At 40.4% G+C, this 72,089-nt stretch overlaps 1 protein-coding gene and 1 pseudogene across 1 annotated transcript; both read left to right on the forward strand.

Moving 5' to 3' along the window:
* Positions 1-11,871: 11,871 nt before the first annotated feature.
* Positions 11,872-12,387, forward strand: LOC146004885 (protein GVQW3 pseudogene; annotated as a pseudogene).
* An 18,924-nt stretch (positions 12,388-31,311) lies between these two features.
* LOC146004886 (uncharacterized) lies at positions 31,312-31,704 on the forward strand. Its single transcript, XM_083143912.1, has one exon. The coding sequence runs from the start codon at positions 31,312-31,314 to the stop codon at positions 31,702-31,704; it is 393 nt and encodes a 130-aa protein (XP_083000038.1).
* Positions 31,705-72,089: the final 40,385 nt, after the last annotated feature.

Consider the following 72,089-nt stretch of genomic DNA (forward strand, 5'->3'; position numbering starts at 1 on the left):
GCACACAGGAAAATCTAATGTTGGGGATGGAGTGTAGATGATGGGCTCCATAAATTCAGAATTAGGTTTGAATGTTGCAATGATGCCAGTTTGTTTGTGAGTGCCTATGCCACTTGATTTGGTGATCATACCCTCGGCCACATTACAGTGAATATTCAGAGTCTCTATGGCTAAGAATTTGGGTATATTAATAGCAGTGTGTTTGATGGCCGGTTCGAGTTTTGTGTTGTTCTCAAAGCCTAACAGCTCTCCTATAGTACCCAGATCCACTGTTTCTGTAGCAGATACAATCTCTACTCTGTGAGTGACAGAATTTTGAGTTAATACTATACCTCTGGGTAATTGAGCATTTAGAGTGGACAGACTATACTGCCCTGGAGTGATGACAATTTTTTGATCCCCTACTGCAATTTTGTTGTTGTGGTGTGTAATATTAGGGATTAAGTACATGCCATAAAATGCTCTGAGAGCTATTGTTTTGGGATACACTATATCATCATGTAATTTGAGTTTCAATATTGAATTTTGGCTTTTGAGATGGAATACCCCCATGATGTTTTAAATACCACAAGGCTTTTTGAAAATTTTCAATTGATGGTTTATTTATTTGAGACATATATCTAAGAAAAAGATAAACACAAATGTCCGCAATTAATATCTTTGAAATTTTGAACACGGGCATTATTGTAATAAAGATTAGCTGATTTTAGATATTTTATTAAATTTTCAGGAGGAACACCTCCAAATGAATCAAACACAAATGCCTCATTGTTTAAATATTTAAGATAACAAATCCAGTGAGTGCCCTGATTTTTGTACTTATCCAAATTAACAATGCCACACTCTTTGTTGAGTGGTTGCTCTGGCAAAGAATCAGACATGTACACACCTCTAAAATTTTTGATGCCCAGTGGCTTGATTAAAGCTTCAATATCTTGGTTTGTAAGCGGCTCTTGTTTTTTTAAACTTATTCATGGCTCTCTTAACACCTTTGCCTTGTTTCTCCATGGCCAGGTTATGGCGCTTCAATTCATCTAATTCTGCCTTATTCTTCTTGGCATCTATTACTGTTTTTGCTATGGCAGCTGATCCCCCAGCCAAGTTCCCAACAGCGCCAAGTGCTGCTAAGATGGCCGGGATAGTAAATATGAAACCCCCCACATGTGTTTTTTTTCTGGATTGTTGTATTTTTTTTACTAAGCAACAATTTCATACCATGGCCCTTGGCAAGACAAGAGCTTTTTTTCTTGCGCTGCTTTTTGGTTAAAAGACTATCAATAGTTTTAAGAGATTTAAGACCTGCATAAAATATTTGATACATAACACCCTTGGCCTTCATTCTAGGTTTATTATATACATATTCACAACCCCACCCCAGTTTTTGTTTGGTGTTCATAGCTATGGTGGTCCCCAATGCTGCTATTCTCTCACTCAAAGAAGCATCTTTGCTTACAAATCTACCAAATGCAGCCTCTTCTAATTTTTTGTCTGCAACATGTCTCTTGTCAAGATCAGAATGTGTGTTGTATGCTATGTCATGGTCTCTACAAGCAGCATCTAGGGGATTAAAACCAGGATCACCTCTGTTTAATCTATGATCCAATTTTGTGCCTGGACCTCAATACTGATAGCCTGGAATGTGTAGTTCAAATGGCAGCTTGTTTATAATGTCATTAACCAACCCCCGGCCCTCAGAAATATTCCAAAATTTAGGTGGTAGAGTATTAATAATTTTTATAAGATATCCAATCCCCTTAGTGTCATTCACTATAAAATTAGACAATTTGGTGCTTATCATGTCCATAATTCCAACCTTTTCATTGTAAAAATTGTGGTTGCCAGCATTTTCCTCCCCAGCTATCACCAATAACCTATCTACAAGTTTCCTGACATCATCAACCCACACAAATTCTATAGGCAGGGTGTTGTATTGTTTGATTCCACTGCCTGTCTTATTTTGTGACCATATGGGCTTCATTAAATTATTGTATTTTGCTCCACTGCTAGACTTGACTCTTTTTTGTGTGGGATCATTGTTCTGGTATAGAGCATCTGATTTTATTAATATCTCTTTGTAGTGCTCATAATCTTGATCTGTATAGCTGCCAGGCCTTTTTCTAGTCATCAGTTCCCACAACCCAGGTGTGCCGGGATATTTAACAAAACCACCTCTTTGTCCAAGATGAGATTCTGAATATACAATTATATCATCTCCCATAAATGTTACTCTGAAATTGCCAATTCTATGTATGATGCTACCATCACGCTCTGTGTCAGCATATAAGCCAAAGACCTCATCTTTGTTGTCTTTAGGTGAGCTTAAATATTTTTGAGCAAGAAGACCCAATTCAATAGGATCCTGAGTAGCTTCAATTCTTCGAGGAGCAACAGGACTAGGTGTATGAATACTAGAAAGTGGGGTGATTGGATAATCTAATATGTTCCTAGCAGCTACAGGTACAAGCTCTGTGATCAAATTTTGATTTTGCTCTGTAACAGTTTTGATATTTTTACCTAATTCACTAATAGCATCAATAATAGGCTGTTCTGTTTGTTTGTGTTGTTCATAAATTCCTCGGTTCTGTAATTTCCATCCCTTAAACATTTTTACAAGATAATCTCTTAATTTAAGATCATCAATGATTGGCCTTTTCATGGTTATTTATATGTGTTTCAATGTCTAGAAAATTGTTGATTTTATTTCTGTATTTGCCACTATTGGGTTTTCTTGTCATATCAATTGTGACAAACCCATAACTATCCTGGTTCCAGCACCTACTGCAAAACTTGGAAAAATCATTGTAGATCAAGTCCCCACCTACATATTCATCATGTATGTGTTTGAGGTTGGTATGATCTTGATGAAACACACATATATAATTGCTGTTGTCTCGGATCAGCTGCTTCGGTATTTTTGAAAAAGTCTGTGCCAGGTAGAAACAATCAATGTTTTTGTGTCGGCCCTGTGTAAAGAAATTTCTAACCTTGTTTTGATTATCCAGTATAATGTTATCAAACACAACAACAGAATTATCGAGACATTCATGAAGTGGCTTAGCATCTGGTTCAAAAGTGGCAATATCCAATCCATCATATAGCTTCATCAGCTGCTGATATTTTAATTGTTCCAAGCTCTTAGAGAAGACATACAAGTGCCTGTTTTTCCAGTCAAACCAGTTGGGTGCCAATAAAAAATTATCAATCATTAGTGTAGTTTTACCACAAGCTGATGGCCCAACAATAAGACATCTAATATTTTCAGGCAGCAACTTGCCATTTCTCTTAATCTGCTGTTCAGGTTCTGGCAGCCTTTTTATAATATCCCAGGTGCTCATATTATCCCTTTGTCTGCATCGATCCAGCTGTGTTCTGGAAGTCCTAGCCATTTGACAAATAACTTGTTGCCTTCTCTGCGGATGATTTTTTCTATGAGATATGTGTCAGGCTGTTTAGTTTTGTTGAGTTCTTCTTCATAGAATCTGCTTTTGAGAATTTCTCCTCGGTGATCTTTTTTTGTATATGTGTTAAGGGTCCCAGGTTTAACTTGAACCACTGTAAATAATTCAGTGCTCCAGTTTCTTGTAAAGCCTCTTTTGAATAAGTGCTTATATTTGCTGATTCTAACTTGATCACCCACCCTGTATTTGGCTTTTCTTGTTGTTGGCTGGTATCTAGGTTAATAAACAGTGCTGATCAATTTTTGCTCATCAGATGGAGTTACTTCAGAGGGTTTCATGTTGATTGTGGAATGGACCGAGTTGTTATATTTATGTAGAAGTTCTGGAAGAATATTAATCCATTTATAATTATCTTGAAATGTAAATTGTTTATACATAAGATTTTTTAGGGTTTTGTTGAATCTCTCTACAATTGAGGCCTTGAGATCACTGTAACTCGAATAATGTTTTATTGACTGGCTTTTAATAAATTGTTGGAACACAGAATTATAAAATTCTTTGCCATTATCTGTTTGCAAATAGCGCGGTGATCTTCCACTCTGATTGATGATTGTCCTGATGGCTTCTGTAACACATTTTCCAGTCTTGGATTTGAGTGGTACAGCCCAGGCAAATTTTGAAAATGTGTCTATTACAGTGAGTAGATACTTGTAGCCCTTGTTGATATTGTCTAAGTTTTTCAACTGTCCACTTGCCATCTCAATCAAGTCGCTCTGCCATAAATCATCTATGCCTTTTGTGACTACTGGCAGTCTCTTATAATTATGTCTGGCTTGTCTGTGTAATTCATCAACAATAATTTGTCTAGCCATAATATGAAAAAGAGAATATTGCAACTATAGTGTGTTTAGCAGCTGATACTACAGGATTTTCTAAATATAATTTGTCCCCTATTTTTATTTTAAATTCCAGAGAGCCATCATCTTCAGCATAGGCTGTTTCTAATGTATTGGGATCTGTAAAATCCTCTAACTCAAAACTGGTGATTTTTGGTTTGTTGTCAGCATTTGTTATTGATAAGGTGGGGTAGTGGTGTGCCTGTGGTTGTAGCCAATGTTTGATCTTGATTGGTCTAAGTGTGCCCCCAACAACAAATTCGTAATAAAATTGTGCAGGGGACAGCATATATATTTTGCCACCTGGTGTAAATGGTGAATCATATTCTTTGTTGGGGATGCTGTACAATTCAAGAATTACTGTATGTTTTGGATTCTCAATTATGCCTGATATTTCTTTTTCTGCTGTAAGCAATCTGCTTGTTACAGATTCAAGGTGCTCATTGATGGTCCTAACAACATCATCATGGCCTGGCTTGATTTTTATGTCCACAACAAGTTTCTTGTATTGTTGCACAATCTCTTGTAGCTGGGTGGCAAAAACAGACAGGGCATTTGCTTGATTGGATTCCATGGTCCCTAGCTGTTGCTTGATATTAGCTACAATTTGTTGCAAATTTTCAATAACTGCCAATTTTGAATTTTGAGCAGTAAGATCATGGACTTGTCTTCTGATATCCTCAAACAGGGCATGCAGTTCATTAATATGTTGATTAGTTGGTAGAGTGGCCACTGTCTGAGTGAGTTGTTTGATCTCTGTCTGGATATTCTTGATATCTTCTGATTTCAATATGCGATTCACTGCCCTCTTTATATTTTTAAGTTCCTGTGATGTGGGGAGATTTGATACAGTATTTTGCAAAGATTCAAGTGCCAATTTCACATTATTTAATTCAGAAGCATCAGCCACATTTTGCATAGCATCTTGGAGCAGTGCTATATCTGCCTGAGTGGGTGTTGATTGTTGTAACATTTCAAGTTTTGTTTGGATATCATCGATCAAGTGATGAAAATGAGATAGTTCAGATTCAGTGTTGAGGTTTTCAAGCTTTGTGATCTGTTCCTGGACACTTACAATAGTGTCTACAAAACCGGGCGACAGGATTCTTGTACATTTGTCAAACCACTTTGCACTGCTGCTATTGTACCCTCAAGATGGGTTATGGTACTTTGAATTTTTCCAAAATCTTCATAAGTTTCAAGTTGCAGCTTGATGTTGGCAACACTCCGAGTTATTGCACTCAAAGCATCAGAAGATGGCAAGTGGTTCATAAAATTTTCAAGTGTCTCAATTTTTTCTTTAACCTCGGCTATGGCATTGTTCAAAATCTTCTTGTGATTTTATGCTTTTGACAATTGTTTGGAGCTGTGTCTGGACATTATTTATCTGCTCTTCCAATTGCTGTTTCAATTGCTCAGAGTTGGTGGCCTTGGTCTTAAATTTGGCTTGAAGAGGTGCTTCAGCTTCTTCTAAACTTTGAAAATTATCCAATGTAGCCAAATCACTATATTTTTGAAGCAGCACTTTGAGTTCTGAGTCAATTTTAAGAAGAGGGTCCATGCATTGTGATTGCAAATTTGTAATTTCTAGTTGAAGACTGGCATTCAGTGTGGTTTGTAAAGCTCGTAAATCACTTTTTAATTTCTTGACTCTGACATCAAGCATCAGAATCTCATCACTGTGATCTTCATGCCTTGTATGGCCAAATATATCATTAGGCATTTTTGTTTCAGTGGTTATTTATTATTGAATATCTGATTCTTAATTCTATAAAAAAAGGTATAAGCTTGTCATAGGATCCAGGGACCTCAATATATAAGCAGTCACCAGCAGAAACAGTATATACAGTGCCAGAAATCATGTTTGAGTGCTTAATTCTATAAATATTTCTCCCTACTGAAATTTTGACATCACCCTCAGGAGTTGTAATAAATTGCAATTGACCACCTACAGGTAATTGGTAATAATTTAAATTAATGTTAAATATGTACAATGTTTTACATGTTTCATCATCAACATCTGTAAATATGCTGTTCAGATGAATAATTAACAAAGCACTTAGTTTAGATATCATATCAGAAGAGGGTTGTGGTGTTGGCAGCTCCATAATAGCCTGTTTTTTGAACCCAAATAAGTTCATAGGCATGTTTATTTATTTCAAATCATGCTCTGTAATTGGGCATTGATTGCAACTTTTCAAATCACAATGACCCCATGGTAGAGTATGTATGCCACATGATAAAATGCATCTCTTATCATCATGTGGGTCCAGAGCCACTTTTCTTACAATATTGCTAGTCAATAAGTGATCCACACTCTGAATTCTATTTTCTGATGTTCTGATTGTGCTACATGATTTGAGACAATTTTTGTAATCCTCAAATTCAAGCTCTTTGTCAACAATTACTCTGCCAATGCCCTTGGCCTTTTTGGCAACAGCACCACTACATGTTTCAAAACTATACATCTTGGCCCTTAACCCAGCAAATGCCACAATAACATCACCAAGTGTCTCACCTTTTAACTTGCCAGGCACTTTTTTGTTGTGGTGTTGAATTTTTGAATATTCACTGGTATCAAAATATTTAAACAATTCAGGCTGGGACATATCTTGATAAACATCTTCTGTTTGAATATCAAGAACAAAACTATCTGTGTCCATGTACATCAATTTTACACAATCACCATAAAAAGGTTTCAACACATTATAATACAATTTTAACATGTGTAATTTGGCCAATTCCAATATCACAGCCCCTACATAAATAGGCTTATCAAACTTAATATTTGTTTTTTTAATGTTGAAAAGTGCCATATTCTCATCATACATTCTTCTGTAATTGAAGTTTGGCTTTGCAATCAATTTTTTGCTCCGGCTGGGGTTAGTAATTATTTTAACAACAATATGTTTTTTGACATTTTCAATTGTTTTGCCATACACTGAATTGACCATCAATTTAAACAAGGTCTTATCAAATTGGCTCAATGCAGATGTTCGAAGCACTGTGTTTGTATCAATATATGGTTTCAACCATCTTGAGTGCCTGAACCTCAAAACTTTTCCAACTTTGGTAACTTGAACTTGAGGATGTTTGCATCTACATACAGTATATAATTTGATGGCAGTGCTGGATCATAATCAGGAATATATTTGTTATTTGCTCTGGCATATCTCTGAGAACATTGCACCATGCCCCCTCTTATACATTGTTCCATAAACAGATACATATCTTGATCCTGGATCAGATCCAATTGCATTTTCGTGTTTAAAAACATTGCAGACCATGCTAGGCCCGGGGCACTGTAAAAATACATTGGATCCAGCTTATAATTTTGCATGGAAGATTTTCTGAATGCCTGCAGTATATCAGCTAAGAGGGTCACATCAAATTTTAAATATGCCTTGTGATAATCACCAAATGTCTGGCATTTTAAATTGTTCCACATCAATTGGGCATGGTAATAATCATCATCAGTGATTCCAGATCCTCTGATTTTGCTGTAAAACTGTTGTTTTGGTGGCAGAGAACATTCATCAAATTTAGAAAAATCTGTAACATAGTCATATGGATATACACCCTTCCGCCTAATTAATTTCAGGTCCTGATTTGGAAACAAAGCACATGTGATTTTGAATTGATCATCAGATAATTGAGTGGCCAGTGTAGCCAGGCTAGCCGATAAAATTCTGTATGAATCAAGAAATCTTAAGTGAATAGAAACACCATTGACTTTAATTATTTTGCTAATGGCAATATATTTCTCATTATTTTCAGCTAAAATATTTAAATTCTGCTTGTCAAACCCCTCGTACCTGATTAAATGATGAAAATCATAATTGGATGCTCCATGGCAAAATATAGGGACAAATTTTGGTCTCTGGATCTGAATATTGCAGCTATTACACAGGGCCATTAAGAATTTACCATCTGTATGAGAATGGTGTTTCACCTTGATATTTGCATCTGAAAATTCAGAATCACTTACCGGGCATTTTTCTGCATTGTTGAAATCTTCAATCTGTTCCTCTGTTAAAGGCAACATGGGCTTTGATTTTAATAAAATATTAGATGCTATGTCATGGCACTCATTTTCTATTCTAAGTGCAAATTCTTTGATGGCATCTGCTCCCATGTATAAATATTCTTTACTAACAACCCCATCCTGTACAACCACATAATAAAAGCTGGAAGGTTCATGTAATTGATATGATGTAATTGAAGATTCCTCAGGGTCTGGGATGCAGAATGCAAGGGGTTTGAGGTTTGATTCAAAATCACAGACTATATATGCTGGGTGTTCCAACAAGGCTTCAAACTTTTTGAATTTTGCATTTTCGCTTGGCATTGGCATCACCATATGAACAGGTTTATGGTTGCCACAGTATTTCAGATGCTCAATTAACTTGTTTTTAGCAATTTCTGCATTCTTTTCACAAACACCATTCACCATTTTTCTACCATCAAATACACTTAAACATCTTCTGCACAACTTGAATATTCTATGAGTTTTGTCTAGTTGTGTTCTGACTAAAGCTTCAAGATTATGTATCAGAGTGTAATGATTTGTGCCATCCCCTTTAATTAAGAGCAGATCAATCAGAATAGCAGATTAATCATCAAGTGTACTGATTCTGAGAGGATCTATCAAGCAAATGTCACGGCCAGTAGAACAAGTAAATACATTAATAGATAATTGTTTGCCATTGATGTGCCTGGCCTTTTTTTCAAATTTATCAATATTCTGAACAAGCATTGGATATTCTAAACCCTCCATTGCCTCATCAAAATTATTTTCATGTTGTTTATAAAAAGTTATTGGCTGAGGATCCTTTGAAATTGGATACAAAGCAGCTAAAATACACCACAAAAAGCATTTCTGGCCATTATTTTTTATATTAACCACGGCTTGTTTTTTTTAATATTGGCAGGTAATGGCAGATATGTAGGTCCTTGTAATGGGCTGAAATCAGAAATATTAACATATAACTTGTGTGAAGATCCGCATAGGCTCCATCCTGACTCTTTTGCTGCAAATTCAGAGTGTTTAATATTCAATTGATCTATCAAACAGCTTATTATTTTGTCTGAATTTGCATTTGAATATAGCGGTACAGTTTCTGTTATGTGGGGCTGTGTAAATTTTGTGCCATTTGGCTTCTTATATTGTGTAAACAATTTGAGGGACAGCTTATAAGAGCCATTTTGTGCATTTAGAATTGCCTGCACATCATGATTTATACTGTTCAAAAAATTCTTAATACCACACCTTGGCTCTGATACAAAACGGTGATCCCTTAATTGGCCATTAAAACTGCTATGGATGGGTTCATAGCGTGGCTGCTTTGCCGGTCTAGCATTAAGAGGTGTTTCATGCTTTCTTTTCAGACCAGATGTAGATGGTTGAGGGGGCAATGTTGATAACTGTGCAGAACAAGAGCCCACATGTCTATTGAAATATGCCTTGCTAAATATTTTATTGCATTTGGGACATATTTTAGTGGGAGTTCTATATTTGCCTGGGTCACAATTCTTTTGGTGTCTGGCCCAATTGGGGCTAGATATATTTTTATTACACTGATTGCAATATTTTTGATTTGGCATTTTTTGTTGTTGGTTTATTATTTAAGATTTCCTGGAGTTCAATTCAAAATTTTGTACTTAATATATATATATATATATTTTGTTCAGCTGTGTGCTTTGTTTATTTCTTGTGTATATTTAATATGTTAATATTATTAATTTTTATTCTCAGTTTATTATATAAATTTTTTTTGGTTTTAAACCAAAACTCAATGCTTATTATGACAGGTTGTAAAGCCAATAGCCTACAAGTGGAAAAAGAGAATAAATATTGATCTACACTGACCTTCCGCAAATGCCTGCGCAGACATGCATGTCCTAGAAAGGCAATGACCTAGCGCCGTGTTATGTATTGATTTTTGTACAACAGGCTGGGGCAAATATAAGCCTGACTCTAAATATGCGTGGATTACAACAAACAAGCTGGATGTAACAAATATCAGATTTTTTATACAAAATATAAACCCTTTTGTTCAATATACCAGAAATATATTTAATATAAATAATAAGAATTAAACCAAACAGGCCTGTAAGTATGAGAAGCACTGTAACAACACATCTGTTCTCCTCAGCCACTCCACAATACTGGCTGAGGAGTAGCGCAAAATCTCTTTATATACCCTAAGCACGGATTAAAACATCTGAAACAATAAAGCAATCAGAATATAACACATCATCCCATTATGTCATAATTAACCAATCAGAAAACAACACATGCATAATAATTTATTGAATAACAATTTGTTGCACAGCATGATGCAATAGAAATAAACCAGAAGTAAGCATGTATGTGTGTGGGTAGGTGTGTGCGTGTATGTGTGTGTGTATGTGTGTGTGTGGGGGGGCTTAGTTTTAAGTGTATCCAAAAAAAATATCAAGAGGCATTTTTTTAACAAATTTATGGACAACAATCTCACACAAGTGCCTTGTATAAGTGTAGGCAAATCAATCTGAGGGGGCTCATCATTTGTACACTGTAGTTTCGGGCATTTTTACAAAAATCTTGGATTAGACAGGGTTCCACACTTGAGCAAAAAGCTCATATGGGCATGTTGAGCAAGTTTTAAGTGTAGGCAAATCTGCTTGAGGGGGGCTCATCATTTGTACACTGTAGTTTCGGGCATTTTTACAAAAATCTTGGATTAGACGGGGTGCTACACTTGAGCAAAAAACTCATATGGGCATGTTGAGCTAGGTTTAAGTGTAGCCAAATCTGCTTGAAGGGGGCTCATCATTTGTACGCTATAAGTGCGCTGGTTGTAGCACAAATCATACTACTTTAAAGAAATATATTAGTGACAAAATGACGGAAGTAAGTAGTGGTACCAAACCGGTTGAGCGCCAGAAAATGGAGATCGCTGTGTTGCTAACCCTTCCCCCGAAAAAAATACCATAATTTTCTCATGGCCTTTCTTGGCCTAACCTAACCTTAATCAAGGAGTTGGCAACCCTGTCGTAGCCTTTCACGCTCTATATTTTGTGGGCTCACATCCTTTCAAGTTGTATGTTAATCTCAACGGCAGTGTTGACAACTCGACGTAGCCTTTCACGTTCTATATTTTGAGGAACTCAGCGCCTTTCACGCTGCATGTTAACCTCACCGGCAGTGTTGGCAACTCTTCGTAGCCTCGCACGCTGTATATTTTGAGGGGCTCACAGCATTTCACGCTGTATGTTAACCTTACCGGCAGTGTTTTAAACTTGGCGTAGCCTTTCATGCTGTATATTTTGAGGGGCTCACAGCTTTTACGCTCTATGTTAACCTCACTGGCCCCCTTGGCATACGGTGTAGTCAACGTACAGGGTCTGTATTTTAAGTAAAGAGATTTTTTTTTCTGCCGCGACTAGACGTCAGAGCGCGCTATAACCGGTTGGAGTCCGTAGTGAGGGGTGTGACCTTGAAAGCGCTCCAAGCGGCAGTTGCCTGCTGGCGTCCGTTGAGGCATGATCACGCGTGGCGTGGACGTCTGCAAAGTAGTGTGTGCAAGAGCAAAATGCTGCAAAGCATGGAACAGAGTTACTCGATCAAATTTTGTGTACGCCTTGGAAAATCTGGTGCAGCAACGCTGGATATGATTCGGCAAGCGTACGGCAGAGACTGTATATCACAAGCGCAAGTGTTTCGGTGGCACAAAATGTTCAAAGAAGACCGGGAGAGCGTGGAGGACGAACCCCGTGCAGGGCGCCCATCAACCTCAAGAACCAGAGACAACGAACAACGTGTGCGAGATTTGCTGAACTCGGACAGGCGTGTCAGTGTGCGGTTTATCGCGGATACGCTAGGACTCGATAACATGGTTGTTCACAAAATCATCACCGAGGATCTTGGGATGAGAAAAATTTGCGCCAAGCTCGTGCTGAAAGTTTTGACGAACGAGCAATTGCACAACCGCGCGGTCGTGTCGCAAGATATTTTGGAACGCATTGAAGACAACCCGCAGTTTTTTGACAATGTCATTACCGGAGATGAAAGTTGGATCTTCGAGTACGATCCCGAAACAAAACGGTAGAGCACCGCATGGCACACTCCGCAGTCGCCTCGACCAATAAAGGCGCGCATGTCCAAGTCCAGAATCAAAGCATTGCTGATTGTGTTTTTCGACAAGAAAGGTGTGGTCCACGCGGAATTTGTGCCTGCAGGACAGACAGTCAATGGCTCCTTCTACGTGGGGGTGTTAAAAATGTTGAAGAGACGGGTCAACCGAGTGCGACCAGAAATTGCCGCCTGATTGGAAGCTCCATCATGACAATGCGCCATGTCACACGTGCTTCGTGATTAGAGAGTTCCTGACGAAATCTGGCATCACAACGATTCCTCAGCCTTCCTACAGCCCCGAGCTTGTCCCTACATATTTTTTCCTCTTTCCCAGAGTGAAAACAGCCCTCAAAGGACACCACCACGGAACTATTGATGCGGTCAAAGCGGCTTGCACGCGTGCTCTGAAGGCTGTTCCAGTTGCTGACTTTTAGAGAGCGTACGACGCGTGGAAAACTCGCCTGCAGAAGTGTGTTGACGCTCAATGGGCATACTTTGAAGACTACTAAAGGTTTGTTGCGATATCTGTAATAAATTTTGTTTTCTGGATTTATTCTTATTACTTAAAATACAGACCCTGTATGTTACCGAGTTATGTTATTCTTTCAGTAGTGGAAGTGTATCGGTTCTAAGTACTCCTTGTAGGTATGCTTAGTATTTAGCCTCAGTTGTGACATATTTTGACGATTTTGATCATTTTTTTTGTTGATTTTATAGCATTTGACGGTGTTCTAGCCCTATTTTTTTTGCTCAATCTCATTTTTGGGGCCTCCTCTTTGTAGGTATGCCATGATCTTACGTGATATAACTTAACCTATTCACTTTTTTACTGCCTTTTACGCGTTAAAATAACCTACAAAGTGTAAAATAATTGTTTCTACGCAACCCTTGTAGGTGGACCTAGTATTTAACCTCAGTTGTGACATATTTTGATGATTTTGATGATTTTTCTATGGATTTTATAGCATTTGACGATGTTCTAGCCCTATTTTTTGCTCAATCTCATTTTGGGACCTTTTTTGTAAGGTGGTGGAGGCCCTCAACGTAAACGCCTACGGGCCCTCAGCGTAAACGGCTACGCCCCCCCCCCTTTCACGATGTATGTCGTGGCAATAGGTTCAATGCCCCCACTACTACTTTTGAAGGGTGGGAGGGGCTCGCAGTGTTGCCAAATTACTCCACAAAAAAATCACGACATGATATTTCACAGGCGAAGCTAACCTACAAATAGAAGTTGGCAACACAGACAAGTACCAAGAAATTTGCTTCACAAGCCCCCCTTTTTTTTAAAAAAATTGCCATATGATATTTCACAGGCGAGGCTAATCTACAAATAGGAGTTGACAGCGATCTATGCTGTAATATTTTGTAGTCTTCTAAGATGTTAGGTATGCAGTAAGGTGGAGAGTTGGTGAGTACGCTAACTGGCAACAGTGGTGGTGCAGTGTTGATGCTCTTGTTACCCCCCTGTTTTTTTTCTAGCATACTGATCTATTGCATGCTAACCAAAAACTCTTAAGCAATATTGGGAGACAGGCTCGTTTTTTTTTGTAATGCCACGGACGGAAATATGCATACCTCTGTCTTCCACATGTATGTAATGCGATTTGAGGGGAAGGGGGTCAATTAACCTTATGGCTGACAATGTTTCTATAAAATAACAATTCCTATGAACTCTGTAAATTTCCGAGCATATGTTGTATTCATATTTTTACTATCTTCGAGTGTACATTACAAATTCGCAAACAGATTTTGGCTATCTCGTACCGTTTAAGAGATAAACCTACTTCCGGTCGCCATTTTGAATTTCTGAGGATAGGTTGTGTTCACACTTTACTTATCTTCGAGTGTACATTACAAATCTGCAAAAATATTTTGGCTATCTCGTACCGTTTAAAAGATAAACCTACTTCCGGTCGCCATTTTGGATTTCCCAGCATATGTTGTATTCACACTTTTACTTATCTTCGAGTGTACATTACAAATCTGCAAACGCATTTTGGCTATCATGTACCGTTTAAGAGATAAACCTACTTCCGGTCGCCATTTTTAATTTCTGAGCATAGGTTGTCTTCACACTTTACTTATCTTCGAGTTTACATTACAAATCTGCAAACATATTTTGGTTATCTCGTACCGTTTCAGAGATAAACCTACTTCCGTTCGCCATTTTGAATTTCTGAGCATAGGTTGTATTCATACTTTTACTTATCTTCGAGCGTACATTACAAATTTACAAACAGATTTTGGCTATCTCGTACCGTTTAAGAGATAAACCTACTTCCGGTCACCATTTTCGATTTCCGAGCATAGGTTGTATTCATACTTTTACTTATTTTCGAGTGTACATTACAATCTGCAAACAGATTTTGGCTAACTCGTACCGTTTAAGAGATAAACCTACTTCCGGTCGCCATTTTGGATTTCCGAGCATAGGTTGTATTCACACTTTTACTTATCTTCGAGTGTACATTACAAATCTGCAAACAGATTTTGGCTAACTCCTACTGTTTAAGAGATAAACCTACTTCTGGTCGCCATTTTGAATTTCTGAGCATAGGTTATATTCATACTTTTACTTATCTTCGAGTTTACATTACAAATTCGCAAACAGGTTTTGGCTATCTCGTACCGTTTAAGAGATAAACCTACTTCCGGTCGCCATTTTTAATTTCCAAGCATAGGTTGTATTCATACTTTTACTTATCTTTGAGTGTACATTACAAATCTGCAAACAGATTTTGCCTGTTTCTCTCTTTTTAGAGAAATTTCAAAGTATATATATATTTGATAAGCGACAACAACAAATGTTGGAACTCGATGAATGCTTGAGGGGGACAAGTCATTTGTTTTTCAGTACGTCAACATTTTTAACTTTTTTTGCCAGTGAATGGGTTAGGTGACTTGCAACGACGAAGGCCTTCTAGCAATACGAACTTAGCTTATGCCGGCGTAATTCGCTAAAATATCTTTAATTTACATATTTCACATACCGCCGTATCTTGTTCAATTAGACCTCTTTAAGAAAATCGCCAATTAGTGAAAACAAATTGAGCACAAAAGCGAAGGAGGTGCTAATAGGGCAAGCATACAATGATATGGGGATATGTGAATTGTCGGTTTCTTCGATTCGGATAAATGGATCGAATTGAAACTGGGATATTTTGCATTTTTTTATATGATAGCTAAAATAACGGAGATTTTGGTTGGCTAATAATTTATACGTGGTGTTTTCTGATTGGTTTAATTAAGCAAGATTTCTATTGGCTCTATAAATCTATATAAGTCAGAGCACAGTGCTTATTTCTCACCTTTGCTGGATCGGCAGAGGAACCCACATCGCGGGGATAGAACCTAAACGGGCTCCATTAAAGTATAGGAGACTAGAAGCATATAATTTGGTGGAAAAACCCAATTATGGGCATAGAGTTTTTCATAGGGAATAGGTTTATCAGGTTGGTGATATCCCATTAAATTTTATATATATTTTTTTAATTTTATATAAATAACATATCTGAAATTTCTATCGTTTGTTTGCTCATATTTTAAAGCATATAAAAAATTGAATCACCTACCTGTTTTACTCTTAAGAATGATAAGATCGAATGTGTCACTTGTGGGAAACTAATTTCAAAGAATAATTTATCTATACATAAGACAAGGTGTAACGGAGCAAATCGTTTGTTACCTTCTAAAGCCTGTGCTCAATGTGGAAAAGAAATTAGCATTCGAAATCTAAGTAGACATTTGAAAATTTGCAAACCATCGACCGGAGAAGGAACATTGAAAAGAAAAAAAATTGATTATTCTGAAGCTGAAGCTTCTGCTCCAAAACAAATTAAGTTAAATAATAAATATAAACCAGTTAGGTCTGCATTCAATGGTCGACTTCAGGATTTATCATTTACGTCGGAAGCAGGCCGTGACATTCCTAGTTTCTTGCGTGAAGCGAAAACTTTTGTACTGAATACTTTGAAAAGCAATCTTGAAAATAATTCCATAAAAGTATACGTTGATTTATGTTCCGAATATGAGAAAGTCAATGGTACAACAAAAGTTTTTTATCATCGTAGCAAAAACCAGGCTCTTTATTTGGCAGATGTTGAAAATTTTTACGAGTTTTACTCTAATCTGTCAAATGAGTTGATTATGAAACATGACAGTTTCGAGGCTATGGGGTCGGGATGGTCTTTATGTGGTAGTCCTCATACGTTAACCGTTTACGTGAACAAATTCATGCCTTTCTCTGCATCGAGTTACGTTCCTCTACCACCGACCATTCAAAGCAAGAAAGCAGTGTTAAATATTCAAAATAATGACTCAAAATGCTTTCTTTGGTGCATCTTGGCAGCTCTGTATCCTGTTCATTGGAAAAATAAACCAGAGCGAGTTAATCATTACAAGCAGTACGAGACAGAGTTTAAAAATATAATGTCTAGCATTGAATACCCCGTGGCATTGTCAGACATATCAAAGTTCGAGTCGTGCGTACGAGATTCTGATGGAAAACGCATTGCTATTAATGTATATTCTTATACGTCAGAAAAACATCTTGTGCATCCCATCAGGATAAATTATATCAACGATAATAATGCTCATATAATTAATCTTCTTGTAATTTCAAACAACAATATTCACCATTACTGCCTTATTCGTTCACTATCACGACTAATCAGAAGTCAAGCAACGAAGTATGCAAATCACATCTTGGTTTGTCCAAGGTGTTTGACCACGTTTAATGATCGAAGAAAATTCAATCACCAAATATATACCGCACGGCAAATTGCTATTGAAAAACGTGTCGAACATGAAATATATTGCGATGACAACAAACCAGCTCGAATTTTGATGCCCAAAAAGAACGAAGTCGAAGAATTCAAAATGTACAAGGCTTTGTTTGAACATCCAGCCATTATCGTCGCAGATTTGGAATCATTTCTGAAGCCACTGTCCTTCTGCAAACCAAATCCAGATATTTCCTCCACAACGCCATACCAGCTTCATGAACCAAATAGTTTTGGTTACACTGTCATACGACAAGATGAAATAAATAAACCATGTGTATACCGTGGACCGAATGTTATCGAACACTTTTTTGAAAAGATGGAAGAGGAGGTTGAGAAAATTGGCAGCTTCTTGCAAATATCCAAACCGATGAATTCGTTGACACCAGAGGAACAAAAAATATTTGATGAAACTGTCGAGTGTCCATTGTGCAATCAATACTTCACAAACGAGAATCGTAAAGTGTTTCACCATTCGCACACAGACGGTTGTTTCATCAGCGGAATCTGTAATGCTTGCAACCTCAAAATTCAAAGGACCAAATTTGTCCCCATATTTTTTCATAATGGATCGAATTACGATTTTCATCACTTAATTCGGAAACTTGGATATGACACACAAAAAATAGATATTCTTGCTCAAAATGAAGAACGATACATTTCTATAAGTAAGAAAGTTAAGATTTCGGGGACAAATTAAGCCATAGAGATGAGGTTTCTTGACTCGTTCAGATTTCTCTCTTCAAGTGTGGACGCTCTAGCAAGTAAACTTTGTGACGAACAATTCAGAATTACGAAAGCTAGTTTTCCCAACATGCATATAAAACTGATTAGAAGTAAAGGGATTTATCCGTATGAATACGTAAACAATGAATCTAAATTTAATGACGACACTCTCCCTCCTCAAAAAGAATTCTTCAGTCAACTGAGAAAAGCAGGAATTACAGACAAAGAATACGAACATGCACTACTGATGTGGGATAAACTAGAATGTAAAACATTCGGAGATTATCACAACGCATACTTGAAATTAGACGTAACAATACTTGCTGTGTTTTTCAAGCATTCAAGAAAACGTCAATATCTATTTACAAGTTGGACCCTGCGCATTTCTTCAGCCTCCCGGGATTAGCGTTGTCTGCAATTTGTTGCAAACAAAAATTAAGTTAGAATTATTAACAGATGTAGACATGTTACTTTTCATCGAGAGAGGGATTCGTGGTGGGATGGTGCAATGTGTACAGAGACATGCAGAAGCCAACAACATACACATGGAAGAAAAATATGATGCAAATAAACCATTGAATTACATTTTTAACATCGACGTTAATAATCTCTATGGATATGCTATGGTACAGAAACTTCCTTATGGAGGTTTCGAATGGATAGAAACAACTTCCATAAATATTATTGATTTTGACGACTGTGAATTTGGTTTCCTTGCAGAAGTGGATATTGAATTTCCAGACAATTTGCATGATATTTTTTGCGATTTACCACCGGCACCCGAACTTAAATGTCCGCCTAATTCTAATCAACGCAAGCTTTGGAGAAAAAATAAAGATATGTTCTCCATTACAAAAGTCTTCAGTTTTTGATTGAGATGGGTGTTAAAGTATTGGATATTAGAAGAGTCCTCAGGTTTAAACATTCCGAGTGGCTCAAACCATACATTGAAACAAACACACAACATAGAACAGTTGCCACTTCCGTTTTAGACAAAGATTTTTTTCAAATTGATGAATAATGCTGTATATGGCAAGACAATGGAGAACGTGAGAAATCACGTGGACGTGAGATTGGTTTCATCTGAAAATATATGCAGTAAGTTGGTGGCTGATCCTAGATTTAAATCACGAAAAATTTACAACGAGAATCTGTCACTTTTCAATCTAGATATAAAAGTGATAAAATTCCGAAAAACAATTTATGTGGGAGCAACAGTTTTAGATTTATCGAAACTTCACATGTTTCATTTTCACTAAAATGTTATGCATCCTTTCTACAACGATAGCATTTCATTACTTTACATGGACACCGACAGTTTTATTTATAACATTAAAACAGCCAATCTATATGAAGATATAAAAGATCCGTCCTTGCTTGATTATTATAATACTTCTTCCTACCCTGAACCAAACAGATTTGGAATTCCATCCAGTAACAAAAAAGTTCTAGGTAAATTGAAAGACGAGTGTAACGGTGACATCATTCTCGAGTTTGCCGGTTTGCATTCCAAAATGTATACATTTAGAACTGAGAGCAGCATCACGAAGAAAGCTAAAGGTGTTGGTAAAAATACTGTATAAAACAAACTTTCATTTCAAGACTATATTGATTGTGTGAAGGAATTGAAGAAGCAGCTACGATTGGAAAAAGAATCCAAAGTGTAGACCATGTAATTACAACAAACAAAGTTAGGAAAATAGCATTAGATCCACATGATGATAAAAGATGTATTTTGTCTTGTGGGATCCACACGTTGCCTTGGGGGCACTATCGTTTAGATAGTACTAAGAAATGCATACAATGCACTTAAAAAAAAAACAACTTATGGCTGGCAATATTTCTATCAACACAAGCATATAAAATAACCATGCCTAGGAACCTGTTTGGCATCAGGAAGCAAGCTACGGAAGTGCCCGTCCAGCCTACGTCGTCGTCGAGTTTCAACGAACTCCTGCCTTCCATGCTATCTAAACTTAACGGTCTGTTAATTATACACTTGAATAGCATCCTGACGCAGTACGACGTGGATGTGGGCAAAACTTTTTATGTATTCAACGACAACTTGAATTATTACCGGTTCCCTATCTCCGGCAAACTTAAGTTCAACATGAACCCCGAGAACAAAGGGGAGGCCAAGGTTTCCTCAGGCAAGAACATCTATCGCATCAAGCATGATAGGATGGATGCGACTACAACGTACGATGTATCTGCTGTCGATCGCCTGTACGTGGAGCTCTTGGACGACTACGATAAACTCATCCTTCTTTTTGTGTAGATGCGAATCACCTACCCTATAATAAATAACCACAGTGGTAACAATGCCTAACGATATTTTTGGTCACACCAAACGCAATGACCACGCGACGAGCTTCTCATGCTCGACGTCAGGGTCAAGAAGTTGCGAAGCGACCTGCAGGCCCTGCAGTCCACGCTCAAGTCCAGCCTCCAGTCAGAGATAGCTAGCCTACAGTCTCAGTGCCTGAAACCCGTACTCAAAATTGACGCCGAGCTTAAATCGTTGCTGCAAAAGTACACCGACCTCGCGTCAATAGACAACTTCGATAACTTGGCACTGAGCGTAGGCAAACTCCCAAACGAACTTGTGAAGCTGCAGCAAGCGCAAACTTCTGACGGGGAACAGCTAAAGCGACACTTGCAGGACCAAACGAGCACCATCCAGACTGAACTGCAAAACATTATCCAGAATGCCAGTATTGCCAAATTGCACGAACAGTTTCAATTGTTCGAATTTCCTACGTTGGAGAGCATTAAGGCTGAGCTTCAAACGGACGCTTTGCATGCAGCCATCAACGAAGTCAAAACAAAACTCAAAACGCTACAGGACGTCATCGACAATCTACCTTCGTCCAGCGAGCTGAATGCAATTGCCCGTAGCGTGGCCAACATAAAACACCAACTTGAGACCTATGAAGATTTCGGGAAGCTGCAAGGCACCATAGCCCATATTGAGGATGCTCTTGCTGTTACTAGAAATGATCTGGCAAATGTACACGAAGCACTGGAATCCAAACTGCCTGGCATCAGGGATACTCTGGCCAGCGTCCAACAGCACATCACCAAGTTGGAAAATCTAAACACGGAATCAGAGTTGTAGCATTTTCATCACTTGATCGACGACATACAGACTAAACTGGAAACACTTCAAAAATCCACTCCCACCCAGGACGACATAACACAATTACAAGAAGGCATAAACGCTGCTTCTGCTGCCTCAGAGTTGGACGCGATGAAAAAAACTTTGGAGTCGATCCAAAACACGGTGGCCACCCTGGCTATCTCGCAGGAACTGAAAAGCGTGAAGAGGGGTCTCAACCGAATACTCAAATCCGACGACATCAAAAACATCAAAACCGAAATTGATTTGCTTCGGGAGTCTGTTGCAACCTTACCCACCAACCAGAACATAAGCGAGCTACACGGCTTGTTTGCGGAAATTTGAACCCTGGTCCACGACCTCGCAACCCAGAGCTCCAAGTTGACACTCGTGGAAAGTCTGCAGCAGATTATCGCCAATGTGAAAGAGCAAATTAGCAGCATCGAGGCGAGCCAGGAATCGGCCATAGCCAATTTCAGTACCCAACTACATGAGTTAAACGAAAAATACAAGAGGTTAATTGTAAATGTGAAGATCAAGCCCGATTACGACACTGTTTTCCGTGCTATCGAGGAACACCTGGAATCGGTGAACGGTAGATTGGAGGACGTGGAGAGCGAGGTCCGAACCAATGTAAACACCCTGAACGCCAGCATCGATAATCTCAAGTCCACTGTTGTCATCGAACTGTACAGCATTCCAAACAGGGAATTTTCCTCACTCTTCCATCCGGGTGCCAAACTCTACATGATGACTCCTGCCATCATTGCTGGCACACTTCAGTTCGTCAAGGTTTCATACTGTTCTTTGACGAACAACAGTGGGAGCCTAAAATAAGAGGAGTGGAGTTGGTTGATTTCACCCACCCCGAAACTCCCGAGACTGCCTATGCCGAAGATGCTACTCAAATTATCGACATAGAAATAGGTGATAAGCAGTACATAGAAAACAGGCATTGTCTGTAGCCAGAAATCCCATCCAAGCTATATTCTTATTTTCGCGCAATGTCTATGCAGGCTATTGTGAACGAGCTGCACAAACCTGCACGGCGAAACTACAAACGACTGACGGTAGTGACCATAGGCTTAGACGACCTGTGGCAAGCTGGCCTTGAGGAAATGGGCAGTGGCAACTTAAAAAATTTACATAAAATCAACAAGGGATACAAGTATCTTCTCACCGTTATAGACATATTTTCAAAATTTGCCTGGGCTTTACCCCTCAAGGCAAAAACAGGAACCTGTGTAGTGGAAGCATTCAAAACTATTTTCGATGAAAGTGGCAGGCGACCTCGATTTCCTTAAACAGACAACGGAAAAGAATTCAACAACTCTGTCTTTCGGCAATTTATTCAAAAATAAAATATTCAACATTACTCCATTTTTAGTCATATCAAAGCCAGCATAGTGGAACGTTTCAACCGAACGTCAACAAATCTGACGAGCAGCGTTTAATTTCTACGGTTTATTGCCCAAAGTACAAATTTACAAGCAAGAAACCGAAATACAAATTTGGAGATCAGGTGAGAATCAGTAAATTTAAGCGTGCGTTTGAAAAGAGCTTCACTTAAAAATTGGAGTACGGAACATTTCACCGTAGTTCGAGTCTTACCCGTAAACCGTCACACGTATATAATAAAAGATAATCGCGAAGAAATTCTGAAAGGAAAATTTTACGAAGAGGAACTTTCTAAAACAAAATACCCCGACACGTATCTTATTATTGAAAAAGTATTAAGTAGAAAAGGTGACAAAGGTGATTGTATAACGGGTGCTTGGGACGTTGTACGGCGACTGCCAAATTTTCCATCGGAACGTCAGGATAGGAAAAATGGCGAGCTTCTACCCGACAACATTCGCTGCCTTATTGTTGGACCTTCTGGATGTGGAAAAACAACGTTACTTATTGATAATTTTCTTCTTGCACTCAACTGGTTAAATTGGAAGAACAGGCACCTGTATGTTTTCTTCAAAAGTTTGGAGCAACCAAAGTATCGCCAGCTGTCGAAACTGTACGAGGGACTAGGCATAGCGATATTTGCATCTGAAGTGATGCCACTAGACTGCTGTCTCGAAAATTCGGTGGTGGTTTTTGACGATGTGATCCTGGAGAACCAAAACGAAATCCGCAATTTTTTTAATCAGGGTCGGCACAGAGGCATGGACTGCTTCTACCTTGCTCAGACTTTTTCCAAAATCCCCAAGCAGCTACTCCGAGACAATGCTAATTTCATTTGTTTGTTTCGTCAAGACTACATCAATTTAAAACACGCTTACGATGATTACGTACGTGGGGACATAAACTACAATCAGTTTTCCAAATTTTGCTCTTCATGCTGGAACCAAGATGATTTCGGATTTGTCACAATAGACATGACGAGGAAACCCAATAACGGAAAATACAGAAACAAAATTCATAATTTTCTAAACGTTGCAACGTTACAAGAAACGTCTTGATCTATTATTAATAACTACATACAAAAAAAATAAAACGCAAACTTGCAAACGACAACCTGAAGCTGCGTAGCTACCTGGCAAAACGGTTTAAGGGTTGGAAATCCGATAATTGCGGAATTTACGAAGAGGAAAAACGTCAGGATCAACCTATAATCGATGCCATCTGTGGACTTGGTAAAGAAATCAAAGATGTCACCGAGCAAAACAAAGAGTTAATCAACGAGCTTGTGGCACTTACTGCTCGAAATTATACCATACCCACACCGATATCCAGCATTCACACTACTCCGTTCGAACTTGCTCCGGCTCCGAGACGTCAGGCCCTAGGCAGTACCTATTCGGACAAGCTAGTCGAGCTGGGTCCGTTGGCGAGTTATTACCTAAGCACTGGGAAATTCGAAAAAGACGAGGTATTCAGATTTTACCCGACCATGGAACATAACGAGGGTGTGGTTTGGAAAATTGGAAAATCGAAAGTCACCTTCGAGGGTGACAACGTGAAAATCAATTTGGGCGAGAAGAACAGCTGGACTAGGTATCCCGGCACGGTGCGACTGTGGGAACTTATTTCTAAGAAGCAACCTAAAGATTATACAGACGAGGATTAACAAAGTTACACGGAAATTTTGATCATGACGGACGCCCTGTACCAAAACAATGATGCAACACAGAATCGGGTGAAATCTAGCAGTGGAGAAAAGTACAGGAACCTCATCATGCCGATATTGACCCAGCTCAAGACTGGCAGCGGTGTCAAACTCTACAATACCCTTCCTAAAGAATTTGTTTGGGTAGACGACGTAAGGAAACTTGTAGATCGATTGCTGGTTATCGCAGGCGAAGAAAATGCAGGCAATCGCAACTTCCACAACGAGAAGGTGGGCATCATGGACGTGATTAGCACCAAGCTTAGCAACTTCATTGTCAACGACAACAAAGGTACAGGTTACCTCATCAAAATCATCAACACCCTGCCTCCAAAATTCTGGAATGTAGGCGAGGGTCGAGGTCTTGTGAACGATATTATCAACAAGCTACCCTTCGAAATGCACCTGCCAGGTTACCAGTACTGCGGTCCGGGTACCAAACTCGAACAGCGACTGGAGAGAGGAGACAGGGGTGTGAACCCACTGGACGCAGCAGGCAAGGATCACGACATTGCCTACAATACTCACACAGATCTCGACGCACGTCATGATGCCTACAGGACGTTGGAGCTTGCAGCTTTCGGGAGACTCGTCAGCAGAGATGCCTCGCTGGGTGAACGGGTTGCCGCATTGGGTACGACCATCGCCATGAACACAAAACGAAAATTGGGGTGGGGGCTGTAAATAAATAACACCCTGTGAAAAAAAGCAACTTATAAAACCAACCTATCATCACTTCATTGCATTAGGGGTCAAAGCCTTACCCTTTCACGATATATATAAATAACATACTATCACCATGAAGCTCAAAGGAATCGTTTACCAAATACCCTACGCAAACCTCAAGTCTCTCGGAGCTCTTGATGGAATGCTCACCAAAAACCAGCGCGAGAAGAAACATTCCTGCTTGGCAAAAGGTAATGGAATGAAATTGCTCCTTAGCATTCCTCAGTTGAGGAGGTTACAAGGTTCGCGAAAGCAGCAGAAGACTGGAGGTTTCATATTCAGCATCCCGGCTATCTTGGCAGAATTGTGTGCTGTAGGCAGCTCGGCAGGAGGCAGTGCCGCCATTGGCAAGACCGTCATCGATGCAAAAAAAAACAAGGCCGAGTTAGAAGAGCAGAAACGCCACAACCTGGCTATGGAGAAGAAGGGGAAAGGTGTGATCAAAAATCGAAAGAACAACCTCGAAGCTTTGAAAAAGTTTTAAAAAAAGAAGAGCCCCTGTCCAACTTCGATATTGAATCTTTGATCGAATCGTTGGGGGTCAAGCACTTCAGGGGCGTTTTCATGTCTGATTCTCTACCTTCTGTTGTGAAGAAAAAAGAGTGTGGCGCGGTTAACCTAGACAGTTACGAAAATCCAGGTACACATTGGATATGCTACCTCAAAGCCAACAACGACAAAGCATTTCTTTTCGATTCATTCGGAGGCACGCCATCTGCTGGGTTGGTAAATTATCTTAGTGTTGCCAACCTCTACTACAATGACGAACGTATTCAGGGTTTCAGCGATGTGAACTGTGGCCATCTCTGCGTTTCCATGCTTGCCTTCCTATCGCAATTAAATAACCCAACAATCGAGGATTTCCAGAAAGCATTGTGGCACCTAAAGCACTATGGGAGTATTCCATCTCACAAGCGAGATGAAACTCACATTGCATGACGATATCATCTATCCTAAATCTATTGCCCTTCGTGCATTCTACAGCATGTACCTGATACCTAATGTGACGGTACACAACAATACCATCAAAATTGGCAGCGAAAAAATCAGCATCACCCCTGGCCAGTACAATCTTTCTACCTTGCAGGCTCAATTACCAAGAAGTGTGCTGCTGTCGCAAAATTCTGTAACTCACAGGGTGGAACTGGTGTCTGCCACGGAAACCATAGACCTGGGTACCATAAGAGAGTTTTTGGGATTCGAGAACAACACAAAGCTCGAACCTGGCATCAAGCATATTGGTGCTAACATTCCTAAATTTCTAGCCATCGAGACTCTGAACATACATTGCAATGTGACAGAAGGTATGATCACCAAATCCTTGGACGGCATCGCAGGGAGTTACAAGCAGACAGGTATTATCGCTACGTTCAAACCAAACTCTGAGTTCATGGAGCTAATTATCTACACACCCTCCCCACCGATATACTTTCCTGTATCTCGTAATCGCATAGACAACATAGAATTGGCAATTACCAACGAGATGGGGGAGGTGGTTGATTTTGCAGGATCCACGACCACTGCCGTCGTGGAGATTAACATATAATAAATAACCATTATGGAGCAAATCGAAAGTTACGAGTTGCAGTCTTTCCCTCCCAATCGTCGCACGTTTGCCAACCTTAACGAAGCAAATCGAGAGATAGAATACGACGTGGACGTCGGGGATGGATTCATTCAACCTCACAGAGCTGATTTGTATATCAAGTTTGATGTTGTGAAGAGAGACAATGGCAAAGCATTTCTTGCCAATGCAAATTTAAGACTTGTAGATAATTTTGTGCCGACCTTGTTCTTGCAGGTGGAAGTTAGAAAGTCACACGGTACTGTTTCCCATGCGCCTGCCTCCTGGTTTCTTCTCCGACAACACAGAGATTATGTGGAAGGGTGGGTTGAGCGTCACTTTTCACAGAAGCGCCAACGACAACAATGCGCTGATGCGTTACAGCACCTTGAGTGCAGACGGTTCGGCGCTTCCCAACACACTACCCGATCCTGCCAAATGCATCATCCAGTCCATGGAGCTGCGCATGCCCGTAGTGGAATACGAAACTAACTACGCTCTCAAGTACAAAGCAGACATTTTGAAGAATCCCCAAGTACCCATCCAATTTTACGGTTACCAGTGCGTCCAGAAACCTGCTTCCGGCAACCATTTTGAATTTGACGAGACCACACAGTTTAAGAGCATCCGGTACGATATTCCATAGTTTGTACTCGTGCTCTTCCAGACGGGGGAGGACAACAACCAAGAAAAAGATTCGAGTCAGTTCGACAATTGCAATATCAAGAACATCTACCTCAAGAATGGCAGGAACGAGATATTCCCGCTTGAGAACTACAACCTGAACATTGCAAACAACGACTACCTGAAACTGTACGAATCATACACAGCTTACAAGAGAGTGACCTCCGGCAATGTGGACGTGTACTACAACCCCAATGAATTCATAGCTCGCAGACCCATGTTCGTTATTAACACATCGAAGAGAAAGCAGGTGGTTGTTAACGATCGCACCAACATCAAGATTGTCTGTGAGTTCCACGATGCCTTACCCTCCAATAGTCTATGCAGCGTCATCCTTATTGCAAAGAAAACTTTTGTGTATGATGTCAAGAATGAAAGAGTGACTGAACAGTTTTAAATACAAGAAACAAAATCGCATAATTCTATAAAAATTATACTGATCGTAGGTTCAAACATTCTTCAGACATAAAAAAATCACTATACTATAGAAATTTATGGCAATACTGAGTAGTGCCAACTTCTATTTGTAGGTCAGCTTCGCCTGTGAAATATTATATGGTGAAATTTTTTGCGAAGTAACTTGCCAACACTGCGAGCCCCCACTGTGGACCCCTCCAAAAGTAGTAGTAGAGGTGCATTGAACCCATTGCAACGACATACATCGTGAAAAAAAGGGGGGCTCACACACATTATTTAAAAAATACATCGTAGCCGTTTACGTTGAGGGCCCACCCCACCTACAAAAAAAATCAAATACATCGTAGGCGTTTACGTTAAGGGCCCCCACCACCTTAAAAAAAAGATCCCAAAATAAGATTGAGCAAAAAATAGGGATTGAATATCGTCAAATGCTATAAAATCCATAAAAAAGTCATCAAAATCATCAAAATATGTCACAACTGAGGTTAAATACTAGGTCCACCTACAAGGAGTGCGTAGAAACACCCATTTTTACACTTTGTAGGTTATTTTAACCCGTAAAAGGCTGTAAAGAAGTGAATAGGTTAAGTTATATCACGTAAGATCATGTCATACCTACAAAGATGAGGCTCCAAAAAATGAGATTCAGAAAAAAATGGGGCTAGAACATCGTCGAACGGAATAAAAGCCATAAAAAATGATCAAAATCATCAAAATATGTCACAACTGAGGTTAAATACTAGCCATACCTACAAGGATTACTTAGAACCGATACACTTCCACTCTTTCTTTTACACTCTAATCTAAACTAACATCGTACTCTATGACGACCCTATATAACCTAAGTAGATGACATCTTACGACCTGAATTATGTTACCCTGGCAACTCATGTTACACCAGCAATCGGTGTGTTGCCAACCCAACCTAACGTAAATGGAAGGCATATAGTTTGGTATACCGATTTTGCGCCTTGAAATAAGGTTCCTGGGCGTGCCTCACGGTGCTCAGTGATGACGTAGTGTTCCAACTCACGCAAAAAAATAAAAATCCCTATGAAGTTGTTCGGGTTCATAAGCAGACTGTCATGGAAACACCGAGTCAGGCTGCATCACAAAAGCTTTGACCTGTTGCTGTCTATGTTGTCCAAACTGAGTGGCCTGTTAATCATTCACTTGAACAGCATTTGGACTAAATGGGATGACTATGTTGGCAACACTTTTACGTCTTCAACAGTAACCTAAATCTTTACAAAATTCCGATTAGTGGCAAACTTCAGATAATCGTGAATCCCGAGAATGGGGGTGAAGTCAAGATCTCCTTTGGCAAGAACATTTATCGCATTAAGCACGATAGGATAGACAGCCCACCATGTACGATGTGTCTGCCGACGATTGCTTGTACGTCGAGATTCTGGGTGATTACGACAAACTCATCCCTTTCTTCATGGAATTGCGAATCACCTACGCTGTAATAAATAAGTATAGTGGCAATGCCTAATGACATCTTCGGACACACCAAGCGCGACGATCACAGTGACGAGCTTATCATGCTCGACGTCATGGTTATTAAGCTGCGGAGCGATCTGCAGGCTCTGCAGTCCATGCTTAACTCCAGCCTCCAGAAAGAGATAGCCAGCCTACAGTGTCAGTGCCTGGACGCAATCCTCAAGATTGATGCCGAGCTTAAATCCCTGCTGCAAAAATACACCGACCTCCCGTCCATCGGCAACGTTGGAAACTTGTAGGTGAGCGTTGGCAAGTTGGAACACGAACTCAAGGCGCAGACCAACGATGTGGAACAACTGAAACAGTTGTTAGAGGATCAAACAAGCAGCATCCAAAGCAAACTTTAACCCATCCTCCAGAGTATAAAAAACTCAGGATGATTACGAAGATTTACGCTAGCAGTTTCAGTCCTTATAAATTTCGATACTGAAAAACATCAAGATAGAACTTCAAACGGACGCCCTGCACGCCGCCATCGCTGAGGTCGAAGACAAACTCCAAACGCTAGAAAGTTTCATATACAACCTGCGTTCTTGTGGCGAACTGAACGCTATCGCTCGCAGTGTAGCCAACATCAAACTCCAGCTCGAAACCTACGAGTATTTCTGGAAATTTCAAGGTACCGCAGCCCACATCGAGGATACCTTGGCAACCATAAAAATCGATCTCTCGAACGTTCAGGAAGCTCTGGAGTCGAAATTGCCTGGCATCGCTGAAACTCTGGCCACCGTTCAACAGCAGATTTCCAAGCAAGATAGTCTGAACACCGAATCCGAACTCTCGCATTTCCATCAACTGATAGACGACATACAAAACAAGTTGGAAACACTGCATCGATCGACGCCCACCCAGGATGACATTGCGCAACTTGGAGATGCTATGCCACCGATGTGGATTCAGTGAAAAAAACTATGGAGTCGTTTTAATGCACGGTGGCCACCATACCCTCGTCGCAGAAACTGAAAGCCGTGAAAAGGGCAGTAAACCGAATACTCAAATCCGACGACGTCAAATATATCTCAACCAAAATCGCGCAACTTCGGGACACGGTCGCTGCTTTAGCCACCAACCACAATGTTGCCGACTTCCATGTGCTGTTTGCTGAGATCAGGATCCAAGTCCACGACCTCGCGACCCAAAGTTCGAAATTAAGGCTCTTGAAAAGTTTGCAGTAGATCGTCGCCAACGTCAAGCTCCAGATTGGCACCATCGAAGCGAACCAGGAATCAGCCTTGGCCGACTTCAGCACAACGTTTCATGATTTGTAAGAACAATTCAAGCAACTGTACGTTGACGTAAAGATCGCACCATCGGGGAACATCTGGAACCGGTGATGAGAAGATTGGAAGATTGAGACTGGCATCAATTGTTCTTCGTCGAGATTATCAGGGTTCAAACTGTTCCGAATATTCGAGAGCATTGGACGTACGAACGCGCCGGTAACATTTTCAAATTGTATCGTTACATCCAGTCTCACGAATGTTTCCTCGATGGTACTGTTCGGTTTCTCAAATTTAGATACTGGAAAAATGGAAAGATTCCCGAGGTGCCACAATTCACCATGCAAAGAAAACATGGGGTATTCAGAGCTCTCCAAATAACTTTGCATATTGGGACAACGCGACCAACAAATATAAAATACACAAGGATGAACAATTATTTGTTTCTGACGTCGAAATTGGAGACAGACTATTGTTCAAAGTCAAGCAATTGTACCCCGAGGATAACCCGTTTTCCGTAATCTTCTTATTCAGACGAAATCTCTCACTTAATGTCTAGGCATGCTATCGTGGACGAGCTGCACAAACTAGTTCGTCGCAACTACGAACGCTTGCCGGTGGTCACCAAGGGTATGGACGGCCTGTGGCAGACGGAATTTGTCGAAATGAGCAGCGGTAATTTGAAGAACTTGCACAAAATCAACAAGGATCACAAGAACCCCCTCACCGTCATAGACACATTTCCAAATACGCATGCGCTCTGCCGCTGAATGCCAAAACCGGTGCGTGCGTTACGGAAGCATTCAAATCTATTTTCGAGCAAGGTGCTAGATTAACACGCCACCTGCAAACATACAACAGAAAGGAATTTTACAACTCGATATTCCGTCAGTTTGTTTAAAAGCATGGTATCCAGCATTATCAATCTAACTTTGAAACAGCAAATGTGGAAACAAATCACGCTCAGGGTAACTACAGGGTAAGTGGGTCGACGTGCTGCAGAAACTAGTTAACGACAACAATAGCTCGGTCCACCATACGATACGTATGAAACCTGCCGACGTGACCAAGTCCGATGAGGTGCGATTGATATCCACTCTTTACTGTCCCAAGTGCCTAGCTACTAAGAAGAAAACAAAATACGAAGTAGGAAACCAAGTGAGGATCAGCAAGTTCAAGCGCACGTTCGAAAAGGGGTTCACCAGAAACTGTAGCACGGAACTTTTTATAGTGGTTTGGGTCATGCCAGGGACGAGGCACACATATTTAATAAAGGATGCTCTCAACGAAATCTTGAAATGGCGATTCTACGAGGAGGAGATCTCGAAGACGAAAAATCTGGACGCGTACCTCATCGAGAAGGTTCTGCGCAAGAAGGGTAAAAACCTGGTGGTCAAATGGTTGGGACTCGAGGAAAGAAGATGGATCGACGCAGAATAGAGGTTCGTGTGATTTGTGTGTGGGATGTGGTGAGGCGACTCCCAGATTCCTCCTCGGAACGCTCTAGGAAAGATGGCGAGCTGTTCCTCAAAAATATTCTCTAGCTCGAAGTCGGTCCTGGGTCTCGGGATGCGGGAAGACAACGTTGGTTGTGGACAATTTTTTGCTCACACCCAACTGGCTTGATTGGTAGAAGAGGCACCTGTATATTTTCTCAAAAAGTTTAGAGCAACAAAAATATCGCTAGCAGTCGAAACTGTACGAGGGACTGAGTATAGCCACGTTCGCTCCTGAAGTAATACCGCTGGATTGCTGCCTCGAAAATTCGGTTGTTGTCTTCGACGACGTGTCCTGGAAAACCAGACCGAGATTCGTAACTTCTTCACCCAAGGTCGCCACAGAGGCATAGACTGCTTCAACCTTGATCAGACCTTCTCCAAGATTCCCAAGCAGCTCCTCCGAGACAACACCAACCTTGTATGCCTATTTCGTCAGGATGCCACCAACCTCAAGCACGTGCACGACGACTATGTGCGTGGAGATTTGATCTACAATAATTTTTTAAATTAAGTGCTTCGTGCTGGAATCGGAACCGCCACCGACACGTCAGTCCCTAGGCAGCACCTCTTCGGACAAGCTAGTTGAGTTGGGTCATATGGCGAGGTATTACCTAAGCACAGGTAAATTCGAAAATTACGAGGTGTTCGGATTGTACCCGACTATGGAACTCAACGAGGGTGTGGTTTGAAAGATCGGAAAATAGAAAGTGACGTTCGAAGGTGACGGCGTGAAAGTCAACGACGCTAAGCAAAATTGCGTCAAATTCAGCAGCGGAGAAAAGAACAAGAAATTCATAAAGCCGATATGGACCAACCTCAAGACTGGCAGAGGAGTCAAACTCTACAAAACTTTGCCCAAAGAGGTTTTTTGGGTGGACGACGTGAGGAAAGTCGTGGACTATTTGCTGGTCATTGCAGGTGAAGAGAATGCTGGCAATTTTAATTTCCACAACGAGTAGGTGGGCATTGTGGATATAATCAGCTTCAAGCTCGACAACTACTTTGCGCACGACAGCAAAGGCATAGGGTACTTCATCAAGTTCATCAACACCCTGCCTCCGAAATTTTGGAACGTGGGCAAGAGCCTAGGTCTCGTGAACGATAATATCAACAAGCTGCCCTCCGAGATGCACCTGCCAGGTTACCAGTACTGTGGGCCCGGTGCCAAACTCGAACTGCGAATGGAGAGAGGAGGCAAGGATGTGAATCCCCTGGATGCTGCATGCAAGGATGATGACATTCCCTACAATGCTCACACCGATCTCGACGCACGTCACGATGCCGACAGGAAGTTAGAGCACGCGGCTTTCGGGAGACTCTTCAGCAGAGACACCTCGCTGGGTGAGCGGGTCGCTGCGTTGGTCACGACCATTGCAATGAACACAAAATGAAAATTGGGGTGGGGCTGTAATTAAATAAAATCTCTTGAAAATTACAACTAGTATAACAGACTTACCACTCGAACTGCTGCGCAAGATTCTTGCGTACACGTTCGACGGACGTAAGGATGTCGCGAGGTTCGTCGACTTAAGCAATATAGCGCCAGAATTTCGTCCACCATGCGAGATGATACTTATGGACCATCTTTGCAAAATAAGTGGTATAAACAAATTAAAGAATCCCGATGCCCTTTTTCAGGCTACAGGCGAGAAGTTGGCCGATGTGATGGACAAGCTTCATGAGGCGAGGGAAGGGTGCAGACGATATACGGACGATTGGTATGAGTCAAACGCGGAAACCGACAGCATTATCACACCACATCGCATTTTCTGAGTCTCGAATTTCCTTCCTAGCCTCCCATGAAATATAAATAACATAGCATTACCATGAAACCCAAGGGTGTCGTCTATCAAGTACCATACGCGGACGTCAAATCTCTCGGAGATCTTGATGCATTGCTCACCAAGAAACAGAGGAAGAATAAATGTTCCTGCCTGGTCAAGGACCACGGAATGAAATTGCTGCTCTGCACCTTCAGCTAAGGAGGTTGCAGCTTTTGCGGAAGCAGCAGAAGACTGGAGGTTTCATATCTAAAATCCCGACCATCCAGGCCGCTCTGGGCGCCGTGGGTACCTTGACAGGAGGAAGTGCCGCCATCGCCAAGACTGTTATTGACGCGAAGAAGAACAAGGCCGAGCTGGAAGACTAGAAACGACACAACCTGGACATGGAGAAGGAAGGTGTGGACAGAAAGTGAATAACCAACCTCGAAGCCCTGAAAAAAAAATATAAAAAGAAGAGTCGCTGTCCAACTTCGATATTAATCTTTGATCGAGCCTCTGGCAATCAAGCACTTCAGGGGCGTTTTCATGTCCGATTCTCTACCCTCCGTTGTGAAGAAAATGGAGTGTGGTGTGGTCAACCTAGACAGTTCAAAAATCCGGGGACCCACTGGATATGATACCACAAGCAAGAAAACAGTAATGCTTTTGTTTTCGATTATTTCTGCGGTTTGCCACCTGCTGAGTTGGTGAAGTACATCGGTACTTCCAACCTTTACAATAACATCGAACGCATGCAAGGTTTTCAACGAAGTGAACTGAGGCCATCTCTGTGTTTCCATGCTTGTGATTTTGTTCCGAATAAATAACCAAACGTTCGACGATTTCCAGAAAGCATTGTGGCACCTGAAGCACGATGGGAGTGTTCCATCTCACCAGTGAGACTTCGGTCCTGAAACTCGAGTTGCACGATGACATAATCAATTTTAAATCCGTCACCCTTCGTGCAATCTGCAGAATGTACCTGATGTCCAATGTGACGGTGCACAACAACACTATCAAGGTCGGCAGCGAAATAAGCAGCCTCATCCCCGGTCAGTACAACCTGTCTACATTGCAGGCCCACTTGCGGAGAGGTGTGCTGCTCTGGCAAAACTCCATAACCCACAAGTGGAACTAGTGTCTGACACAGAAACTGTGGACATAAGTACTGTCTGAGAGCTCCTGGTATTCGAGAACGGCACCAAGCTTCAACCTGGCATCAAGCACATTGGCGCCAATTTTCTTAAATTTCTAGCAATCGAGACTCAGAACGTGCACTGCAACCTTGCGTAAGGCATGATCACCAAGTCCTCGGACTGCATCCCATCATCCACGGGCATCATTGCAACGTTCAAACCAAACTCGGAGTTCATGGAGCCGATCATTTACCGATATACTTTCCCGTGTGTCGCAACCGCATAGACAACATCCAATTGGCGTTGAACAACGAGAAAGGCGTGGTGGTGGATTTCGCCGGACCCCGTGACCACCGCCGTCGTGGATATTAATCTATAATAAATAAAAATCGAAAGTTATGAGTTGTAGTCCTTTCCTCCCAACCGTCGCACTTTCGCCAACCTGAAAGAACCGAACCAAGAGGTCGAGTTTGATGTGAACGTCGGGATGGATTAATCCACCCTCAGAGAGCCGCCCTGCACATCAAGATCAACGTGCTAAAGAGAGACAGCGGCGAAGCTTTCCCCACCAACGCGAACCTGAGGCTCGTGGAAAACTTTGTGCCATACCTGTTCTCGCAGGTGCAAGTTATGAAACATGTCACCGTCATCAGTCGAGTTGACTATCCCGGTATCACCTCAACAGCCGTGCGAACGCTGAAACTGTCCAAGGCCGATGCCTCGTACTACCAAGCAAGGGGATTCAAAGCAGGCGCGAAGATCAAAACCCAAAGCCACACGGTTCTGTTTCCCATGCACCACCTGCCCAGTTTTCTTCTCCAACTACATGGAAATTGTGTGGAAAAGTGGTTTGCGCGTCACATTTTTCAGAGGCGCCAACAATAATGACACGCAGGGTCCGGACGGAACCACCCCGATTCCCAACACACTACCCGACGCTTCCAAGTGCCTTGTGAGGTATATGGAGCTGCGCATGCTTGTGGTGGAATACGAATCCAACTACGCTCTGAAGTACGAAGCCAACATACTGAAGAATCCCCAAGTGCCCATCCAGTTATACGGCTACCAGTGCGTGAAGAAATCTGCTTCCGGCAATCATTTCGAATTCGACGTGACCACAAAGTTTAGCAACATCCTGTACGACATGCCAGAGTTCGCGGTCGTGCTCTTCCAGACGGGGAGGGACAGCAAACAGGACAAAGATTCCAGCCAGTTCGAAAGATCAAGAAGGTCTATCTCAAAAACGCCAGGAACGAGATCTTCTTGCGCGAGAACTACAATCTCGACATTACCTAAGACGACTACCTGAAACTTTACGAGGCCTATACAGCCTACAAGAGAGTGACAGCCGGCAACGTAGATGTGTACTACACCCCAACGAGTTCATAGCTCGCAGACCCATGTTCGTCACCAACACGGCGAAGAGGAAGCAGCTTGTGGTCAACGATTACACCAACATCAAGATTGTATGCAAGTTCGACGACGCCCTGCCTGCCGTCACCCCCCTGTGCAGCGTCATCCTAATTACAAAGAAAACTTTCCAATATGACGTCAGGAACGAGCTTGTAACCGAGCAGTTTTAAATACAATATTAAAAAAGTGATCACACTTGAGCGCACAAAGGAACTGCCCCTTTGGCTCTGCGTGTGCCCGTTTCTAGTCCCGTATTACACGGCGGGATTTATTTCCGTTTTAGAGGAAGAAGAAGAGTTTTAGCATGGATGAAACAAATTAGGGGACTACAAACAGATGGTGCAAACTTTGTGTGTTTTCAGCTTAAAATGGCCCCACGGGAGTGTGTGAATCCCACACTCAAGGACGAACCTCTTGTCGTCGTGCGCATCCTAAGCGACCTTCCACACCTCCTTAGCGGTCAACAAATGGTCGACGCTCCGGTTGCGCTGCTCCACTCGTAGAATCGACGACCTGGTCTTGAGGCAATCGAGGTAGTCCTCAAATGTGAGGTGTTCCCCGACCACCTGCCTGCCCACGGCCTTGGCCTTTTTGGTGACAGAACCATCGGCTTTGATGGTATAGGCTTTTGCTCGAAGACACGCAATCTCGACAATCACGTCTACGTCCTTCTCGCCTTTTAGTTTGCCGGGTACTTTCTTGTATCGGTTTGGCTGGGGATAGCCAGAGGTATCGAATAGGTCCACGAGGGCTGGGACTATGGCTATATACCTATACGTATCGGCCGAACGAAAGTGGTACATAAGACTGTCCGTGTCTGTGTATAGGAGAGATATGTTGCGACTATAGTGCGATTGTTGTGTGTCGTAGTACGTCTCGAACATGTGCAGCTTGATCAGATCCAAGACCGTGGCGCCAATGTAGATGGGCTATGTGAGCTTCACCTCACCCTGCTTCATATGGATCAGAGCAAGCTGCTCGTTATAGATAGTACGAGACTTGAAGAGCGGACTCGCGACGAGCTGACGAAACTGCGCTTTCTTCGCCACCAGCCTCACGTCTATAAGATTTCCTACGTTCTCCATGGTTTTCCCACACACTGGGTTGTTCATCAATTTCAAGAAGTCGCGATCGAAGTCGGAAGTGGCGGCTGTGCAATGTTTGGTGTTGAGGTTGATGTGTTGCCTCAACCATGGAGAATGGTTGAACTTGAGGATGCAGTGAACCGTGCGAACGGTGACCCCTCGCTGCATTAACCGACGGAGGTTCCGGTACTGCACAACGTAACGTTCTTTGGGCTCGAAGTCTATGACGAGCTTTGGTTGATCCGAGCCAGGCAGGCACTTGAATTCCATAGCTGGTGGGAGGTCGCGGAAAGAATCCTGCAGCTTCTCGGAGAACACAAGGTTTACCTCGGTGAAAAAAACGTCTTCTGAATTGTCGAAGCCTTCAACGTCGAAACCGGAGGGATCAAATAACTCAAACCCTCATGAGGGGAGTCGCTGCATCATGGAGTATCCGTACAGGTTTTTGACGTTCGTATGCATGATGTGGAAGGTTGGGAGGGGTTATAACCGATGGCCATATGACTGTTGTTGGCGGGCGAGTGTCGCTGCGACACTTGGACCATTCAACCGCGAACGGCACTTTCTACGAACAGCATCATGTCAACGTCTGAAAGAAGCTCAAGCTTCTTTTGTAACGAGGCACAGGTTGTAGTGGTCTTGGCGGTCGCGCGGAATGCCTGGAATACATCAGCGAAGAGCGCCACATCAAGCTTCAGGTAGGCTTTGTGGTATTCCCCGAGGTTTCGACAATCCAGCTCGCACCACATGGATTTATATTGTTTTTTCTTCTTTTTTCAAAGTACTAGTACAATTTTTATTCTGCCGTCGGTCAACTTCAATAACACAAAAGAAGACTAGCAGTGAATTTTTATATTTAAGTATCTAAGTATTCATACACCACAAAATACAGTATTAATATTTATTAAAGGCTCAGGCACCTGACGTCTGTGGTTTACAAACGAATCCGGAATACACAGATTAGTCAGCTTCCCGTGTGAATTTGTTGAGATCTTATACCAAACTTAGTTCTTAAAGGTTATTTCACAGATTACTTACGTCTTCGATGTAACTACTTAGGTATTTACTTCACTTGGCGATAAACAAGCTGAAAAACACTTTCTTTTATTAATGCTATTTATCATTCCATTAACACTATATCATCTTTGATTCTGAAGAACTTCCCAAGTATATCTCCTTTGAGCGTGAATGTTCGATCTTCTTTCTCATTCCTTCTTCACTCTATCTGTGCATAATCATTGATAACTTAGAGGTTTACTTCCATTTTTAAATCTTACTTTTCGCATTTTTTTAAATGAAATATTAAATCTCAAAACTACTTTTACAATTTCATAATATACCCACTCGTTCAAATGTATATTGAGATTAATAGCAACCAGTGCTTTTACCAAATGTACGAGTAGCAGAACAGTTCCTCATTGAACCATAACTAGTTCAAACAACTATCAAAGAATATATATATTTACAGTTTACATTATACTTGACTCTTGATAACATTTATACATTTTAGTAGCATATTTCCATTAACAGCTTTTCATACACATAATATAACAATCACAAATTTATGTTCGATATTTAAAGCTTGTTGTTCTTTCAACCTACTCAAATAAGAATTCCTCTGTCCTTTCTTTTTCTAAGCCAACCTTTTTCTTATTCCTCTTCTTCCAACTTTCTTCAAGTAGAGAAACTAATTTCTTCTTTCTCTTCTTCCAGTCTAGCTTCTGTCGGGGCTTCGCATCATGCTCAACATCTTCATAAAATACATACACTCCTTGCTTTTTCTGTTTCACCTTCTTACTTTTCTCCGGCAACGTAGTGTCTGAATCTGATTCATCTGTGTTGGCATTCTTAGACCTTTCGCGAACTTTCTCCATTACTTTCTCCGACGTTTCTTCAGTTTTATCTAAATTCTTCGCCCTCTTCAATTTCTTTCGATTCAGTTGTTTCAGTTTTTCTACAAAACCATATCTAAGTCTTGCTCTATTTTTCTTCCTCTTATTGATCATAATCATTTCCTGAAATGTTCTGTCTGAAGTTACACATCCTTTCAAGGTAGAGAACAGATCATCATTTTTCGCATTCGGTTCTCTAGGAATACCTTCATTTCCATTTTTTATGAGCTCATTATTTCGCTGCATCTCAATGGGTAATATATCCTCAACTTTATTCAGTTTTGTTACTAATACACTCACTTGTTTGTGTTGAATCTTCACTGGACTTTCAAGAACCTCCACCTTGAATTCTAAACTCGTCTTTGGTTCTTCATGCATAATCTGACAAGAATGCTTATGATCATGTAAACTACATAACTCTTCAAATTTAGATACTTTAATTTCTAACATATCCAATCTGTCTTCTAGCCGTACGCTCATGTCTTGCATGGTTCGTTTACTTTCCTCCACATTCTGATACAACATGTCAAATTTATTATTCTGCTCTCGCCTATTCTTCTCCATAGTATGACACAAGATATCCAATTTCCTATCCTGTTCTTACTTACTCTGCGTCATAAATAACAAAAGTGTAGTGAGGTTAACATTCTCTTCATTTTCGCCAGTTAATTTTAGAACACCCTGTGCACTTTCTTCTACTTTTACTTCCTTCATATTTTCTTTGCCAGCAGAACTCTTACATTGTTCACAGCAAAAATCAGCCTGATCATCTTTGAATGCACATTTGTTCATTTCCACATAATCTCTGTGGAACCTTTGTTTACAGACTGAACAAACAATTCCGCCGTTTGGAATCCTCAACTTTCCGCAACAAGGACCTTTCCATATCATTCGAACCATGTTAGCACCACTAACTTACTTATTGCTAGCTTGCTAATCCCTTAATACCTTACAGCTGCAGCGAGAGGGAGATATGGAAAAAGAACTTGCTCTTTCGATCAAACAGTACAGCTTTTTCTTCCATTTTCTTATGTAGAACACCAATATTTTACACACAAATAATCCAATATCAACATGATTTCTTAAATTTAACATAGTATCTCAACAAATATCCCGAAAGGATTTCCCGGGTTTCGGCACCATATATCGTTTTTTCTTCTTTTTTCAAAGTACTAGTACAATTTTTATTCTGCCGTCGGTCAACTTCAATAACACAAAAGAAGACTAGCAGTGAACTTTTATATTAAGGTATCTAAGTATTCATACACCATAAAATACAGTATTAATATTTATTAAATTCCCAGGCTCATGACGTCTGTGGTTTACAAGCGATTAGGGAATACACAGATTAGTCAGCTTCCCGTGCGAATTTGTTGAGATCTTACACCAAACTTAGTTCTTAAAGGTTATTTCACAGAGTACTTACGTCTTCGATGTAACTACTTAGGTATTTACTTCACTTGACGATAAACACGCTGATAAACACTAACTTTGAACACTTAGGGAAGTTGGTGAGAAAGCACAAAACTTGCTGGTAACGAGTTGGACGTCTCCAATCTTCTAATACTCCTGTCGTTGATTCATAATAAACATGTAGCATCTCTTCTTTAATAACCTATTCCCAAGTTCTGGTAGATATACTGCACAGGCCGATAGTTCACTCACAGTTTATTCTATAGACAATATTTCTCTTTCCGGCTGAGATCATGGCAATTAGTTCACTTAGAGTTTGTTATTTGGCCCGCGAAACCAATAACCAACGTAACACGGATCCTAACCGTATCAATGCTTGAGCCGGACTGTCTTCTCTGCAACGCACATCATTCGTCCCCCAGAAAAGACGTTAACGTCTCTTGCCGCCTTTTTTCCCCAGCGAGGGCGGGTCAACTTTTATAAGGGGTGTGTTAAGATCGGTTACAGACTGAGCGTGCCGGTACTCCTCCTCAGTGATACCCGAGTCTCGCAGCCGACTGTGAAACTCATCCTGGGAAGGCAGCGATTACTTCGCGAACTTGGCAGCGTAGGTGACATATTCGTAGGGGTAGACCCCCTTACGCTTGAAGACACCGACGTGAAAGTTCCGAAAGATGACGGAGGTGATGAGTAGTTGCTCGGATCTGAGTTTTACCGCGAGGGCATCGAGGCAGGCCGGGAGGAAACTTAGGGAGTCGAGGAAGCGAAGCTCGACGCTGGAGCGCGAACCCGGGATTGGCATCCGCTTGCCCACGCTGATATAGCGCTCCTCATTGATTCGCGCGTTGAAATACATTGATTCGCGCGTTGTCGTACCCGGGATGTGTGACCAGGTGGTGAAAGTCGTACCCCGAGCTGTTGTGTAAAAATACAGGGATGAAGCGCGGGTCCGGGGCCATCAAATTGCAGCTGTTGCACCAAGAGCCAACGTAGTGGCCATCTAAGTTGTCATGATGGCGAACTTTACTGTTGTTGGCGGTGAACTCCTTGGCACACAGGCGGTAGCCTCGTCATGTTTACGCCGGTCGTCGGGAGACAACGGTAGCATTGGCTTGGGAGCAAGCAGCATCTTTACTATCTGGATGGCCTTCGCAACCATCCTCTCGAGGAAGTGTTTAGCTGCGTCGGAACCGCGATACACACACGTCTCTAGGATGAATCACCGGTCTGGCCACACAAGAACATAGTCGTAACTCGAGACCTTGTGGAGTTGGTAAGAGGAGGTCGAGGAAACTTCTGGGTCAGGATAGCAGGTGGACAGGGGCTTGAGGCAGGCTTCGAAGTCTGCAAAAATCACAGCAGGATGTTCTCACATACCGCTATGCATGTGGAAACGCTGGACAGTGCTAGGGTTGAGCAAGACTGCCACCCCCGGCTCGTTGGCACCACAGTAGATATTGTGGCGTTCCAGCCACAATAATATCTTCGGAGATATTAGGAATCACGTTGATCCAGTCCGTTGAAGGTGGACAAGCACCTGCAGCAGACTCCTTTGTGGTGCTCGTGTCTGCTTCTTTGGCTTGAAACAAGTCGGGAGCGGATGAGACTGTGGCGCTGGCGGGTTTCATCTTTGATAAGGAGAAGATGGATTTCCCGCGCAACATCAGCGTCTATGTCGCTTACCCGGATGGGATACACCACATTTTTACCCTCGCTGAGGCCATAAACATTGATTGCCAGCCGCAGGTCCACCTAGTCGCGCGCACGGGTGTCGAACTTGTGAATGCCTGAGATCTCCACGGGCAGCAGCTGTACGTTTCATCGGATGGCTTCTTGTACAGGCAACGTAGCGAGGCGGAGAATTTGGTGGAGTGTGTGGCCAGCGCATCGCGGAGGATGGGAATAATCCTGGCCCGTTCGCATTCCAAGAATTTTCGCACGTCGCATGAGCCGTCCGAAGTGAGGACGAAGTCCTCCAACGTACCCTCGAATGTGGTTTGGTTTGCTTCGCCACAGGCTTGACGCCTTTGGCAGCTGGCGCGTATTGGAGAGTTGCTTCCGCCGTCCTCTTGATAGAGGAGGAAAGTTGTGGCACAGATGCATCGGTACCCTTACAAGTAAGCTGGTGCTGCTTGATATGTGCGATTGTCAAGCGTTTACTGCACCTGGGACACGGTTCAGTCGCGGACAAACGCTTGCCTGGCAAGCAGGTACGACAGTGCCTTTGAAAATATATACGTGAAACACCTGTCATGCACGTAGGACAAATTTTCGCCGAACGCATTATGCTGACATTTTTTGGGGTATGTTATTTTATATACAGTATGTACGGTATACACTACAGCTGACAGTTCAGTAAAACCTCATGCGACAAATAGCTAATACTCTAAAGCCCTTTTTATTTATATACGTATATATGTTCACAGAGTGTCAGAAATAAGTAGTATAAAAACCCATATTACTGGGTCGAGAAAGTATGAACCCCCCTCAGGCAGATTTGTGTACACTTAAAACTTGTTTAACATGCCCATATGAGTTTTTTGCTCAAGTGTGGAACCCCGTCTAATCCAAGATTTTTGTAAAAATGCCCTCGGGAATTTCCTGAGAAAGTATGACCCCCCTCAGATTGATTTGCCTACACTTATAAAAGGCACTTCTGTGAGATGGTTGTCCATAAATTTGTTAAAAATATGCCCCTCTTGATATTTTTTTGCCCACACCTAAAACTAAGCCAAACGTATTAACACACACACACACACACACACACACATTTACTTCCGGTCCACTTCCGGTCCACTTCCGGTCCACTTCCGGTTATTTCTGTAGTAGTAGAAAAATAGCGGAGCTGGATCGCCCGGGCGAGTCGTAGCCTTTTAAGCTGTATATTTTAAGGTACCTTCACGATAAAGAGATTTTGCATTACATATCAGCTAGTATTGTGAGAGTGGCTGAAGAGTGTGGGTATGTTGTTGCAGTGCTCCTCATATTTTTTTTAAAAAAACACAAAAATATAGCAGATTTGTATAAATTGAATTATAGGTTTGTTTGATTTAATATACAGATTTTTTTATTATTCATATCAAATATATTTCTAATATATTGAACAAAGGGTTTATATCCGCCCCAGTTTGTTATACATGACACATGGTATTAGGTTTTTGCTCTTCTAGGACATGCCTGTGTTGATATGTATTTGTGGTGGCTTAGTGCTTCTGTAGATTAATACTTATTTTATTCTATCAAAGCACACTGCTGAACCCAACTGATATTTTTTATTAAGTATAGAGTTTTGATTTGAACCCCAAGAAATTTTATATAATAAACATAACAAAGCCAAACATACTTACACACTAAGTATATACACTAAATATACAAAGCACACTGCTGAACCCAATTGATATTTTTTATTAATCATAGAATTTTTGATTTGAATCCCAAGAAATTTTATATAATAAACCAATAATAAAAATGCCAAATCAAAAACATTGTAATCAATGCAATAAAAATATATCCAGCCCCAATTGGGCTAAGCATCAAAAGAATTGTAATCCAGACAAATGCAGAACTCCCACAAAAATATGCCCAAAATGCCATAGAAAATATAGCATGGAATACTTCACATATAAACATATAGGTACTTGTTCTGCACAGTCATCAACATTGCCCCCTCAACCATCTACATCTGGTCTGAAAAGGAAGCATGAAACACCTGTTAATGCTAGAGCAGCAAAGCAGCCACGCTATGAACCCATTCATAGCAGTTTTAACGGCCAATTAAGGGATTACCGGTTTGTATCAGAGCAAAAATGTGGTATTAAGAATTTTTTGAACAGTATAAATTCTGATGTGCAGGCAATTCTAAATGCTCAAAATGGCTCTTATAAGCTGTCCCTCAAATTGTTTACACAATATAAGAAGCCAAATGGCACAAAATTTACACAGCCCCACATAACAGAAACTGTACCTGTATATTCAAATGCAAATTCAGACAAAATATTAAGCAGTTTGATAGATCAATTGAATATTAAACACTCTGAATTTGCAGCAAAAGAATCAGGATGGAGCCTATGCGGATCTCCACACAAGTTATAGATTAATATTTCTGAATTCAGCCCATTACAAGGTTCCACATATGTGCCTTTACCTGCTAATATTAAAAACAAAAAAGCTCTGCTTAACATTGAAAATAATGATCAGAAATGCTTTTTGTGGTGTATTTTAGCTGCTTTGTATCCAGTTTCAGATAATCCAAAGAGAATAAGTTATTATAAACAGCATGAAAATGATTTTGATGAAGCAATGGAGGGTTTAGAATATCCAATGTCTGTTCAGAATATTTATAAATTTGAAAAAAAGGCCCGGGCTATTAATGGTAAACAATTATCTATTAATGTATTTATTTGTTCTACTGGCCGTGGCAATTGCTTGATAGCACCTCGCAGAATCAATACATTTGATGATGATTCTGCTGTTCCGATTGATCTGCTCTTAATTGAAGAGGATGGCACATATCACTACACTTTGATACATAATCTTGAAGCTTTAGTCAGAACACAACTAGACAAATCCAATACAATATTCAAGTTGTGTAGAAGATGTATAACTGTATTTGATGGTGAAAAAATAATAAATGGGGTTCGTAAAAGGAATGCAGAAATTGCTAAAAACAAGTTAATTGAGCATCTGAAATACTGTGGCAACCATAAACCTGTTCATATGGTTATGCCCAATCCAAGTGAAAATGCCAAATTCAAAAAGTTTGAAGCCTTGTTGGAACAACCAGCATATATGGTCTGTGATTTTGAATCAAATCTCAAACCTCTTGCATTCTGTAGCCCAGATCCTGAAGAATCTTCAAGTACACCATACCAGCTACATGAACCTTCCAGTTTTTGTTATATAGTTGTACAGGATGGTGTTGTTAGTAAAGAAGATTCATACATGGGACCAAATGCCATCAAAATATTTGCACATAGAATAGAAAATGAGTGCCGTGACATAGCATCTAACATCTTATTAAAATCAAAACCCATGTTGCCTTTAACAGAGAAACAGATTGAAGATTTCAACAATGCAGAAAAATGCCCGGTATGTGATTCTGAATTTTCAGATACAAATATCAAGGTGAAACACCACTCTCATACAGATGGTAAATTCAAAATGGCCCTGTGTAATAGCTGTAATATTCAGATCAAGAGACCAAAATTTGTCCCCATATTTTGCCATGGAGCATCCAATTATGATTTCCATCATTTGATCAGGTACGAGGGGTTTGACAAGCAGAATTTAAATATTTTAGCTGAAAATGATGAAAAATATATATCTATTAGCAAGATAATTAAAGTTAATGGTGTTCCTATTCACATAAGATTTCTTGATTCTTACAGAATTTTATCGGCTAGCCTGGCTACACTGGCCACTCATTTATCTGATGATCAATTCAAAATCACACGTGCAATGTTTCCAAATCAGGACCTGAAATTAATTAGGCGGAAGGGTGTATATCCATATGATTATGTTACAGATTTTTCTAAATTTGATGAGTGTTCTCTGCCACCACAACAAGAGTTTTACAGCAAAATCAGAGGATCTGCAATCACTGATGAAGATTATCACCATGCCCAGTTGATGTGGAACAATTTAAAATGCCAGACATTTGGTGATTATCACAAGGCATATTTAAAACTTGATGTGACCCTCTTAGCTGATATATTGCAGGCATTCAGAAAATCTTCCATGCAAAATTATAAGCTGGATCCAATGTATTTTTACAGTGCTCCGGGCCTAGCATGGTCTGCAATGTTTTTAAACACTAAAATGCAATTGGATCTGATCCAGGATCAGGATATGTATCTGTTTATGGAACAATGTATAAGAGGGGGCATGGTGCAATGTTCTCAGAGATATGCCAGAGCAAATAACAAATATATTCCTGATTATGATCCAGCACTGCCATCAAATTATATTCTGTATGTAGATGCAAACATCCTCTATGGATATGCTATGATGAACAAACTACCATATGCAGGGCTTGAGTGGGTTGAAAATTTCAATATTGAAGATCTTAAAGATTTTGATGACAGTAACTTTGGCCTGTTCTTAGAGGTTGATCTTACAATTCCTGATGATTTACACAACACATTTTCTGATCTGCCCCCAATTCCTGAGGTTGAGTGCTCACCTGGCTCTTAACAGAAGAAATTGATGATGACTCTAGAGCCGAAACAGGATTATGTCATATATTACAAAAACCTCCAGTTCCTAATAAATCATGGTGTTCAAGTGACCAAAATTGGCAAAGTTTTGAGGTTCAGGCACTCAAGATGGTTGAAGCCATATATTGATACAAACACAGAGCTTCGAACATCTGCAATGAGTCAATTTGATAAGACCTTGTTTAAATTGATGGTCAATTCTGTGTATGGCAAAACAATAGAAAACGTCAGAAAACTTCAATTACAGAAGAATTTATGATGAGAATATGGCACTTTTCAACATGAAAATAAACAAAAATTAAGTTTGATAAGCCTATTTATGTAGGGGCTGTGATATTGGAATTGGCCAAATTACACATGTTACAATTGTTTCATAATGTGTTGATGCCTTTTTATAAGGATCATGGACACAGATAGTTTTGTTCTTGTTATTCAAACAGAAGATGTTTATCAAGATATGTCACAGCCTGAATTGTTTAAATATTTTGATACCAGTGAACATACAGAGATTCAACCCAACAACAAAAAGGTTCCTGGCAAGTTAAAAGATGAGACACTTGGTGATGTTATTCTGGCATTTGCTGGGTTAAGGGCCAAGATGTATAGTTTTGAAACATGTAGTGGCGCTGTTGCCAAAAAAGCCAAGGGCTTTGACAGAGTGACTGTAGACAAAGAGCTTGAATTTGAAGATTACAAAAATTGCCTCAAATCATGTAGCACAATCAGAACATCAGAATCCAGAATTCAGAGTGTGGATCACTTGTTGACTACAAATATTGTAAGAAAAGTGGCTCTGGACCCACATGATGATAAGAGATGCATTTTGTCATGTGGCATACATACTCTACCATGGGGTCATTGTGATTTGAAAAGTGGCAATCAATGCCCAATTACAGAGCATGATTTGGAATAAATAAACATGCCTGTGAACTTATTTGGGTTCAAAAAACAGGCTATTATGGACCTGCCAACAGCACAACCCTCTTCTGATATAATATCTAAACTAAGTGCTTTGTTAATTATTCATCTGAACAGCATACTTACAGATGTTGATGATAAAACAGGTAAAACATTGTACATATTTAACAATAATTTAAATTATTACCAATTACCTGTAGGTGGTCAATTGCAATTTATTACAACCCCTGAGAGTAATGTCAAGATTTCAGTAAGGAGAAATATTTATAGAATTAAGCACTCAAACATGATTTCTGGCACTGTATATACTGTTTCTGCTGGTGACTGCTTATATATTGAGGTCCCGGGATCATATGACAAGCTTATACCTTTTTTACAGAATTAAGAATCAGATATTCAATAATAAATAACCGCTAAAACAAAAATGCCTAATGATATATTTGGCCATACAAGGCATGAAGATCACAGTGATGAGATTCTGATGCTTGATGTCAGAGTCAAGAAATTAAGAAGTGATTTAAAAGCTTTACAAACCACACTCAATGCCAGTCTTCAACTAGAAATTACAAATTTACAATCACAATGCATGGACCCTCTTCTTAAAATTGATTCTGAACTCAAATTATTGCTTCAGAAATATACTGACCTGGAAACATTAGATAATTTTCAAAGTTTAGAAGAAGCAGTAGCAGCTCTCAAGCCAAATTTAAGACCCAGGCCACCAACTCTGAGCAATTGAAACAGCAATTGGAAGAGCAGATAAATAATGTCCAGACACAGCTCCAAACAATTGTCAAAAGCATAAAATCACAAGAAGATTTTGATCTAGTGATTTCCACTCTAAAGGAACAGATTCAATCACTCCAGATACCAAATCTGGACCCCTTGAACAATGCCATAGCCGAGGTTAAAGAAAAAATTAAGACACTTGAAAATTTTATGAAGAACTTGCCATCTTCTGATGCTTTGAGTGCAATAACTCGGAGTGTTGCAAACATCAATCTGCAACTTGAAACATATGAAGATTTTGGAAAAATTCAAAGTACCATAACCCATCTTGAGGGTACAATAGCAGCAGTGCAAAGTGATTTGACAAATGTACAAGAATCCCGCCTTCCTGGTATTGTAGACACACTTGTCAGTGTCCGTGAACAGATCACAAAGCTTGAAAACCTCAACACTGAATCTGAGCTATCACATTTTCATTACTTGATCGATGATATCCAAACAAAACTTGAAATTTTACAACAATCAACACCCACTCAGGCAGATATAACCCTGCTCCAAGATGCTATGCGTGGTGTGGCTGATGCTTCTGAATTAAATGATGTAAAATTGGCACTTGAATCTTTGCAAAATACTGTAACAAATCTCCCTACAATACAGGAATTTAAAAATATAAAGAGAGCAGTGAATCGCATATTGAAATCAGAAGATATCAAGAATATCCAGACAGAGATCAAGCAACTTACTCAGACAGTGGCCACTTTACCAACCAATCAACATATTAATGAACTGCATGCCCTGTTTGAGGATATCAGAAGACAGGTCCATGATCTTACTGCTCAAAATTCAAAATTGGCAGTTATTGAAAATTTGCAACAAATTGTAGCTAATATCAAGCAACAGCTAGGGACCATGGAATCCAATCAAGCAAATGCTCTGTATGTTTTTGCCACCCAGCTTCAAGAGATTGTGCAACAATACAAGAAACTTGTTGTGGACATAAAAATCAAGCCAGGCCATGATGATGTTGTTAGGACCATCAATGAGCACCTTGAATCTGTAACAAGCAGATTGCTTACAGCAGAAAAATAAATAACAGGCATAATCGAGAATCCAAAACATACAGTAATTCTTGAATTGTACAGCATCCCCAACAAAGAATATGATTCACCATTTACACCAGGTGGTAAAATATATATGCTGTCCCCTGCACAATTTTATTACCAGTTTTTTGTTGGGGGAACACTGAGACCAATCAAAATCAAATATTGGCTACAACCACAGGCACACCACTACCCCACTTTATCAATAACAAATGCTGACAACAAAGCAAAAATCACCAGTGTAGAGTTAGAGGATTTTACAGATCCCAATACATTAGAAACATCTTTTGCTGAAGATGATGGCTCTCTGGAATTTCATATACAAATAGGAGACAAATTATATTTAGAAAATCCTGTAGTATCAGCTGCTGAACACCCCATAGTTGCAATATTCTTGTTTTCATATTATGTCTAGACAAATTATTGTTGATGAATTACACAGACAAGCCAGACATAATTATAAGAGACTGCCAGTAGTCACAAAAGGCATAGATGATTTATGGCAGAGCGACTTGTTTGAGATGGCAAGTGGACAGCTGAAAAACTTAGAAAAAATCAACAAGGGCTACAAGTATCTACTCACTGTAATAGACACATTTTCAAAATTTGCCTGGGCTGTACCACTCAAATCCAAGACTGGAAAATGTGTTACAGAAGCCATCAGGACAATCATCAATCAGAGTTGGAGATCACCGCGCTATTTGCAAACAGATAATGGCAAAGAATTTTATAATTCTGTGTTCCAACAATTTATTAAAAGCCAGTCAATACAACATTATTCGAGTTACAGTGATCTCAAGGCCTCAATTGTAGAGAGATTCAACAAAACCCTAAACAATCTTATGTATAAACATTTTACACTTCAAGGTAATTATAAATGGATTAATATTCTTCCAGAACTTCTACATAAATATAACAACTCGGTTCATTCCACAATCAACATGAAACCCTCTAAAGTAACTTCATCTGATGAGCAAAAATTGATCAGGACTGTTTATTATCCTAGATACCAGCCAACAACAAGAAAGGCCAAATACAAGGTGGGTGATCAAGTAAGAATCAGCAAATATAAGCACTTATTCAAAAGAGGCTTTACAAGAAACTGGAGCACTGAATTATTTACAGTGGTTCAAATTAAACCAGGGACCCCTAACACATATATAATTAAAGACCACCGAGGAGAAATTCTCAAAGGCCGGTTCTATGAAGAAGAACTCAGCAAAACTAAACAGCCTGACACATATCTCATAGAAAAAATCATCCGCAGAAAAGGCAACAAGTTATTTGTGAAATGGCTAGGACTCCCAGAACACAGCTGGATCGATGCAGACAAAGTGATAATATGAGCATCTGGGATGTTATAAAGAGGCTGCCAGAACCTGAACAGCAGATTAAGAGAAATGGCAAGTTACTGCCTGATAATATTGGATGTCTTATTTTTGGGCCATCGGCTTGTGGTAAAACTACACTAATGATTGATATTTTTTTATTGGCACCCAACTGGTTAGACTGGAAAAATAGGCACTTGTATGTCTTCTATAACAGCTTGGAACAATTAAAATATCAGCAGCTGATGAAGCTATATGATGGATTGGATATAGCCAATTTTGAACCAGATGTCAAGCCACTCCATTACTGTCTTGATAATTCTGTTGTTGTGTTTGATGACATTATACTGGATAATCAAAACAAGGTTAGAAACTTTTTTACACAGGGGCGACACAAAAACATTGATTGTTTCTACCTGGCACAGACTTTTTCTAAAATTCCGAAGCAGCCGATCCGAGACAACAGCAATTTTATATGTGTGTTTCATCAAGATCATACCAACCTCAAACACATACATGATGAATATGTAGGTGGGGACTTGAGCTACAATAATGTTTCCAAGTTTTGCAGTAGGTGCTGGAACCAGGACAGTTATGGGTTTGTCACAATTGATATGACAAGAAAACCCAATAGTGGCAAATACAGAAATAAAATCAACAATTTTCTAGACATTGAAACATGTATAAATAACCATGAAAAGGCCAATCATTGATGATCTTAAATTAAGAGATTATCTTGTAAAAAGATTTAAGGGATGGAAATCACAGAACCGAGGAATTTATGAACAACACAAACAAACAGAACAGCCTATTATTGATGCTATTAGTGAATTAGGTAAAAATATCAAAACTGTTACAGAGCAAAATCAAAATTTGATCACAGAGCTTGTACCTGTAGCTGCTAGGAATATATTAGATTATCCAATCACCCCACTTTCTAGTATTCATACACCTAGTCCTGTTGCTCCTCGAAGAATTGAAGCTACTCAGGATCCTATTGAATTGGGTCTTCTTGCTCAAAAATATTTAAGCACACCTAAAGACAAAAAAGATGAGGTCTTTGGCTTATATGCTGACACAGAGCGTGATGGTAGCATCATACATAGAATTGGCAATTTCAGAGTAACATTGATGGGAGATGATATAATTGTATATTCAGAATCTCATCTTGGAGAAAGAGGTGCTTTTGTTAAGTATCTTGGCACACCTGGATTGTGGGAACTGATGACTAGGAAAAGGCCTGGCAGCTATACAGATCAAGATTATGAGCATTACAAGGAAATATTAATAAAATCAGATGCTCTATACCAGAACAATGATCCCACACAAAAAAGAGTCAAGTCTAGCAGTGGAGCAAAATATAACAATTTAATCAAGCCCATATGGTCACAGATCAAGACTGGCAGTGGAATCAAACAATACAACACCCTGCCTAAAGAATTTGTGTGGGTTGATGATGTCAGGAAACTTGTAGATAGGTTATTGGTGATAGCTGGGGAGGAAAATGCTGTGCAACCACAATTTTTACAATGAAAAGGTTGGAATTATGGACATGATAAGCACAAAATTGTCTAATTTTATAGTGAATGACACTAAGGGGATTGGATATCTTATAAAAATCATTAATACCCTACCACCTAAATTTTGGAATATTTCTGAGGGCCGGGGTTGGTTAATGACATTATAAACAAGCTGCAATTTGAACTACACATTCCAGGCTATCAGTATTGTGGTCCTGGTACAAAATTGGATCATAGATTAAACAGAGGTGATCCTGGTGTTAATCCCCTAGATGCTGCTTGTAGAGACCATGACATAGCATACAACACACATTCTGATCTTGACAAGAGACATGTTGCAGACAAAAAATTAGAAGAGGCTGCATTTGGTAGATTTGTAAGCAAAGATGCTTCTTTGAGTGAGAGAATAGCAGCATTGGGGACCACCATAGCTATGAACACCAAACAAAAACTGGGGTGGGGTTTGTGAATATGTATATAATAAACCTAGAATGAAGGCCAAGGGTGTTATGTATCAAATACCTTATGCAGGTCTTAAATCTCTTAAAACTATTGATAGTCTTTTAACCAAAAAGCAGCGCAAGAAAAAAAGCTCTTGTCTTGCCAAGGGCCATGGTATGAAATTGTTGCTTAGTACCCCCCAATTTGAAAAATTACAAAATCTAGAAAAAAATCACATGTGGGGGGTTTCATATTTACTATCCCGGCCATCTTAGCAGCACTTGGGGCTGTGGGGAGCTTGGCTGGGGGATCAGCTGCCATAGCAAAAACAGTAATAGATGCCAAGAAAAATAGGGCAGAATTAGATGAATAGAAGCGCCATAACCTGCCATGGAGAAACAAGGCAAAGTTGTTAAGAGAGCCATGAATAAATTTAAAAAAAACAAGAGCCGCTTTCAAACCAAGATATTGAAGCTTTAATCAAACCACTGGGCATCAAAAATTTAAGAGGAGTGTACATGTCTTATTCTTTACCAGAACAACCACTCAACAAAGAGTGTGGCATTGTTAATTTGGATAAGTACAAAAATCAGGGCACTCACTGGATCTCTTATCTTAAATATTCAAAAGATGAGGCATTTGTGTTTGATTCATTTGTAGGTGTTCCACCTGAAAATTTAGTAAAATATCTAAAATCAAGTAATCTTTATTACAATAATGCCCGTGTTCAAAATTTCAAAGATGTTAATTGTGGACATTTGTGTTTATCTGTTCTTAGATATATGTCTCAAATAAATAAACCATCAATTGAAAATTTTCAAAAAGCCTTGTGGTATTTAAAACATCATGGGGGTATTCCATCTCACCAGCCGAAATTCAATATTGAAACTCAAATTACATGATGATATAGTGTATCCCAAAACAATAGCTCTCAGAGCATTTTATGGCATGTACTTGATCCCTAATATTACACCCCACAACAACAAAATTGCAGTAGGGGATCAAAAAATTGTCATTACTCTAGGGCAATATAATCTGTCCACTCTAAATGCTTAATTACCCAGAGGTATAGTATTAACTCAAAATTCTGTCACTCACAGAGTAGAGATTGTATCTGCTACAGAAACAGTGGATCTGGGTACTATAGGAGAGCTGTTAGGCTTTGAGAACAACACAAAATTTGAACCGGCCATCAAACACACTACTATTAATATACCTAAATTCTTAGCCATAGAGACTCTGAATATTCACTGTAATGTGGCCGAGGGTATGATCACCAAAACAAATGGCATAGGCACTCACAAACAAACTGGCATCATTGCAACATTGAAACCTAATTCTGAATTTATGGAGCCAATCATCTACACTCCATCCCCAACATTATATTTTCCTGTGTGCCATAATAGAATAGATAACATTGAATTGATGGTCACTAATGTAAAAGAAGAAATAGTTGATTTTGCTGGAGCCACAACAACTGCTATCATAGAGATTAATATTTAAATAAAAATACATACAAAAAAATGGAAAATATTGAGAGTTATGAGCTACAATCATTCCCTCCAAACAGGAGGACATTTGCAAATTTAAATCAACCCAACACAGAAATTGAGGTTGATCTTGATGTAGGGGATGACTTTATACACCCTCACAGAGCAGATCTATACATCAAATTTGATGTTGTAAAGCTCGATGGAACAGATTATCCGGCAAATTCAAATATAAGATTGGTAGACAATTTTGTGCCACATCTGTTCTCTGAAATTGAGATCAGAAAGCATGGTGTTGTTATAAACAGAGTGGATTATCCCGGCATTACCTCCACAACTTTGGCCACACTAAAATTATCCAAGACCGAGGCTTCTTACTACAAAATAGGTTGATTTGAGGCTGGTGATAAAATTATATCTAAGAGCCACACTGTATTGTTTCCTATGCGCCTGTTGCCAGGATTCTTCTCAGATTACAAAGATATTATGTGGAAGGGTGGTTTAAGAATTACATTTAGAAGAGCTGCCAATGATAATAATGCTTTGATGAGGTACAGGACATTAAAATCTACAGGGGAAGCTTTGCCTAATACCCTACCTGATGAGGGCAAGTGCATTATTCAGACTATGGAGCTAAGAATCCCAGTTGTTGAATATGAAGAAAGTTATGCTCTTAAATACAAAGCAGATATAATAAAAATTCCACAGATTCCTTTACAATTTTATACATATCAATGTGTACAGAAACCTGCCGCTGGTACTTATTATGAGTTTGATGCTACAAATTCTTTCTCCAGTATACAATATGACATGCCGGATTTTGTGGTGGTACTGTTTCAGACTGGAAGACACAATAATCAGGAAAAAATTCAAGTAAATTTGATAACTGCAACTTCAAAAACATATATCTTAAAAATGGCAGAAATGAGGTATTTCCTAGAGAAAATTATAATTTAGACATGTCCAAGGATGATTTCCTTAAATTATATGAAGCATTTACAGCATACAAAAGGGTCACTACTGGCAATACTGACATTTATTACACACCAGATGAATTCAAAGCACAGAGACCCATGTTTGTCATCAACACTTACAAAAGAAAACATGTTGTGATAAATGACAGGACAAACATTAAAATTATCTGTGAATTCCACGAAACACTCCCCGATGACACTATATGTAGTGTTATTCTCATAGGTGAAAAATCATATGTTTATGATGTAAGAAATGAGAGTGTCACAGAGCAATTCTAGAGGGTCTCTGCAAAATGCATTGTTTTAATACTAGTTTGATATGAATAATAAAAAGTTCTGTATATTAAATCAAACAAACCTAAAATTCAATTTATACAAATCTGCTATATTTTTGTGTTTTTTTTTTAAATATGAGAAGCACTGCAACAACATACCCACACTCTTCAGCCACTCTCACAATACTAGCTGATATGTAATGCAAAATCTCTTTATCGTGAAGGTACCTTAAAATATACAGCTTAAAAGGCTACGACTCGCACGGGCGATCCAGCTCCGCTATTTTCCTACTACTACAGAAATAACCGGAAGTGGACCGGAAGTAAATATGTGTGTGTGTGTGTGTGTTAATACGTGGTTAATAGTTTTAGGTGTGGGCAAAAAAAATATCAAGAGGGGCATATTTTTAACAAATTTATGGACAACAATCTCACAAAAGTGCCTTTTATAAGTGTAGGCAAATCAATCTGAGGGGGGTCATACTTTCTCAGGAAATGCCCGAGGGCATTTTTACAAAAATCTTGGATTAGACGGGGTTCCACACTTGAGCAAAAAACTCATATGGGCATGTTGAGCAAGTTTTAAGTGTAGACAAATCTGCCTGAGGGGGGTTCATACTTTCTCGACCCAGTAATATGGGTTTTTATACTACTGAAATACGCCAGGCACCAAGCAGTCCTCTTACCCTCCCTATACACTACACACCTAGCAGGACAGTAAGATGTCATGCAACAAATTGCTAATACGCTAAACCCCTATTTATATGTATGTTCACGGGGCGTCAGAAATCACCAGGCGCCAAGCAGGCCTCTTGCACTTCGATATACACTACAGCTGGTAGGGTCAGTGCCACTAATGATTGTTTGTGTGTAAGAATTTCTAATACGCGTAAACTTGGATTATATATATGTAAACTTTCGCATCTGGAAAGCTGTGAGTGTGTTTGTACAGTATGTTTTTAAAACCTAAAACTAATTTGTTATTAGAAAAAAATGCAAATTATCCCCGTATCAATTCGATCCAGCTAAGTATCTGAATCGAAGATACTATTAACAGATTTTCATTTACCATATGCGCCAATTAGTCTCTTACACTGTTGTGCTCAAATAGCGTAAGCTAATTTGCGATATTTCATAGAAACTAATCAATAACGTAATGGCGGTATGAGAAATATGCAAATAGAAGATATTTTAGCTATATGCGACTCTAGCAATTAACTACGTCAACTCAAGAGCGCTCTATCATATGTCTTCAGCTAATAGTATTGTTAACGGAAGTAATTTAAATTTTTTGAGTATTGAAAAAGTTGATCTTGACCGAGTATCCCACACTCTAAAATAGCTATTATGCTAAACCTGTTGTTATTTTTTTAAGTATGTTCTCGGTGTGTCAGAAATAGCTACTAGCCAAGCAGGCAACTTGCACTTAGGTATATACTACAGCTAGCAGGGTCAGTACCACTAATGATTTTTTTACTGCAACAATTTCTAATACGCGTAAACTTGGTTTATATATATGTAAACTTTCGCACCTGGAAAGATGTTTTTGTGTGTACAGTATTTTTTAAACCTAAAATTAATTTGTTATTACCACACTCTGCGAGTACATTTGTTTGATCCTAGATGGCGCTGGCAGCATGATCAACCTGCCATGACAATTCGCACTGTGTCCCCTTGGTGAACAGTAAAATTAATCAGAAATATTAACTGTACTTTAAAAATTAAAATTGTGTGTATCTTATGTCGAATTATAAATAAAGAAGTCAAACATTAATCATGCATGCATTTCGCTTTACACTTTGAAAAGCAAATGTTGCATGAGGGAGAAAGAAAAATAAACAGGAATCTGAAGGTTATGATACCGGAAAATTGAATAACATCACGGTACTACAAATACCGTTATGTTTTTGTCACGACAGTAGGAAAAACAGGTAACATATGGGGTCTGTATAGAACTACAATTTTAAAAATTAGAATTCCAATATCAGTATATATTGCGTTGGAGCATATATACTGCATGTTACGGATTAAGCTGGTGGTCTTGGGTTCAAATTCCACTCAGTGTGCGTTAATCTAATAGAGTACGATGTTAGTTTAGATTAGAGTGTGAAAGATTAACATAACTAGGCAACATAAGTTGACAACACCTTATGCTAAGGGGCCCAGTGAGGTTAACATACAGCGTAAAAAGCTGTGAGCCCCTCAAAATGTAAAGCATGAAAGGCTACTCCAAGTTGACAACACTGCCGGTAAGGTTAACATACAGCGTGAAAAGCTGTGAGCCCCTCAAAATATACAGAGTGAGAAAGCTACGAAGAGTTGCCAACACTGCCTGTAAGGTTAACATACAGCTTGAAATGCTGTGAGCCCTCAAAATATACAACATGAAAGGCTACGACAGGGCTGTCAACTCCTTGATTTAGGTTAGGTTAGGCCAAGAAAGGCCGTGAGAAATTTATGGTATTTTTTTCGGGGGGAGGGTTGGCAAAACTGCGATCTCCATTTTCTGGCGCTCAACCGGCATGATACCACTACTGAAGTAGAGGAACATCTCCAATGAAACACTCATGGGTTATGAATATTTGTATTTCTTGACGAACAAGGTTCGAGTTCCAACCAAAATGGTTCCATTTTGTATGTTCATTCATGTCTTTAATGTAATCATAAATCGTCGTCATGAATAATTTAACTTCAAGGGAAGAATACTGAGGTAATTACTAATAAACACAATAACATAACCAATTTGATCTTAAAGCCCTGGTTTTGCGTTACATATCCCATTAAGGGGATTGCCACTTTACGTGCTTCGTACAATTTGATGATATCGCTATTACGTACTGGATGTGCAGCCACTTAACTGAACCCTCCAAAATTCCCATTTTATTACTAAATTATAAATGAGCATAATATCACATAGTTTACTTATTCATAATATGCGTCGCTTTGGTGCACTTTGTGGATTGTTTCGTTGGTTTGTTGTTTTAATTAATGTTGCATTAAACAACATCAGGTTAATCGAGGCAGTCAAAGTGGAGGGAAAATGACAATGAAGCAGAACGAGGGTGTCCTTGGCTCTTGATTAATGAAACTTTGTCTGCATGCAACTGAGTCGCTGAAATTGCTGAAAATGTAATTTATTAATTTATTATTTTTTCTTATTTTATATTGTTTTCTAGCACTTCCGTCAACAAAGGTGATGAGGATGCTTAATGAAGCTATAAAATGGATGATAGGACATGATGATCCATGCCATACACAAAATTCTAAGTTGGAACTAATGAATATCGATTCGTCTTATCATTTGTCATGTAAATTATTTTTAACTCCAATCTTTTTCAAGGAGTTCTGGGTTAACAGCATGTGTGTTGCGCGTTGATGATTCAATGAAAAGAACCATTTCAGTGAACTTTCTTGACAATGACTCTAATATCAGTAAAACAAACATTTCCTTACGAGTAGCTGTTGTGAAGAAACCAATTCCTGAAACTTTTCTGGTGGTCTCACTGCACCCAGCTGTTGTCAATACTCAATCGTTCCCTGGAATCCACGTCCTACAGGCAAACCTAAGCGATCATTTTGTTATTTGGGTTGCATAGACAACAGGCTTTAAGATGTTACGATATCGTAGGACTCGTGGCCTAAGAACTACTTTATCTGACTGTACACGTAAGACTCTCGGTACGGAAATTCAATCTGGCCAGTGTATTTTAACGTCAGGCATCCTCCTCCTGGACGACAACGTGACACCTCACACGACGGCAGAAACAGTCAACCATCTTAAAACTATCGATGGGAGCGCCTGAAACACACGCCATTCAGTCCTGACCTTGCACTCAGTGACTTCCACTGTCCTGAAGATGACACTGGGAGGGATGCGTTTCACCACAACACCAAGCTAAACAATAATTACTCGTTGTGTGTTAAGTATAATATGCTAATAGGTGCAAGGCATGTTGGCGAAACGTCAGTGAATTGTTGTTGTATGTTCATTCTATGATGCCAATCCATTTTTTTCTATTAGAGGTACATTATACTCTTACGGCGGCCGGTCTTTGTTCTGGCAAGAGAAGCGGTGAGCAGAGGAATACGCCGAAAACTAACCAGACAACAACGGTGTCACAGAGAATTACGACCGATCGGATGAAGTACTACGTGCCACTCGTTTAACAGGCTACTGTGTTTCTAATCACGCTATATTGGTCGCTTCAGTCTCGACTTCCCTTGCCGGCATGAAGATCGATAGTAGGGATAAAAAGAGAGTTCTACGCCAGAAAGTGGTGCTTTTTTTGCAACCTTAACGGAAAAGATCATAAGGCAAACGCGAAAGTGGTGTGCTCGTGTACTTTTCTTAGCCTAACTTAACCTAAAGCAAGGAGCTGGCAACATTGCGTTAAGCTTGCCTTATGTAATTCCAGTGTATAAAGCAATGTTGCAAACCTACTGGGATCTTGCCATAGCCTTTTATGATGGGGGTTTCTAGAAAAAAAATGGGAGCTGGCCCACCCCCTTTGACTTAGGACCACCAATTGGTATACATTACCTAAATCGACAAGGGTGGCATCTAGCAATACCCTTTACTATTTTTATTTATCTCTAACCGTTCTCGAGATATGGCCCACTGACGAAATTTCGGGGGTAGCCCATATTAATCGTAGCGCGCTCTTGGTATGGATATTCTCTACTATCATAAAATGCTTCTTTGAAGTCAAAATCGCAGTCTGTTTTGGCCTATCTCTTACCGTTTTCGAGATATTTGACATTTTAGGTTTTTTTATTGGGGAAACACAGAGGGGGCAAATTTGGTTCTATGACGACCTATACCAAATTTTTGGTAGAGGAAGACAGAGGACACCGAGACGATGTTAACTCAAGAAACCCCACGTCCATCCGTTCGTAAGTTACAAAGTCTAGAAAAAATGGAAATTTTTGGAAGTTGGCCCACCCCTTGACTTAGGACCACCAAACTTGGTATACGTAATCTACATTACCTAAGTCGACAAGGGGTATCATTTTTGCTCTATCTCTTACCGTTTTCGAGATATTTAACATTTTAAGTTTTTTTATTGAAAATTTTCGAAGGAGGAGAGTGGGCTCCTTCTGTTAGTAAACAAAGGAACTATATCGAGCTGGGTGGCTCTGTCAGCACCATCTATGAGGAAACAAAAAAAATAGGTGTTTTGGTGGGTATAAAAGGACAAATAAAATCTTACCTGGTATGTTGATTGTGTGTTAGGTATGTGTGTTGTATTGTCTTATATTAGAGCGCTCTTTTGATAATTAACTTATAACTGCACACAGGCTACCGTAATTAACATAAAATATCCCGCCCCTGTTTCTTCTCGCTTGTGCAATGTCAGTTGGGTAGGATCATAGGGTGAAATGTGATTCTCCTATGATAATATCTGGCTGACTAGCATATGCGATTATGAAGGACATGGCTGTGCATGTGACTTCTAGGATCAAGCCTATGAAATTGGGGTCCTAGTAAGTTGAAACAAATGGCGGGATATTTTGCAAAAATTTTCCTTAACCCTCTGATGCATGTCACTTTTTTTACAACTTTACATATGTGGGGTCAATTTGACCCCAATGCAATTATGCATTGAAATAAGTACGACAGAGTAAATAGTTCAGCTAATATTTTTTTATTGATCAAAAATTTATCTGAATGTAACGTAGGAAACAATTACCCTTTTATTATTATTATTTAAGCTCCCGAAAAAAATAAAAATGTATTGACAATTCACTGTTCTACATATTAATGCTAGTAACACTTCGCTCGCAATTGTCAGAACTTCAGTTGACCTGAGACACAGTATTTTAGAGATAACACAATACAGCACTAAATATTATTTTATCTAGAACAAATAAATGTAAAAAAATAAAAAATAAAAAATAATAAAAAACAAATAAAAAGAAGAATGTGCCGGCCTCTCATGGCAATTAAATACACCTCACTCGCATTCTGAGCACACCACAATCACACTGCTGTGGACCTTGCACACAGGTTTCCCACATTTCCTGCAATGTTCCGTCGTCTTCCTGTCCTCTTGTCTTGTGCAGACCTGGCATCTTACACTTTTCTTTGAAGATCTCTCCTCCTGGCTCTGTGCCGGCTTCACTACGGCGCAAAGTTCCATTGCCTCGGTTACTGGTTTCTTCAGGTTCAAGCTTTGGCACCTCCCCCGCATGTGAGGAAAAATCAACTCATTCGCCAACTCGATAAGGAACATCCGGCGTCTGTGACTGACGCCTGATTTTTAATGAGAATGCTGTAACAAGTAGCATGTGTATGCATTGAGAACGCCTACATTGATTACATTATAGACCATTATTGGTCATCGACGTGTCTGTCTTCTGCAGGTGCATGTTTGAACCAGTTTGTCCATGGCGTCCACTCCACTCTTTGTTTGGTTTTAAAAGTTTATGATTTCTGGCTTCTTCTTAGAATCATCATCATCAACGTGTATGTCATGATGCATGGTGCTGAGTAGAATGACATTCTTGTTTTTTTCTTCGGCACTTAGCTTACCAGGGTCTCATTTTGATGGAAGGCGAATTGTGATGTGGAAGCCCGTATTGTGTTGATATTGGTAAGTGAAGGTGGGATTTCACGTCTTTTTTTCTTTACAGTTTCAACAATGGTTACATTTTGTAACAGGAGAGCATTAGCCAAGTCATGACTTGTGAACAAATGGTCAGTTGTGATATTTCTTCGAGAGTTCCGCAGTGTGTAGCACAGTTTCTTCACGACGTTGCTGGTGAGGTTCTTTTGAACTGGCTCTCCTGGCTGTCGTCCCAAGTAGATTTGACCGTCTTTGGCGTAAAAGTTATCATCATAGCAAAATCAGAAGATATTGATGCCGTATTTGGCCGGTTTACTTGGTATGTATTGCACGAACTTGCATCTCCCACGGAAAGGCACTAACTGTTCATCAATCGTAAGAGAGGCGCCGGGTACCATGATTCTGCGACAGTTTTTGATAAAATGTGTTCAGATATATCGAAATGCAGCCATGTGATCAGACGTGCAGCACCAGTATGTTTGTCATCAGATCAGAGCAGTCTTCTGATGTCTTCGAAACGATTTTCTCCAAAGGTTGCTTTGTACTTCGGGTTGGAGAATTTGTTGAGAAAAAGCTCACTCACTTTGCAGTGAGTCATGGCTGGGTGGGTGGTTGACCTCGATATGATATAGTTTAGTTTGGCCATTTTTGATCATAATATGTAGGATCAATTTCCCTTTATGAATGTTTTCCTGCTGTTTTCAGGCTGGGGTCAAAATGACCCCACACATGGAAAGGATGGGTATTGTTAAAAAAACGTTAAAAATATAACTTAAAATAAATTGTAAGAAATTTATTTATACATGTTCCTATAGCTGAAGTAGCATGATAAGATGTCACAGAAAATCAGAATTATTTATTTAGATTCTATTATAATACCAGGAAATAAACAGACAGTGGGGTCAAAATAACTCCACAGATGCGAGGGTTAAACAGTTAACATTTGTTTTTATTTCAGACATTAAATAATAACAGAATCTATGTACTTGTATATATCGGTCATTACACATAAATCTCAGGTGTTGCAAGTTGTAAATATATAAGCAGTAATTAGCCTGCACTAGAGGCGAATGCTTTTGATATTGTGTTTTCTGATTAGTTAAAAAATACGTAATGTGATGACTCATATCTTCTGATTGTGCAAAAAATTATGACGTAATATGATGACTCATATCTAACGTGGTCTTTTCTGATTGGTGGAAAAACACGTCATACTTAACGTGGTCTCTTCTGATTGGAGGAAAAGTACGTCATAAATAAACCGAGGTTATATAAGGGGGTGCAGAAAGCAGTCAGTCACAGTCTGCGAGAGCAGCTTGAAGAGTACGGACGTCCCGTCGCAGTGTTCCTCGTAGATTTGCCTTACATGGTGATATTTTTTGTTTGATTTTTAAAAATTGTATACCCAGTGCAGTGTAGTTGAGTTTTTGTGAGACTGATTGAAGAGTAGTTATTTTTCTTGTAGTACTTTTTTTTGGGGTATCTATTTGTACAACACTCACTGCCTAATTCTACAATACTCTGTACCTAATTGTACTGCACTTTATACCTAATTGTACAACATTTTGTACCTAATTGTACAACAGTACGTGTTGATTCGACATCTAAAAAATCATACATCAGCATATCTACGTATATAAATAAACACCCCCAAAAATCGTCCTACGAAGATTTGTATTACATGTAAGAAAACTATTTCCAGTATTCATTATGCACGACATAGTCGTACCTGTGTCCATGGCAAGCATTTAACAGCAACCGAATTGTGTCCTAAGTGTAACAAACACTTTACAATTGGACATGTCAGAAAGCATAAGCCTAATTGCAAGGGTACTGGAGACCCTGTGCTGCAACCATCGACCTCGGTCAAAAGGAAGCCTGAAGCAGATTTTTTTAACATATTACCATCTGACAAACGCGTCAAGTCGGCAACAAAAGCAAGCCATTTTGCTTTTGATCATATATTAGAGGATTTTGATTTTTACCTCAGATAGCTTATGCGATGTACGTAGCTTCCTAGAGAGTGTGCGACCCAAGATAATTTCTATCTTAAGTGATGTACTGGCTTTAAACTCTACTAAATTTTATGCATCGCTGGGATACCAATACAAAAAAACATCTGATGGGAAATACAGCTTTCACCATAAACCAAAGCAAAAATATTGCACTTGGCAGATGTTGCCAACCTCTGGAGTATCTACGACAAATTCTTGGAGGAGCTGGTTGGCAAACAGGAAGAACATCAGGCTGAAGGCTCGGGTGGTTCGTTGTGTGGTACTCCGCATAAACTTAAATTAAGTCTTAACAAGTTTGTTCCACTGTCTGGGTCTAGTTATGTCCCACTGCCGGCAATAATTCCAGTCAAGAAGGCTGTTCTAAACATCCAGAAAAGCGATTCAAAATGTTTTCTTTGGTCGGTGCTGGCAGCGCTGCATTGTATCCACGGGAAAGATCACCCGCATCGTGTTACCCACTACATACCCTACGAATCAAAATTAGAAAATGCGATGGCTTGAATTACCTACCCAGTTCAGTTGTCGGACATAAACAAATTCGAGACCCGTGCACACAACTTACTAAACCTGCAACTAGCTATCAATGTTTACGGCCTTACTAAGAACTCAAATATTGTATACCTATTCGAGTGAGCAACATAGAAGGTGAAGCTGTACAAGAAATCAATTTGTTACTTATCAAGAACGAGACTTGCCATCATTACACGCTTATTCGCTCTCTCTCCCGGTTAGTTTCAGGTCAAAAAACAAGCATAATGGTTGCATAGAAGTCTGTCGCAGGTGCTTGTCCACGTTCGATAATCAAGAACCACAAGATTACCAACACATTCAAGGTCCCGACATTGCTGCCCAGAAGCTTGCACACCACATGCGCTATTGTAACGACAACAGGCCTGGGGTTGCAGTCTTACCCGAGCCTGGTACTGTGGAGCAATTTAGGTCGCATAGTGCTATGCGAGAGCACCCTGTTATAATTATTGCAGATTTAGAGGCCTTCTTTGAACCGCTGTCCACCTGTAAACCCAACCCAGAAGTATATTCTATCACGCCTTGTCAAATTCACAAGATCTCCAGTTTTGAATATGTTATGGTGCGACGAAATCAAATATATGCCCCTGAGCCATATGTATATCGCGGTTCCGATGCAGCCAAACATTTTCTGGAGAGGATGATTGTAGAAGTGAACGAGATACGAGATGTATTGTTAGATCCTATAGCTATGCGAGACTTAACTCAAGAAGAAAAGCTCAAACACGAAGAGGCTACACACTGTCCAGTTTGTAACAAAAAAATTATTGATAGTAGGAAAAAGAAGAAAGTTCGACACCACGATCACTTCACCGGAAGCTATATTGATTCTTGGTGTAACGGGTGCAACCTGAAAGCTAAGGACCCGCGCTTCCTCCCCGTATTCTTCCATAACGGCTCCGGGTACGATTTTTACCACCTTATCAGGCATCTCGGATACGACGATGCGCGCATTAATATTGTAGCACAAAATGAGGAGCACTACATTGCCATCTCTAAATGGGTGCAAGGCATAGAACTTCGGTTTCTCGATTCCCTGAGGTTTCTCCAGGCAGGCCTCGATGCTCTTGCTGGGATGCTCAACAAAAACAACTAATTATCACCTCAGCCAATTTCCCGAACTTGGATGCTAGTCTCTTCAGGTGTAATAGGGTCTACCGCTACGAGTATGTCAGCGACCCTTCCATGTTCGGGGAGGAGTCGTTGCCTCCCCAGGCTATGTTTCACAGCTGACTGCAAGGTTCAGGCATCAGCGATGAAGAATATCAGCATGCTCAGTCCATGTGGCTCAAGCTGGGTTGTCGAAATTTTGGAGAATACCACGATGCCTACTTAAAACTCGATGTAACACTCCTCGCAGACGTCTTTCAAGCGTTTCTAGCAAATGCGATTCAAATCTACAAGCTGGACACTGCATACTTCTACGGTCTCCCCGGGCTGGCATGGTCGGCCATGCTTCTTCTAACAAAGTTAAGCTCGAGCTTATTTCCAATGTAGGCATGATGCTTTTTGTGGAAAAGCTTGTTCGGGGTGGCATGGTCCAGGTGTCACAACTGTACGCTAGCGCCAACAACCAACACATGTCGACCCTTCTCAACCGTCCAGCTACATCATGTACACGGATGCTAATAATCTTTACGGACACTTCATGGTGCAAAATCTTCCATTTGGAGGATTTGAGTGGGCTGATCTTTCCAAATTCAACGTAGAAGGTTTCGACGACTCGGAACGAGGCTTCTTTGTCGAGGTGAACCTCGAGTTTTCCGAGAAGCTGCAGGATGTGTTCTGCGACCTCCCACGAGCATCGGAATTCAAGTGTCCACCTGCGTCGAAGCAGCAAAAACTTATTATGGATTTCGAACCCAAAAAGCGTTACGGTTTGCACTACCAAAATCTTCGGTGGTTGATGCAACGAGGGGTCACGATTACAGCAATTCACCGAGTCCTCATTTTCAACCATTCAAATTGGTTGAAGCCATACATCGACCTCAATACTAAACATCGTACTGCTGTTACCTCAAAACTTGATCGCAAATGTTTTAAGGACATGAATAATATAATATTTGGTAAAACAATGGAAAACACGCGAAATCGTGAAGACATAAGGTTTCTTACTAGCGTCGACCGTTGTGGCAAACTTGTTGCAAGCCCACTGTTTAAATCTCGAACAATCTACAACAAACAGCTTGCTTTGGTACACATGAATCGTGGTGAGGTAAAGCTCAACAAACCAGTCTATGTTGGTGCCACAGTGTTAGAGTTAAGCAAGCTGCAAATGTTCGAGATATATTATGATATACTACGCTTGCACTATGGTAACAACATCAATCTTCTCTACAGAGATACGGACAGTCTGGTATATCAAGCCCACACTGCTAACGCATATAAAGATATCACCACGATTCCAGCTCTCGTTAACTTGTTCGACACGTCGAGCTAACCCCAACCAAATCGATATAAAATCCTGGCTCGAAACAAAAAAGTACCTGGCAAACTAAAGGATGAAAAAGATGGGGATATTATATTAGATTGTTCTTGTCTTCGTGCCAAAGCATATGCAATTCAAGCTGAGAGATCTGTGACCAAAAAACCTAAAGGCATAGGCAAGCAGGTGGTTCAGAGAAAACTCAAGTTTGAAGTCTACGTCGAGTGCCTCGAAACCAAAAAGCCGATTCTGCGAAAAGAGTATCGCATCCAGAGTGTTAAACATATACTTACAACCAACACCCTCAGGAAAATTGCTCTGGATGCAGGATACGACAAGAGATGTGTTCTCGAATGTGGGATTCATACCCTGCCGTGGGGGTTACTATCGCCTGAAAAAATATAAAACTTGCTCTGTGCTCCAAAAAAATTGATTTACTAGTGTTTTTTTGCCCTCGAATGCAAAACGAGGGGGTGCAGTTGGGATATTTTTTTCAAAATATTAATTTCACGGTTTTTTTTGCAATACATACTATATATTCAATCAACAGAATTTTTTGTTGACCTACACAAAATAATTCAAAATATTAGCAACATCTGGAAATATATATAGTATGTATATTTTTTAACGAAACTAACTCCCACCGTGTCCTACGGGACAAAAATTTGGGGCATGTGCAGGACCAAAGAGGAAGTTCCCTTGCGCGTTCAAGCATGGCTTTTTTTTATTATTTCTTGTTACTTCCTATGCATATTTAAAACCGCTCTGTCACTCGCTCGTTCCTGACATCATACACAAAAGTTTTCTCTGCAATAAGAATGACGCTGCACAGTGTGTCCGCAGACAGACCATCGTGGAAATCGCACACAATCTTGATGTTGGTGCGATCGTTAACAACTAACTTTTTTCTTTTACATGTGTTGATGACGAACATGTGTCTGCGGGCTATAACTCGTTTGGATTGTAGTACACATCCACGTTACCCGAAGTGACTCGTTTGTAATCTGTGTACGCCTCGTACAGTTTCAGGTAGTTCTTCTGCGATGTTTAGGTTGTAGTTCTCACGTGGGAAAACTTCGTTCCTACCATTTTTGAGGTAAATGTTCTTAATCTTACAATTGTCGAACTGGCTAGAATCTTTATTCTGGTTGTTTTTCCTTCCTGTTTGGAAGAGAACAGTTGCGAAATCTGGCATGTCGTACCGGATGCTGTTGAATTGCGTGCTTACGTCAAATTCGAAATGATTGCCGGAAGCAGGTTTTTGCACACACTGGTAACCGTAAAACTGAATGGGCACTTGAGGATTCTTCAGGATGTCGGCTTTGTACTTGAGAGCATAGTTTGATTCGTATTCTACCACTGGCACGTGCAGCTCCATGGACCTTACAAGACACTTGGCAGCGTCGGGTAGTGTGTTGGTAATCGGGGTAGTCCCGTCCGGGCCCAAAGCGCTGTAGCGCATCAGTGCGTCGTTGTCGTTGACAGCTCTGCGAAAAGTGACGCGCAAAGCACCCTTCCACATGATCTCCGTGTAGTCGGAGAAGAAACCGGGCAGCAGTCACATGGGAAACAGACCTGTGTGGCTTTTTGTTATGATTTTTGCACCTGCTTCGAATACCCCTGCTTGGTAGTAAGCAACATCAGCTTTGGACAGTTTGAGTGTGTCCACGGCGGTCGAGGTAATCTCGGGGTAGTCAACTCGATCGATCACGGTGCCGTGCTTCCTAATTTCAATCTGCGAGAACAGGTGTGGTACAAAATTGTCCACGAGCCTCAGGTTTGTTTTGGTGGGGAATGCCTCCCCGCTGTCTCTTTTTACTACATCAAACTTGACGTACAAATCAGCTCTGTGAGGGTGAATGAACCCATCCCCGATGTGCACATCAAACTCAATCTCTCGTTGGCAAACGTGCGACGGTTGGGAGGGAAGGACTGTAATTCGTAACTTTCGATTTGTTCCATGATGGTTATTTATATGTTAATCTCCACGACAGCAGTGGTCGTGGCTCCGGCAAAATTTACCACCTCACCCTTCTCGTTTGTCACTGCTAATTCTATGTTGTCTATGCGATTACGAGATACAGGAAAATATATCGGTGAGGAGGGTGTGTAGATGATTGGCTCCATGAACTCTGAACTTGGTTTGAACGTGGCAATGATCCCAGTCTGCTTGTGGCTACCCGAGATGCCGTCCGAGGATGTGGTGACCATGCCTTCCGCTACGTTGCAGTAGACGTTCAGAGTCTCGATGGCTAGAAATTTAGGAATGTTGGCACCATTGTGCTTGATGCCAGGTTCGAGCTTAGCATCTTTTTCGAATCCCAGGAACTCTCCGGCGGTACCCAGGTTCACGTTTTTTTTTTGTAGACACAATTTCAACTCTGTGAGTGACTGAATTTTGAGAATGTAGCACACCTCTCGGCAAGTGAGCCTGCAAGGTAGACAGGTTACTGACCAGGGGTGATGCTGATTTTGTCGCTGCCAACTTTGATTGTGTTGTTATGCACCGTCACATTGGGTATCAGGTACATTCTGTAGAATGCACGAAGAGCAATTGATTTAGGATAGATGATGCCGTCGTGCAACACGAGATTTAAGACCGAAGTCTCGCTGGTGAGATGGAATACTCCCATAGTGCTTCACGTGCCAGAATGCTTTTTGAAATTCCTCGATCGTAGGGTTATTTATTAGAGACAGAAACACTAGCATTGATATGCAGAGATGACCGCAGTTCACTTCGTCGAAACATTCCATGCGTTTGTCGTTGTAGTAGACGCTCAAAGCACCGAGGTACTTTACCAACCCAGCAGGTGACACACCGCCGGATGAATCGAAAACAAATGCTTTGTTGTTGCTGGTTTTCAAGTAGAAAATTCAATGTGTACCTGGATTTTCGTAACTGTCCAGGTTAACCACACCACACTCTTTTTTCTTCACAACAGAGTATAGAGAATCAGACATGAAAACACCCTTGAAGTGCTTGATTTCCAACGGCTCGATCAGAGCATCAATGTTGAGGTTTAACAGCGGCTCTTCTTTTTTTTAAAATTTGTTCAAAGCTTTGAGCTTCCTGCCCACGCCTTTCCCCTTCCTCTCCATTGCCAGGTTGTGGCGTTTTTGCTCTTCCAACTCGGCTTTGTTCTTCTTTACATCTATGACGGTTTTGGCCGCCGGCCAAGCTACCAACAGCACCCAGAGCAGCCAGGATGGCCGGGATGGTGAATATGAAACCTCCGGTCTTTTTCTCTTGCTTTCGCGAATGTTGCAACCTCTTCAACTGAGGGATGCTGAGCAGCAATTTCATTCCGTGTCCTTTGACCAAGCAAGAATGTTTCTTCTCGCGCTGTTTCTTGGTGAGTAACCCATCGAGGGCACCCAGAGTTTTCAGATTCGAATAAGGTATTTGGTATACTACACCCTTGGGCTTCATTTTGACGATATGTTATTTATATATTGTGTGAGCTTGAATATTTTTACAGAGCAGTTCGGGTAGGTTGTTATTTATAGACCCACTCCAATTTTTGTTTCGTGTTCATGGCGATGGTCGTACCTAATGCAGCGACCCGTTCTCCCAGCGAGGCGTCTCGGCTGACGAGTCTCCCGAAAGCTGCGTGCTCTAACTTTCTGTCAGCATCATGACGTACATCGAGATTGGTATTAGTATTGTAGGCAATATCGTGATCCTTGCATGCAGCATTCAGGGGATTTACACCCTTGTCGCCTCTCTTCAGTCGCTGATTAAGTTTGGTTCCGGGGCCGCAGTACTGGTAACCTGGTAGGTGCATTTCGAAGGGCAGCTTGTTAATGATGTCGTTCACGAGACCTCGACCCTCGGCTACGTTCCAAAATTTCGGAGGTAAGTTGTTGATGATCTTGAGGGGGTACCCTATGCCTTTGTTGTCGTTCACGATGAAGGTGTCAAGCTTGGAGCTAATCATGTCCACGATGCCCAACTTTTCGTTGTGTAAATTACGGTTGCCGGCATTCTCTTCGCCTGCAATGACCAGCAAACGGTCCACGAGGTTTCTCACGTCGTCCACCCACACAAACTCCTTCGGCAGGGTGTTGTAGAGTTTGACGTCGCTACCTGTTTTGACCTGGTTCCATATCGGCTTGATGAGATTTCTGGATTTGACGCGATTCTGCGTAGCGTCGTTGTTTTGGTACAAGGCATCCGTCATCATCAAAATTTCCTTGTAACTTTGGTAATCCTCGTCTGTGTAATCTCTTGGCTGCTTTTTGGTGATGAGTTCCCACAGTCCAACAGTGCCGGGATACCTTTCCCAGCTGTTCTTCTCTCCCAAATTTACTTTCACGTCGTCACCCTCGAACGTGACTTTCGATCTTCCGATCTTCCAAACCACGCCCTCGTTGAGATCCATGGTCGGGTACAATCCGAAAACCTCGTCTTTCTCGAATTTCCCGGTGCTTAGATAATCCCTCGCCAACGGTCCCAGCTCGACTACATTTTCCGAAGAGGTGCTGCCTAGAGCCTGACGTTTCGGTGGCGGCGCAAGTTCGGACGGGGTATTGTGGATGCTGGATATCTGTGTTGGTATGGTATAATTTCAAGCAGTGAGTGGTACGAGCTCGTTGATCAGCTCTTTGTTTTGCTGGGTGACATTTTTGATTTCCTTACCGAGTCCGCTGATTGCATCGATGATAGGTTGGTCCTGTTTCTTTTTCTGTTCGTAAATTCCACGATTCACGAATTTCCACCCTTTGAAACGTTTCGTCAGGAAGTCGCGCAGCTTCAAGTTGTCGTCTGCGAGTTTATGTTTCATTTTTTATGTATGTAGTTATTTAAGACTTTTATGTAACGTTGCAACGTTTAGAAAATTATTAATTTTGTTTCAGTATTTTCCATCATTGGGTTTCCTCGTCATGTCAATTTTGGCGAAACCAAAATCATCTTTATTCCAGCACGACGCACAGAATTTCGAAAAATCGTTGTAGCTCAAATCTTCACCCACATAGTCATCGTGAACGTGCTTGAGGTTGGTGGCATCCTGTCGAAACAAACAAATAAAATTTGCATTTTCCCGAAGGAGCTGCTTGGCGATCTTGGAGAAAGTCTGCGCAAGGTAGAAGTAGTCCGTG

The sequence above is a fragment of the Lepisma saccharinum genome, chromosome 22, assembly GCF_977018435.1.
Source record: "Lepisma saccharinum chromosome 22, izLepSacc3.1, whole genome shotgun sequence".
Lineage (NCBI taxonomy): Eukaryota > Metazoa > Arthropoda > Insecta > Zygentoma > Lepismatidae > Lepisma > Lepisma saccharinum.

Excerpts from the sequence above, each read along its gene's own strand:
- LOC146004886 (XM_083143912.1), top strand. The coding sequence starts at position 31,312 with ATGAAACCTGCCGACGTGACCAAGTCCGATGAGGTGCGATTGATATCC.